We start from the raw sequence: 72,089 nt of genomic DNA, 5'->3' as shown, positions 1-72,089 counted from the left end.
AGTTTTGTTCGGTTCGGTTCCAACTCGGTTTTGTATGAAATCATTCGGTTTTTGGTTAACCAACTAAGTTACTGAAATTTTTTATATCTGTCAGTCTCACAAAACTGACAGGCAATTTTTTCTGAACCTGTTACATCAAATGTTCCAACTTCCAATATGATAAACCATACATTTATGTTAAACAAGCCACAAGAACTGAACCAAGTAATTGCTTTATGAAATGTACAGCACAGAGATCAACACTCTCACATGTTCAGGGTACTAGATAAAGGAGCAGATGCACAACAAACAACCTGCCTAGAAATTCAATTGTTCTCATCCAGTAAATTCATTATCAACACTAACATATATAAATTTTCGAAATCATACTCAAATACACGAACATATATACAAGGATATTTCGAAATTTTACTCAGCAAAGCTAAAGAAAGGAAATTCTCACAATTTCTTAGTACTGACATACTAAGAAAATGAACCAATGGCACTTTACATACCACTTCCAAGGCACAACAGCAATATGAAAAAATATTTGTAAACTCAAATCCAAATGCGGACAATCTTCATGACTTAACAAAAACAAAATCCCAAATTTACTCCAATGTAAACTATAACACAGATTTCAACTTTAAATCCAAGTCTCGGTTTTAAACTAAGCTTCCAATACAATCAAGACTTGAGTGTCCACAATCTCTTATTATATCCAATGGACCAGCTTACTCCGTAAGCGAAACAAAAAGCAAATTCAAAATGTACAGCACAGAGAGCAACACTCTCACATGTTTAGTAGTAACAATAGAAATTCAAGACTTGAATGAATTATGCTTAGTAGTAACAATAGAAGTTCAAGATCATTCATAGTATGGCTCATGTAACACAAAAATACATTCTGGGTGTGGGATTTAGCCATTCTGCATCAACAAATTTATCATTTTTATAATCATCTACATCAAGAATTAAAAATTACACCAATCAGAAACTGAATTAAGAGCAAATAACAGATAAACCAAGAAAATAACCAAAACCTAACCCTAATTTAATCTCTCAGTTCATATAAACTAAATTGAAAACTAAACAGAACCCAAAACTAAGCATAAAACAATAAATACTAAATTAAAAACAAATTGACTTCATAATTTAATAAAGAGTTAACAAATTGATCAATGCAGTTAAAAAATACAAAATTATACTCAAATGAAACAAGATGAAATGACGAAATCATACCCTAACTGAGTAATTACGAAATATACCAAAATAAATTTAATATCACAAAACCCTAATTTTCTTATTTGTAACATCAAATGTAACTCATAATATCAAAATTATTCAAATCCAACGCTCATAATATCAAAATCAAAGAAGAAGAGGTAATAAAACGGTACATGCAATACCTTGATGATATCTGAAATAACTTCTAGCTGATAGAAAAGATGATGATAAAAAGAAGGTGGGTGGTGAACTGGTGGCATTGAGAGTCCTGGCTGAGTGGTGAATCTGGTGATGAAGCTCTGCAGTTTTCAGTCTTCACTGTGTACAAGAGGAGGGGGAGTGAAAGACGAGATTGAATGAGATATTCGACAAAAACATAACCACTTGACCTAAGAACTACGGCTATGATTAGCTTACTATAAAATATATGGCTACAATTGGTCCCAAGATTGGTTTCTCGGTTTCTTCGGTTCGGTTTGGGTGCCAACCGAAACTGAAACCAGTGGTGTCTGTTTTTCAGAACTGACAACCATAGCTACACCGTGCTAATATGGTTTCGGTTCGGTTTAATTTCTTCGGTTTCGGTTCGGTTTCATGGTTCTGGTTCGGTTTTGTGCAGCCCTACTTGCATGTGTTGTTGAAAAGGAGAAAGAAGAACTGAAGAAATAAAAGAAGAAGAATTGAATAAGTAAGGTGGTGATAAAGAAGAAGAGAGAAAAGTGAGTGAAAATGTCGACTAAACCTAAGATTAACGGCCAAGATTTAATCTTCTGAATTCTATAAATGGCTTATAGTGACTGGTTCTTTATAATTATTCCGGCTAGGTTCCCACAGTTCCGGTAGCGGTTCGGTTTTTCGCTTGTGGTCCTTTCTTGTGAAATCCTGGACGGATGGAATCGTAATTCAAGAATAAAACAAAAGCATTAGTATCTGAGTATTTTTTAACTCTCTTTTTTTTTTTGAATCTTATGAATCACTTTGGTACCAAGTAGAACAAAATAAATAACATTAATTCTACTTCCTTCATCTTCATTAATTTATTTTTACTTCTTTAATGATAACTGGGGTGAAATCTTTCTGGAACTGCATTGTGGTAGAGCATGGTGAAAAGGAGCAGAACTTCCATGGATTCAGCACGAATTTCGACGTTTTTGTTGCAATTCCTTGACCCAATCGAAAGCTAAATGTTCCTCCTATTGCTCCTCATTCTCCAGATTGTCCTGGATGTCCTCTAGTTTGTTATCTGCAAAATATGGAGTTGTAAGAGCAGTGAAATAAACTAGATAGTCTGGATCTTGTAATGTTCAGATTTTGATGACTATTACAAATGCTTCTCTTTGGTCAAAGATGATTGGATAGTAAGGTGCAGTATCAGCACCAACCCCATTCTCATAGTCTTCATCTTGAATAACATAATTAAGAATATGGTCATGCAAGTAATGGACTTTATTGTGGTTACTCAAATGATGTTCAACACTGGGACTAATGGTTTTCCTAGCATCTAATTGGGTGTGACTAAAGGTGTAATCACACCTAGCTTTCCACATATACCAGCAAGCACCTACATAAATGGTGCCACTGGATTGGCTAGGCCAGAGTCAAACCAAGAACTTAACCAGTCCAGGAAGTTTGTGCTGGAATCAAACTTTCAATGGCTGGTTTAAGCAGCAAATGCCAGACTGAAGTTGCACAATGGAAATTTAAGAAAAGGTGAGTCATAGATTCCTCCTCACTATTTCATAGTTTGCAAATATGATTAATATAATGAAGGATGCTAGCAGTTTTAGCATTTGTGGGAAGGATTCCATGAGCATATTTTCATAGAAATATTTGTATGACTGGAGCAATGTCCATTTTTCATAAAGCTTGCCAAATTTTGATCTGAGCATCATTGCTAAATAATCTATACATCTTAGCTTTGTAAATTATTTGACTATAAAATCTCCAGAGTCATTCAGGTTCCACATGATTTGATCCTCTTCACCTGGATGAGTGGCAGTATCCAGGATAGCCTTGGCTACAATAGGAGTGAACCAGTCATTTATCAGAGTAGTATTCCAATCACCATTGTGTAAGAGGAGGTGTTCAACCATGATAATATTAGGGGGCAGTTGGCAGGTTTTAGAATTTGAATAGTGATGGTACGTGAAAATCCGGGGGTCTAACAACCACACCCAACAATTCGTTTGGCAATCTGAGAGGACTTACTCCAATACACTTTCTAGCAAATCAACTAGACAGTCAAACTCAATCTAGAACAAAGTATATCAAAGAGTTTAATATCTCCAACTCTTAATTCAATCTGCAATCACCAAATAGAAATCTGCGAGCCCTATTGAATATAAGATGAGTTACTTGAACGGTACCAAAGACCAATTATCAAGTGTCAATCAATGTAAATCAACAACCAAAGGTTGGATGGTCTAATTGATTAATCTTAACGCACAACCTGTGATATTTCAATTATCAACGCGGAAAAGAAATAACACAGACACCAGAATTTTGTTAATGAGGAAACCGCAAATGCAGAAAAACCCCGGGACCTAGTCCAGTTTGAACACCACACTGTATTATGCCGCTACAGACACTAGCCTACTACCAATTAACTACGGACTGGACTGTAGTTGAACCATAATCAATCTCACACTGATTCAAGGTACAGTTTCGCTCCTTACGTCTCTGATCCCAACAGGATACTATGCACTTGATTCCCTTAGCTGATCTCACCCACAACCAAGAGTTTCTACGACCCAAAGTCTAAGACTTGATAGACAAATATGTCTCACACAAAAAAGTTTATAGGATTGAATAAATCTGTCTCCCACAGGAATAACCAAGAGTTTTTGTTTCGTCTTTTGATAAACCAAGGTGAACAGGAACCAATTGATAAACCGGACTTATATTCCCGAAGAACAGCCTAGTATTATCAATCACCTCACAATAAACTTAATCGACTAGCGAAACAAGTTATTGCAGAATCACAAACGATGAGACGAAGTTTGTTTGTGGTTACTTTTATATCTTTCCTATCGGAGATATAAAATCTAAAGCCAATTATTTCAATTGCACTCAACACGATAGAAACAGCAAGATCATATCACGCAACTACAAAGATAATAGTTGAGTCTGGCTTCACAATCCCAATGAAGTCTTCAAGTCGTTAACCTACAGGGTCTCGAGAAGAAATCTAAGGTTAAAGGAGAATCGACTCTAGTTATGCAACTAGTAACATACATGAGGTGTGGGGATTAGTCTTCCCAGTTTCTAGAGTTCTCCTTTATATAGTTTTCAAATCAGGGTTTGCAATCTAAGTTACCTTGGTAACAAAGCATTCAATAACCTCCGTTAGATGAAAAAACTAATTCAACCAAGATAATATCTTTCAACCGTTAGATCAAACTTAGCTTGTTACACACAAATGAAATGTAACCTCATTTAGGTTTATGTAACCGTACCCAAACGTCCATGTTGGTTCACAAATAGTTAACCGAGGTTAGCCATATGATTACTCTCATATCAACCTTATTCATCTTAACCATAACTATTTCAAATGACTCAAATGAAACTAGTTAAAGAGTTGTTCAATTGTTTATAAAGCACAATTTAAATCAAATCGGTTTGATTCACTTGAATCAATCATGGACATTATAGCCACGGTTTGCAAAGAATTGCATTCCTTATGATTTAAATGTTTAAGTCCATGAACTGACCGGTTTGACAAAGTAACCAGCTTAAGTATGCGTAGGGGTATGCGTACTTAAGCAACCGGATTTGAGTTTGTTAAGTTTCCAAGCTCAGCAGAAATTTTAGGGTACGCATACTTAAAGTGGCTGGTTAAGAGTTTTTCCAAAACCAAACTCAACAGAAATTCTCGGTTCGAGAACTTCATCCAGTATGCGTATGGGTACGCATACTTAACCTGTCTCCTTCACCAATTTTATATACACACATATGCATACTCTTGGCTCCCGGTTTATGTATTTATACACTAATGTGTGAACACACTATATATGCTTATATCCAAAGATGGTTACATTATCAACTCTTTATTTAAATCATTAGAACATTCTTCTATAATGACAATAGCCGTTTTCACACACTATTAGCATCAAAGCAATTTTCAAGATATTGAAATAATCATTATCGAAACATTCCAGGCCTACATCAAATGATTGTATTACACAAACCATGTAAGATGTTACTCGGCAATTATCTTATGATATAAGATGAACTTTCTTGGCTCCCGGTTTATGTATTTATACACTAATGTGTGAACACACTATATATGCTTATATCCAAAGATGGTTACATTATCAACTCTTTATTTAAATCATTAGAACATTCTTCTATAATGACAATAGCCGTTTTCACACACTATTAGCATCAAAGCAATTTTCAAGATATTGAAATAATCATTATCGAAACATTCCAGGCCTACATCAAATGATTGTATTACACAAACCATGTAAGATGTTACTCGGCAATTATCTTATGATATAAGATGAACTTTACAAATCTGCGATCAGGCCTACCATGCTCTACGGTGCGGAATGTTGGGCAATAAACAGCAGAGACACCTTGAGACTGAAGAGTACCGAGATGCGGATGCTGAGGTGGGATTGTGGACATACGAGACATGACCGTATCAAAAATGAGTACGTCCGTAAGAAACTTATGATAGCGCCAATCGAGAAGATGCTCGCACAACACCGACTGTGCTGGTTTGGGCATCTCCAGCGAAGACCGCCTGATGCCCCAGTTCGAGTAGGCCGCATCAGGCGTGCTGAAGGAATGATGCAACGCCAAGGCCGACCGAAGCTAACTTGGGACGAATGCGTGAAGAACGACCTGAGAAACCGAAATTTCTCACCAGAACAGGCGCTGGACAGACAAACTTGGAGGGCGGTAATACGCGTGGAAGAGGTGGGTTTCAGGTATGTTGACTAATAACCCTCCCCCTTTTATTTCCTATTTTCATTTCTCTACAACTCAATCAATGAACACGTAAATGCAACCGGGACTGCGTGTAAGCAGGGGGGGAATCCCCTTGTAGCGCTACAGTAGGCGGAATTGTGAAGGGGAAAACACCCTGTATCATCCGCAACCGGGACTGAGTGTAAGTATACCCGCACTAATGGTCGAGACTTCGTAATCCCATTACCACGGTGACTACCCACACTTAGTCCAAAAACGTTGACAACCGCGGCATGAGTAGCGTCAAGTATTTCTGCTTGTCGTAGTGCAAGTTGTGCGAGGCTCGGACAGGCCGGCGTAAAACCCATGTTCAACTCTTAGGAGATTTTGCTCTAGTCGACCCGGTACTTGCTACTGGAAATGACTTTGGATTTCAGATTTCGGATAAGATGAACTTGGTCGAAGCGAAAGCTTACCAACACATATTTCGAGAATTATAGGAGATAGTAGAAAACTATATCGTAACACGACTTATGTCTCAATATAGGAGATAGTATAAATATACTTTCCAAGTGATAGATGAGTTCAAGTCTCCACATACCTTTTGTCGAACAAGTTCCATAAGTTCCCCTTAGTAGTTCTTCGCCTTCAAGAGATGAACGTCGAGAGATCTAAGCTCAACTACACTAGTTCGAGACATCTATAAATAGGATATAAATCAAGACTTATATTTTTGATCACTAACATTGACAAACATGCTTGAGATAGCAACGCATGCGAATTCGACCGAGCAATGCTCTAACAATCTCCCCCTTTGTCAATTTTAGTGACAAAACTATCAATACATGTGGGTTACAAAATAAATAAAAATGTAGCTTCACATCCACATGCTTGATCTCCTCGGCATCTTCAACGCGACTCGAAATATTCTTCACTTCCAAGTACTCCATGATCCTAAAGGTTGTAAGTTCAGCATCACAGTTATTGAAGATCCGTAGTTATAACAATGAGAAAACATAATGCTCTCAATAATTGTTATACAGTGTCATAATATTATTACACAACATCGAAGTTCAATTGTATCACAACTTTGACAACAACATTATGGTGATATTCATCACTCCTCCTTAGTCAATACTTATCTCAACATGATAACCACTCCCCCTTACATAATTATCTGTAAATCATATGCATTTGTAGTATCACACTACACATTAATTCTCCCCCTTTTGTCAATATAAATTGGCAAAAGTACGAAAACTAGTGGGATCCTCATGAAATTTCCACGGAGATACTTCATGACTAAAAGAGAATACCATACCAACTTATTTAGATGTCATCATAAAGCCGAAGCTAAATGCATTCATCAAGGAGTTAATAAAGATACAAGATAACCCCTAATATTCCACAGCCGCACTCCCTACAAATATTTGGCAATTAAGCACAAGTTCAAAAGAACTCTCCCCCATAAAATGTCATCCCCGAAGGAACAACAAAGGCGGCCTTACTTTCACAAGAAAAGAAGGATTTCTTGGGAAAACCAAATCACATGAAAACATGAATTTGTATCCAAAATATTCAATTGATTTAACCACAAGAGAACACATGATTAATTCAATCAAAAAGTACAACTAAATTAATCATAAGAGAACCCATAATTAATTTAATCGGATTACACAGCTAAACCAACCACAAGAAAGTGATCAATTCAATTGGACATGCTCGTCATAAGAGAACTTACGGAGCAACAACTAAATTGACCACACAAGTATGATCAATTCAATTGGTCATGCTCAAACATAAAAAAATTACGGAGCAACACGGTATATGCATAAAAATGTGGATCGGAGATCGACCAAATACTGCGGGATAGACAAGGATTCATTCTATTTTCCATCACTATTTGCACAATGACATATAATAGACTTAATCCTTGTAAACAAAAGTTTAATCCTTTCTTCCATCAAAACATGACATAAAAGGCTTTAACTTTTGTAATGTGAAAAGTTCATTCTATCTTTTATCAACACATTCATATCGACACAATAGAGATAACTTTTGAACAAGTATGGGACAGTCACAGGTTTACGGATTCCGGCTTCGGTGGTGAAAAGTTAGAGAGACTAATGCGCAATTTTCTTTAGGGAGACACTATAGATAAAAAAAGATTACATTGGAGGTCCTGGAAAAAAATTGTGTTCCGAAGAGTGAAGGCGGCCTTGAAATAAGAAATATAAAGACTACTAATATCGATTTGTTAACCAAATGGTTATGGAGATACGGAGAAGAGAAAGCTAGCTTATGGAGAATAGTGATTTATGAAAAATTTGGTGGTGTTGAAGATGCGTGGGTACCTAGAGATTCGAAGATAACTTATGGGTGGGGTTTTTGGCGAGGTATTCTTAATCAGTTAGCAACCTTTAGGAAAGGTATGAAGATTTCTATAGGAAGAGGTAATAAAACCAAATTTTGGGATGATGTTTGGTGTCACGAAAAAACTCTTAAAGAGTTGTTTCCAAATTTATGGAAAGTGGGTAGAAGAAAAGAAGCTTTAGTTGAAGACTTGAATAATGGAAGTGTAGAAAGGCATGTTGGAATATAGAACCTTGTAGAAGGCTTAAAGATCAGGAAATTCAAGAGGTAATGGATTTTTCTAAAATTTTAGATATTCAAGGAATGCTTGTTGTAGAGGAGGATAGTCGGGAGTGGTTATCTAATCCGCAAGGTACGTACTCGGTCAGTTCTTGTTATTCGTGGCTTATGCATGATCAAGGAAGAACGATGTCCCAAAAATTTCCTTCCAAATACATATGGAACAAAACTATTCCTCCCAAAACGGTCCGCGAGTTATAACCCCAAAGGTGTCACTATCCATACACAAAAACTCCAATAAAACAAATTGTTCACAAAAACCCCATTTAACATAAAATGTCTATATTATCCTTCTAATAGTTTAAATCACCCCTGTAAAAACAAAAATCAACCCCACCTTTCAACGTTATTATATTCTCATCACCACCAACAACCCACCACCAGCACACCACCACCGTTCAACCACCACTGACCACCACCGCGCAACCACCGACCGCCGCCGACGGCAACAACCACCGTCGTCATCCGACCACCACCGTCGCAGCCCATCGACCACCACACCACCGACCACCACCACCGTGCAACCACCGCCGTCACCGACCACCACAACCACCACCGACAACCACCACTGCCACCGACCACCACCACCGTCGCCGACCACCACTACCACCGACCGTCGCGGGGACCGCCACCGCTCCACCACCACGCAACCATCACCATGAAGCCACCGCCACCAACGATCACCACCGCGCCACTACCACCACCGCCGCCAACGACGACCACCACCGTCACTGACGACCACCGCCGATCACCAACGCCGGCCAAAACCAACACCACCTCCAACTGTTGTTTTACCGCCACCAGTACCACGACCGCCCACTACCACCACCAACAAAAATAATAGATAAATCGGTTTTGGTTTTATCATATATACGATGCAACCGATTTTGGTTTCATCATAAATAAGATGAAACCATAATTGATTTCGTGAGAATTTAACTGCAAGAAAAAAATTATAAGAGGTATTATACATGTTCATTGATAGAAAAGACATCATTGGAATGTCATGATTGACATGGAATGCCTAAAATGCTATTTCACAAAGATTCGAAAACACTAACGGATGAATTTGCCAGCGTTTTGGCCATTAGCGCGATGATATTTATTGGCTAGAAAACCTTGCACCACTCCTGATGGACCCAGCTTATCTTTTTGCACCACAAGTACATTTTGTTCCACCTGAACTGGGGGGCCTGAGCAGCAGCAGTTGCAGTTGAAGCAGCAGCAAGTGCAACAGGTGAAAAATGGTTTTGATTTCTCAGGACCGGCAAAGAGATATCCTAAAGAACTTTGACCTTCTTCGTAACTGATTCCACGACCCATTTATATGAAACACCAACAAGATTGGTTTCGTCGACAGAAAATCTAGAAGAAAAAAATCACATATTAGATGAAACAAAAACTTCATTCAAACCTCAGCAACATCATTAGTTACAACTAGAATTCAAACCACACAACTATCTAAACATTATCACAGGTAATTCAGTTTCATAACATTCTGTAAAGCACCCACAAACAACAATTTGTAACTCAATTTTTTCTGTTTCAGACTTAACCTAAACACAAATACCACTTCTTTGATTCAAATCACATAATCTCCATCATAACTAGAATTGTAAATCCTAATCCACATATATCAAAGACGACAACAATTTAAACTCATAAACAAAATTCGATTTAAGTAAGGATAAGATTAGATGAAACCATAATTGCTTTCGTCAGAATTCAACTGCAAGAAAAATTATAAACCATGATTCATTTTGTTTGACCACACCAATAGCAATAACCTGTGTTGTCTTATAAAAAAAATAACTTGAAACTTGCACAAATATTGTAAGGCATGAACACATAGAGGTTTCAATATTCAGAACAGGGTCATTTAATTCATTCATTATAGCCAAATCCCAAAGGTAAGTCATACAGGCAAAAGAAGGTAAAACTACAATGGTAATTCATTGTACTGCGGGTACGTAAGACTCTGACTTGTTAAGTTACAGTGTTTTTGTTGAGATCAGATCATTTTAATTAACGAAGAATAAAGCAAATCAACGATAAAAGCTACAAGCAGGGACACATAAAACGTATGATACAAAATATATCACTACTGAAATACCGCTACCCATGAATTACAAAATCGTATGATACAAAATTTACAAGTTTTACTGCAATCTAAGTTTATTGATCAGTGTATCGCAAACCCAAAAATCCCATGGACGAACTTGTTAATCTTAACAACTCACGAAATCAAATGCAACTGTCCATCTGCACTGGTAATCGGGTTTCATAATTTCTAACGTTCCATCAAAATTACCTAGTGCCTATAGTTATCAGAAATGCAACTGGTGCAGTGTTTCTGAATTCCCTAAACAATTATGAAAAATAATATAATAGGGAGCATACACTACCATTCTACCAAGAAACCATTATTTAACATTTGACAAATAAAAAAGTATAATCAGTTTTAAGAATAAGTAACTATCTTATGATTATTCAAATGAGAATGATTTCATTCACTCACCTGCCAGTATCCCTTTTCACTATAATGCTTTGGGTCTACACCTCCAAAAAAGTTATATTGCTTTTATCCTCGTCCTTGGCATCTCGATTTAACCAAAAATTTCTTAACATACTAGACCTTAAGCAACCATGTTGTGCCTACACAATCAAGATATTATTGTTAGGAACAAATCCCTTTTTAGCCTCAAGAACTGAAAGTTTTCTTCTTTTCGAGATCGACAAAAATACGATGAAACCAATTTTGGTTTCATGATAAATACGATGAAACCAATTTTGGTTTCATCATAAATAAGATGAAACCATAATTGAACTCGTGAAAATGTTTGTCCAACTGCAAGAAAAAATACAAGAGATATTATACATGTCCATTGATAGAAAGACGTCATTGAAATGTCATGATTACCTGCATATGAAGCTAAGTAAAGAGCAACCATAGCAGATTGCAATTTAACACCCATACAAAATCTGGATGGTCCTCCATGACATATAAAAATGAAAGCCAAACTGCAATTTAGCAAATTAGTATAGGTAGAAAGAAAGGAGGACGTGTCTATCATTTTTCACTCAAACCCAAATCTGGCACCAGTTTCCTTCTCTGCAAACAACTTCAGCTGGTCATTGCAAAAATATAAGTGAACACCTCAATTTGAAATTTTAAAAACACAAGCCCCATTTTGAGCACACACATCCAGAAAATGGCAGATTATAAAAACCCAATCAACATCATCACTTTCAAAACAAAATTTTCGAAATCACCCAGAGAAATGCCAACACCAAGACAAGCAAACACGCAAGTAAATCAACAAATGAAATGAGCTCCTTAGAAGACAATGAAAATGCACAACACATTCTAATCATAGTGCATCAATATTCAACTCATCTAATCAAAGAATTACCATCATAAACATCACACTGAAAACCCATTTTAAAAATATGATTAAGAATTACAGTAAATCAAACCCACATCATATAACCACCAAATTCATCATATTTTCACCAGATTAAGCCAATTTCAGAGAAATAAAAACTCAAACCAGACATGCAGTACTAAAGAAAAGGAATTGAAATACATACCACTGGCTAGGTTAAAAAGTTTCTATAAGACCAAATCGATGATTCATAGAACGAGGAGAAGAAATTGCAACCTTCGATTGTACGTGTTTGGTTGTAAAGATAACAAAATAGGGTAAAATTTATTGAATCTGAGAGGAATTTTCGGCACGGACGGGTAAGTGAGGGACGAGTAGTGATTTTGAATTTCTTTTGTATCTTTAAATGGTCTTGGTTTGAGGGGATGGAGGAGAAGGTGTTGACGGAGGACCAGGAAATGGTCGTCGATTTGGTGGTGGTGCGGAACGAAGAGGAGATGATAGATCTGAACATAAAAATAGAAGAAAAATAGACTGAGTTGTTCGTGGAGGAGACAGAGGAGACAAAGGTACAGCTGATGGTGGTAGCGGAGGTGTTGCTGCTGGTTTTCGCAGAGCTATTTTCTGCTGCTGGTGGTGATGGTGGTGGGGAGAAGGTGGCGGAAGAAAAGAAGAAAGAAAAAAGAAAAGAGAGAAGAAGAAGAAGAAGAAGAAGAAGAAGAAGAAGAAGAAAGATAAAAAGGGTGTGTTTGGCTTTTTTAAAAAAAATAAAAACTAAATTTACTCATTATTATTTGATATGGGGTTTTTGTGTCACTTTTTAATCAAATGGTTTTTATTTATTAAAGATAATATGGCTGGATTTTTTGTTCCACAAGTTTGGTCACCTTGGTGTTTTGTGACTAGTTTTGCTCCCAAAATTAGTTTCTTGGTTTGGGCAGGTGCAAATAGAGTTGTGTCAACTCTTTCCATGTTGTCGAGAAGGGGTATTGCAGTGGTGAACTTGTGTCCTTTTTGCAATAACAGTGAGGAGTCGGTGGAACACCTTTTCCTTCATTTTTCTTTCGTATGGCAGATTTGGGAACACTTTCTGCAGCAGCTCGGCATGGCTTGGGTTCACCCGACGAATGTTCTTGAGTTCTTATGGAAGTGGAAATTGAAGCTATCTATAAAGCCACTTGTTTTCTTGAGGTATTGTATGCCTTTTGCTATTTGGTGGTTTGTGTGGTTAGAAAGGAATGACATTTTAATTGCTAAGAAACAAGTGAAGAAGTCTGTTAACTCTCTCATTTTAGATATCAAAATGTTGCTTCATAGTTGGTCGATTAATGTTGCTTCTTTTAGAAATATAAAACTTGATGATTTTGTTTTTGATTGTGGAAATCTGTTTAGGGAGTAGTCTTTCTGTAAGCTCTCTAAACTCTATGCTCATCTCTTCTTGTATCTTTTGAGGATGCTATCTTAACACCCTTTCTTATTTATATCATCTTTGCCCCTTTCAAAAAAAAAAAAAAAACACCACATCTCTTTTAAGTTTTACAAGTAAACTAGTAAAATCCAATTAAATCGAGGTCTGTCCTCTATTTTTCTTTATCAATATTGTACTCCAATCAAGGTGAGCATGAAATCAACAAGGGTAGTTTTCTACAAACGAAAATGGTTGTTTGACCGGGAGAATTCACCGTAGATTCTTCTGTATCTCACGTAAAAAAAAATGGCCCCTTATGAATCCTGGGTGGTGGGTCTCAAGGGCTCCACTTTTAATGTGAGGCATGAGAGAACCACATGAATTTTCCTGGTCAATGCAGAATTGTTGCTCTACAAATCGTAGAGAAATTTCTTCGAAACTGCCTTAATTACCAATTGATTTACACTGATGTGCATGGATGCATCTCTATAATGAAAAAACCTCAGATGAATTCGCAGTGTTTTGGGATAGTACTAATGAATGGTTTTTCTCGTTCTTCAAGTTCTGCTTACAATAAGAACAAAGATAATATTAGTTATTAGCACGGGTACAATATTTCTTTCTCTAAACTAAGACAAGTATATGTGCATTTATTCTACCTTAAAAGTTTGTGTGTTCTTCCAAGCGTCATCGATTTCTTGTAAAATATTGTCAATTGTAGGACGACCATTGCTTTTATTAGCAACACAAAGAACTGCAATATGTAGAATGGACCTGAAATCTTTCGCATCTAAGTCTCCTTTCAAGCGTGGATCTTCAAATTCAGTTGCGGGTCGCTTCGCCATTATGACATCTTTTGCCTGCAGAAGCAGTATAAGAATTCTTAACATTTGATCGCCCATCTTACACCTGCTCTGAGTAGATACAGTACCATGGTGCGCAATTTGAATCGAAATTCTTTTGAGGTTGTAAGTGCAAAACAAGCTGAAAATGTACTAATTTGATTGAATGCTAATTCACATTGTGTGCCAGTGTGTATATACCTTTCTAGTCAGTTGATCCCGTGCATCGATATCTAACTCGATAACTTTTCTTCCTGACAAAATTTGTAGGATCACAATACCAAAACTATAAACATCACTAGCTGAAGTGAGTTTAGCATTGCTCATATACTCAGGGTCCATATAGCCTAAGGTTCCTCTAACATCAGTGAAAACTTTGCTTTCTTCCATCCCAAGCATCCTTGCTAAGCCAAAATCAGAAAGCTTTGGATCCATTGTGTCTGTCAGAAGGATGTTTGTAAGCTGCAAGGACAAAGTAAATTGATAATTTAGAAAGTCGCAAATACGAATCTTAGCTTCATGTATGAACAATTATGGAACTCATTTTCTTACCTTGATATCTCTGTGCACAGTACAGCCGTAAGGGTTGTTGTGGAGGAACTTCAATGCAATCGCGCAGTCTCTCAAAATCTTTACTCTTCTATCCCATGTAAGATCAGTAATCCTTCCTGTAATAAAGCATGCACTTAGTATAAGACTACATGAACTAGTCAGTGAATCGAGTTTATAGATCACTAAGTTCGTGTTAAGTTATACATACTTAGGAGATGTTGAGCAAGATTGCCATTAGAACAAAATTCATAAACCAGATACTGCTCCCCATCTTCTTCGCAGCATCCAAAGAGACAGACAAGATTAGGATGCCGAATTCTTGATAAACCTTCCACTTCCCTTGTGAATGTATCAGAGGTATTGCTCTTGTATATGTGTTTTATTGCAACTATTTGTCCACTAGGAAGAACAGCCTTGTAGACTCGGCCGGCACTCCCAGTGCCTAGGCACACTTTATGGCTGCTGAAGTTTATGGCATTCAGTATTTCGTGCTTGGAGAATCTATACAAACCAGACCATGCAGCCATTTCTTTCCCTGTAAATCAAATAAAATGCTTTAGTCACATTCCCAAACTGTGATTAATTAGACATCCATTCAATGTTGTTATGATACCTAGAGTTGGAAAGATAGTAATTACCTTTAACAGGTCTGGGAACCCTCCTCCTTGTCACATACTTGATAACTACAATAATCAAAACCAATGCCATTGCTGCTATAAGTATTGCTAATATTGCCTGAGCTGTAGAATCTGAAAAATCGGAATAGCAGTATATGTTATTCTAGTTAGTCTTATGGCCTATCCGGACCCATATAAGCATTTTATAGACAATTCAGTGTATTTTGCACTTACACTTGAGGCCGGAGTAACCTTCATCTGGTGACACCAATAAACAACAAGGTTCACTCATCGTTAGTACTTCAGCGACGAAATTGCTCAAGTATAAAAATTCACTTAATGCATGGAACTACAATGATATTGATAGGCAATTATATCAAGCTTACCTGCACTATCCAAAGCAAGCAAACAACTATAGAAATCATTGATCCAAGAAAAATCGCCAATATGTTCAACTGCAGCAGCAACAACCACCAGGAACACACAAATCTCTTTCGCAGTAACGTTCTTTTTATCATCCACATCTGTTAGGGACATTAGTTCATCTCTTGTATCTGTAATGGCTTTTGTACAATCCTTGCAAGTGTTATTGAATGAGGTACTGAACTGACTAGTACAATTGCCTATTAAATTTTCATATAGTCGGGGATGAGTCTTTTTGAAGGTTGAGTAAGAAAAACTTGAACAACCACTGCTTCCATAAAAGAGTTTATCAAAACCACAAGTGGTGATCGAAACTGATTGTTGTCTCTCGAATAAAGAACTATCGGATGAACAGTTTTGCCATTGCTTTTGAGTTAGGAAGATAGAATCTGTCATGTTGGCGTTCAAGGCCAGGGCTTGGGATATTGTTGTCAGACCAACTTTACAACATGTTGTTGCATGAAAACTATCCCACAGGTTTATGCTCACTGCTGGATCTCTGATGCATTCTCCTGAAGGTAAAAATGGATATGCAGTGAAGTTCAGCGGGCAACCTGGAAACAGAAATGGAGAAAAGCAATTGTGATTTGTGAGCACGTTATGTTTTCCAACAAGAATTTACCAGCAAAGGCAATATGAGAATGAATAGTGCAAGGCTGCTACGGGGGTCACAAAATTACACGAGGGTTACCAAACCAAAACAATCCTCCCAACCGGATCCACTGGATTGGTAACCCCGTGTAATTCGGTAACTCCCTGTAGCAACCTTGGGAGGGGTTGGCATGACATGGTATAGGCACACATTCATACCGTAGAAGCTACAGAGAAATGGTGATTAAGGGAAAATACCTGATAAATCATCTGATGAAGCCCACAACCGGCAAAAATTAGAGACAACTGCAAGAATAAAAATCCGAAGCCTTGAAAAATCTTTATCCATCCTTAGATATATGTGAAATTGTATGTTTTGGGAAGGCATGAGAGGATTTATTGTACAAAGATTGGGTGATTTATAGGCAGAATTTTGCTTTGTTTGCATCGGGCACATTATTGAATATTCTGATTAATTTATGTCGGAGTGTTTTGTTTTTCACCTTAGTTGTCCATACATATGCATAGGCATTGCCGATACAAGGAAATAATAGCTGTATGGATATGTTCAAATACACTGCGGCTGCGGATATTTCACCCATTTTGGAACGTAGGCTTAAAAATCAGTTCTAGGAAGACAGTTGAAAACGATGGCGGCTATCCGAACAAGCGGATCCAAGTTACAACAATTTGGCTATGGATGATATAATGTAGGCTCGCCCTCCTCTAGAGTCTTCACTCTATACAAGAAGTCCACAGTAGTACTAGTAGTCCACAGCAAAACCTCCCTAAGCCAGAATGCTCAAAAATTCTAACACTGAAGTTCAATCATTGAACAGTCATGTACACACAGCTCTTTTATTTTTTTCTACTAAAAAACAAGAAACTACTGAGCATGTTGGAACAAGATTTTGCCATAGAAGAGATACCAAAGGTCAATTTTTAATCCAATACAAAAAATAGCAGCCCCTAAAAGTTCCCTGTTGCGGAAAGCAACATCCATATACAGTTTAACAAAAATGTAACAACGTTTACTAAAAGATCTTTAAAGGCAGAGAGAAAAAGAACGAAAGAAACAAGAAAAACCATACAAAAAGCTATTGTTGCCTGATGTGATAAATTGAAGAATCAAACTGTTCAAACCTGCGAAAACACTATATTGAGCTCATCGACAAAATTTATTACAGAAAATAAAGGGGTAACACTAGCTTGCAGGTTTACAAAAGCTTCAAATAACTGCAACAAATAAGGCTATTGTTCAACCTAATTAACTTCCCAGAGGTTCATCTACTTAAAACAACTATACCTTCTGATTAGGTTACTGTTTCTTGAGTGCATTCTTTCTATCCCTGAGATAGTAAAGCTTGGCCCTCCTGGCTTTATTCTTGTTCAGCACTTTCATCTCCTTAATGTTTGGAGAGTATCTGTTCATTCACAAAGTCAGATAGTTTTTCCTGAGAGAGTCCATAACAATTGAAAAAACAAGGATAATACCAGAAACTTGTTACTGTGAGTCTGTAACTACTATGAGATTGAATAGTGCTCATCAGCAAGAATATGTAAGGTTTATTAACTAATGTCATGCTTTATAATTTACTAGGTGCATGCGTGCACCTAAATATTTGTTGTAGCATATTCCCACTCATTATGTGAATTAATCAGATTAACAGGCTGTGGCTGGACTTTGCGTTGAGCAACAGTTTGCGAAGGAAACAAACAATAACACAGTATTGAATTTTGACAACACTGAAACAATAAATACTATATACTTACAGAGGGTAAACAGATTCTACTCCAACACCAGCTAACATCCTTCTTATTCTAAATGTTGAATGTAGCCCGGCATTCCTTCTTGCAATAACAGTGCCTTTCAGAGTTTGAACTCGTCGTTTGTTATCTGGAACTTCCTGTTCATTGATGGGGTCAGTTAATAAGAAAAACAAAATCACTCAAACAATGCAAAAACTTCACCTACCACTTTAAGCTGGACGGTATCACCAGGTTGTATATCAGGGAAATCTCTGTGCTCTTTCACTGCCTGCACTTGTTCCTTATCAATAATCTGTAAACGAGAGTAACATTAGGATGTTTCGATGTATAAGAAATGTAGATTACATTCTCTGAAGCAATGAAATTCATGCCTGCATGATATGTCTGGCTGTTTTATCAAGCCTCTTGAATTTTATATGCGGAGGAGCTATGTCATTGGTGGAACCAGAAACCGGTTCCCTGGGATGAGCATCTGTTGTCATGGACCTGGTAGTGAAAGCAGGCCCAAATGCACCCCATTTGGATATCCCTACTCCATGGATTCTGCATGTGGACGATGCACAGCTGCGGCGATGATATGCTGAGGACTCCAACGGGGAACTACATTTGGTTTCCTGAAATTAACTCAAGGACATTAGATAAGAGTACACTTTTATCTATTACCTAAGGACAAAGACTGGCATAACAACAGTAACACCAACTGATCCCGGCTGGAATTATTGGCATAAAGCAGCTCATTTCTCTAAATAACAGTTAACAAAACAACACAATTACCAAATTGGTCGCGAATATTTGAGAAGTACCTGACTTCCTCCGGAAACCAACTTCTGAAGAAAAATTAAATAGCTAACAATTCACATCAGAAGTTTTGAAGTTTGAACCTATTTATTAGCCTGATCTTCAATATCAAATGTAACCTCTAATGATTGTTATTTGTTAGCTTATATCACTTTTGAATAATTAGATCTGGGAAACGAATGATAATGTTCATAAACAGGACCCTGCACTTCTTATAACGGTTTTCAAGGACTCCTTACAAATTAAACAAATACTAAGGGCTAACTGAGTCCTCAAAGAAAGGGAAAATTTTTGATCCTGCAGTGCGAGAGCAAAATTTGAACTAGCACCTTGATCACCCTTGGATATTGAAGATGTGATGCTATCAAGTTATGAACTACAGTTATCTACTGAATTGCTTAAATAATATTTGTATCTTTCCAAAAAAATTCATATAATTATTTTTGCCAAATACCTATTACGTCCTTATTTTATCAGCAACAAACACAATTGAATCCGGCACAAACCAACTTACTTACTACCTGTATACGACTTCGTAATGGAAACCACGTATATTTCAAAAACTAGCTTACTTCATTAGTCTCCAAATATTCCAATTAGTTCCTATTTGCAATGGATGACAAGATTGCAGACTCGAACACTAATTTACTTCGTCTTCATTAGTTAGCTTCAAAGTTTTAGTACATCACAAGGAGCCCTAATCTTCTCAATTTCAGACTCAAGATGTCACTGTCCTCCAATCCCACATGGACATTTCCCAAGACCACCTACCACTCTCTCTAGGGTTTGTATAGAGCATAATTCATCAAACATCGTTCTTTGTATAATTAACTTAACAAAACTACTGATCTGCAAAATTTAGGAGGCCTTCCTGTGGGGACTAGAGTGATTTTTGTCCATCACAATCACTAAGGTATCCCTTAAACAAGAAATGTTTCAAAGTTCGTTTCATTGTATTTTTAGAGAGAAAATCATAGTATGCAGCAGTACTTATAGGAATGAACATCTTCCCACATTCATCATGATCTAGATTCTAGATACTAACAATGAACAATTGTTGACTTTTTTTCCAGTCTGCTTTCCTTCAAAATTGTGCGATGATAGATTAAGAGGTCTGTGAAATTTTAGGGGTCAATTGTAGGATATCATGGGTATCTTACAAAAATAAATGATTAAATATTTGTATTGAATCTAAAAAAAAATAGGGAACTAATGACATCACATCTGAGGGTTGTAAAGGTGCTAGTTCAAATTTGCTCTCACACTGCGAGATCAAAAAAAATTCTTCAAAGAAGATATCCAGATAATGCCTTTGTAACCCCACTCATAACTTACACCTATATGAATGACAGAATGGAGTCGTAATTCAAGAATAAAACAAAAGCATCAGTCTCTGAGTAGTGCTATAACTCAACATACAAAAATGAGTTAAACGTAAGCTGCGTTGTTGCTAAAGAGAAAATTCCAACTTTGCGATTGGAATTTAAACACAGGTTCCTGTCCTTGACATACATGGTGTTATTTGCGATAGCACTGGTTATGTTAACATTTGGTGAATGTAAATGACAACAATCTATATACCCTAATAACGTAAATTCATTCCAATGAATTACAGAATTCTATGTCACCATTATTCCTAAAGCATGGCTTCATTTCTTGAACTAATCAATATGAATTCATAAAAGAAAATCAAAACAGTTACCAAAAGGGTTTACCAAACACATACTGATTTCAAAGGAGAGCCAACAGAAGCAATGAATCCACGAAGACCACTTATTTTACTGACATTTGAGGATGTGAGATGACATCGGAGCCCTTTATAGAATGACTGCATATCTGCAAGACAAATCGACTTTAACGAATCAAATTCAAACTGTTTACATAACAACACCACATTATCACATTGAAGAAAATAACCATCCCATATTTCACAATCTGCAAAACAATCATATACAAGTTATGTATAAGTTCTGTTGACAGTTTTTCTGGATTCCCAACTATCACAAGCTGCAGTTTTTCGCCTACAGTTATCTAGGATATGATTGGTACCTCTAAGCGAAATTAGTTCGCACAAGCTATGAACCAAGATTGGAGTGAATCTAAATCCAGCAAAGCTACTCGGAAAAATAAATAAAAAAGTCTTGACAATTGATGATTTTAATTAACACATAAATCCGACAAAGGAATTCCACAATGTATAATTTCATAAGCAACTGTAAACCCTGACACTGCAAATAGTTGATCATAATAGCATAAGTATGAATTGTGTATGGAGAGTGTGTGACACTGCAATGTAGTCATCCCTTCAGCATGGTGCACATTTGAAAATGATATCTACTTTCAGTTGCATGTTTTGTTGTTGCATATCTTATAGAGATTTTACATTCTTCTCTTAAGTAGCAGCTGGTTACAGCCAATATACTTCAGATTCAGGCTTTGCTCCTTGTATCTACTGCAAGTATTTGATTCCTTCCATCTGATGCGAGGATCTTCTATGGATTGATTGTGCATTGTTCGGTGGAATGCAGTGGCTCGTTTTTACTATTGTTAGTGTTTTTCCTGACCACCTTCAGATTCTCTGCTTGCGGCACTTAATGATGTCATACAAGTTGTTATACCTGCACCAGCCTCATTTGTATAACCTATCCTTGGCATGTCTGTTGTCAACTGCTTTGGTCCTCTCAACTCATCTAGGCTATGGTGCTACACTGCTACTATTTGAATTGTTACAGCTCTGCGACAAGGATTCAACATCTACTGCATTGCCTATCACTGCTGCATCAACAATTTAAGGCTTGTCTTCTACTACAGCTGCCACTACTACTTCAGTTTTGCTACTATTTCATTCTTATGCGCTGCGACTGCTCCTATCTGGGTATTATTTTCTTATCCTATGCTTTACTTTCTACAACAACCTCATATGTCAGCCTGCCACACACTACTTCTTCCATCTGTATCAACTGCTGATTCCTAAAGGTGTGTTCCAGCTCTAAGATTTGATTTCTGCATAACACTGGTTCAGTCATGCTGTACTTTGTATGGAGAGTGTGTGAGTGCAATCTCAGGTCTCTCTCAAGCCCCCTTGAGCTTGAGGGAGCGTAATAGCATAAGTACGAATTGTGTATGGAGAGTGTGTGAGTGGTGTCAAGATATGAGTGTGTGCAGCACGTGTGAGTGCAGGAGAGAATTGTGTCGAGAGAGTATATGAACCCTGTCCTGTGTCTGTATCATCTATTCTTTCTCTTAATCAATTGATTATCAAAACCGTCTTCAATACAATGTAGACATTCGATTTATCGAATACTATCAGATCAAAGCAGGTAAAATGAAATTAGATTCCAAGTTAAAGTCATAATTTAGAATAGAATAGTTCAATAAATTATATTCTAAATGACCCCAAAATCAGATTGATCAAAGTCACAAAACCCCCGAAATCAAACACAACAAAGAACCCAAAATCAGATTAATTCATACCTGTTGACTGTTGTTGTTAGTTGTTGTCTTGTTGAACATCAAAACCCTAAAAAATACACAGAAAAATCAATTCGAGTCAATTATAAATAACCTAGTGTACCTCGAAACTACAAATCAATTACAAATAACCTATTGTTGGTGGTATTGCATACTTATGTAGGGCACCACATGGTTCGGTTTTCATCGGTTTTTGACAAAATCAAAACCGAAACCAAAGTACTCGGTTTTTCAATAATGAAAACCAATGAAACCATTAAGGTAGTTCGGTTTTGTTCGGTTTGGTTCCAACTCGGTTTTGTATAAAACCATTCTGTTTTTGGTTAACCAGCTAAGTCACTGAAATTTTTTATATCTGTCAATCTCACAAAACTGACAGGCAATTTTTTCTGAACCTGTTACATCAAATGTTCCAACTTCCAATATGATAAACCATACATTTATGTTAAACAAGCCACAAGAACTGAATCAAGTAATTGCTTTACGAAATGTACAGCACAGAGATCAACACTCTCACATGTTCAGGGTACTAGATAAAGGAGCAGATACACAACAAACAACCTGCCTAGAAATTCAATTGTTCTCATCCAGTAAATTCATTCTCAACACTAACATATATAAAATTTCGAAATCATACTCAAATACACGAACATATATACAAGGATATTTCGAAATTTTACTCAGCAAAGCTAAAGAAAGGAAATTCTCACAATTTCTTAGTACTGACATACTAAGAAAATGAATCAATGGCACTTTACATATCACTTCAAGGCACAACAACAATATGAAAAAATATTTGTAAACTCAAATCCAAATGCGGACAATATTCATGACTTAACAAAAACATAATCCCAAATTTACTCCAATGTAAACTATAACACATATTTCAACTTTAAATCCAAGTCTCGGTTTTAAACTAAGCTTCCAATACAATCAAGACTTGAGTGTCCACAATCTCTTATTATATCCAATGGACCGGCTTACTCTTTAAGTGAAACAAAAAGCAAATTCAAAATGTACAGCACAGAGAGCAGCACTCTCACATGTTTAGTAGTAACAATAGAAATTCAAGACTTAAATTAATTATGCTTAGTAGTAACAATAGAAATTCAAGATCATTCATAGTATGGCTCATGTAACACAAAAATCCATTCTGGGTCTGGGGTTTAGCCATTCTGCATCAACAATTTATCATTTTTATAATCATCTACATCAAGAATTAAAAATTACACCAATCAGAAACTGAATTAGGAGCAAATAACATAAAAAACAAGAAAATAACCAAAACCTAACCCTAATTTAATCTCTCAGTTCATATAAACTAAATTGAAAACTAAACAGAACCCAAAACTAAGCATAGAACAATAACTACTAAATTAAGAACAAATTAACTTCATAATTTAATCAAGAGTTAAAAAATTGATCAATACAGTTACAAATACAAAATTATACTCAAATGAAACAAGAAGAAATGACGAAATCATACCCTAACTGAGTAATTACGAAATATCCCAAAATAAATTTAATATCACAAAACCCTAATTTTCTTATTTGTAACATCAAATGTAACTCATAATATCAAAACTATTCAAATCCAACGCTCATAATATCAAAATCAAAGAAGAAGAGGTAATAAAACGGCATATGGAATACCTTGATGATATCTGTGTAGATGGTGGATTTTTGACAAAGGCTAAAATCGTAAACCCATAATTATACGAACTTCTGATCCAGCAATCAAACGCGAGTATTGAGACACAAGTCTCACATCGAATATCTAAATGAGAATACTTTCTCTCAGAGTACATGCGCATATGTAGTCTCTCGGCTGGACAACGGCATATCTCATGAATACTGAACACTTCAGTAATTATTTCTATATAGAATCACGAGATTGACGGCTCCTAGACAGCTTGCTCTGCTGGTATAGAGCGATAACGTCTTCAGGATACAAACAACAAGTTTTCCTTGACTATATAAAGGATATGAAGCTCCAGCAATCTCATGTCAGAATAATTAATGCTCCTAGACAGCTTGCTCTGCTAGTCTAGAGCCATCAATTAATTATTCTTAAATTCTTGGATTCATCCACTGAATTTCTGAAAATATTCAAATATTTTCGCAATATTTCGTTACTTCAATCTATGGTTCTTCCCAGCAGAATTCCATGGGTTAGTAATAAATATTCAACGCACGGGCGTCTGAGATACCTTGGAGTAAGCCCCGACTCAAATGGTGTAGGTGTACTCAACGAATAATTATACGAACTTCTGATCCAGCAATCAAACGCGAGTATTGAGACACGAGTCTCTCATCGAATCTCTGAACGAGAATACTTTCTCTCAGAGTACATGCGCATATGTAGTCTCTCGGCTGGACAACGGCATATCTCATGAATACTGAACACTTCAGTAATTATTTATATATAGAATCACGAGATTGACGGCTCCTAGACAGCTTGCTCTGCTGGTATAGAGCGATAACGTCTTCAGGATACAAACAACAAGTTTTCCCTGACTATATAAAGGATATGAAGCTCCAGCAAGCTCATGTCAGAATAATTAATGCTCCTAGACAGCTTGCTCTGCTAGTATAGAGCCATCCGTTAATTATTCTTAAATTCTTGGATCATCCACTGAATTTCTGAAAATATTCAAATATTTTCGCAATATTTCGTTACTTCAATCTATGGTTCTTCCCAGCAGAATTCCATGGGTTAGTAATAAATATTCAACGCACGGGCGTCTGAGCTACCTTGGAGTAAGCCCGACTCAAATGGTGTAAGTGTACTCAACGATGATGCACTAACAATCACCGCACGAACGAGTATTTCAAAATACGACGAAACGATGAACCTATGCAAAATAGGAAGGAAAATAATAAATAATTAAATATCGACCAAGGCGCTGAGGGATTGGGCTCACCGGCCGGCCGGCCGTGCCGTGGACAATCCCATGCCAGTTTTATATTTTATCATATTTTTTGTTATTTTCCTTGATCTTATGAAAATCCTTTCATTTGAACAAATATCCTTCGTTTTGAGGAAACTCCTCAATTTCATGGTGTTTCCTTCGCACCGAGGAAATAATATAAAATTGGGAAAAACATTGTGTGGCCGTGATTATTGGCCAACCGGCCATGCCTTGATCCCGGCCGGCCCCACACCTCATGGTTCCTCATTATTTTATTATTATTATCCTAATCTCATGAAAACTCCTTAATCTCATGGTATTTTCATAAATCCATGAAAAATATAATATAAAATTAGGGAGACCCGTGGACCGGGCCCAAGCCGGCCGGCCATGCCCTAGCCGGTCCCACACATCCCTTTATTTTATTATTATTATTTTAAGGTTTACTTGATCCCATGAAATGCCTTGATTTCATGGTATTTATCTCAAATTATGAAAATTCCTTCAAATCATGGAAAAAATACATAAAAATATATAAAATTAGGGAAAACGCACGAGACGGGGCCCCATCCGGTCCCACACGGCCTTATTTTATTATTTTTTAATATTATTTGCTTCCTTGATCCCATGGAAACTCTTTCACTTTAAGGAAACTCCTTAATTTTAACAAAACTCCTTGATTTCATGATATTTTCATAAAATCATGAAAAATAATATAAAATTAGGAAAAGGCACCATGGGACCGTGGCCACTAGCCGCCGGCCATGCATTGGTTTCAGCGGTCCCAGGACTCATTATTCGTTCATTTTATAATTATTTTCCTTCATTTCATGAAGTTTCCTCAGTTTCAGCAAAACCCTGATTTTGTCATAATTTCTCAAATGGTTGCTCAAACGTACTCCAGAAAATATCAAAATTCTTAGGACTGAGACACGGACACCCTGGCGACGTGAGCGTGTTACCTTGACCGACCAAGGTTGGATCTTTGGATTGCAAGAAGCCGGTCCCACGTATTTTCACGATTTGACCTAATTTGCGCAATTGCACGTATTAGGTCCAAAACTCTTCCAAATAATTTTGGAATTTCATAGAATGATCGTCAGTCGATCCCGTGACCACCCAGGGACGGTTTCATGACCCCTTGGTCGGTCCCTCACCTTTTCATAATTAATTAGGTTTTATCACCTAAGGCTCAGACGAGCATTATATGAGAAATGATTGAACCAGCATTTGATCATCCTTTCACCAACTCTTCAGGAGATCTTGGTATTTTCTCACGCGAACATATGGACGCTACATGGTTGATCCATGATCCCATGTAGCCGGTCTCTCCTTCAGTCCATGGTTAAATTTTCAATAAACCATCGATTGGTCATCAATTGATCAAATTAGGATTTCTGAGTCCCAGGATCGTAATTCCAGATTCGAACACTAATAATTTTACGACGATCTCATGGTCATTATTTTATTTATTATACTCGGTTCAACTACCAGTATTCTAAATTAGATGTTTTATTTTGGTCACGCTACCAATAATTCATCAGATGAGCAACACTTGTTCAGATGAGCAATATTTGCTCAAACCAAGGAATATTGGTTCAACCCTCAATATTCAACAATTCATCGAATGAGCAATACTTGGTCACCTCAGCATGAGAATTATACCTTTGTCTCAACAGACAAGTTCAATTCATGAGTCTCAGAACATTTTGAAAAATCATGTTCAACTCAACAAATACATGGACTCATCGTCCCATAAAGTCATGAAGTCAACAACTGACTAATTTATCACGAGACATCAATCGTGTCACTTGGGGGATATTAACTAGGATTTTGGTATGGCGGTCTACGGCACGTGTGTTCATACACACGATGGAATGTGAGCAAGTCGTGCAATCAGTTGAAGGAGTTGACAAAGTAGTGGATGGAAAATCGACCAAGTCTCCGCACGATGAGCAACTAGTTTCAAACACGATTTCCATTTCCCCACTCTTTGATTCCATCAACTGTCACACTTCATGCGATCATGGTGTCTACAATTCCAGCAATATAAATAAGTCTCTGAATCATGATTGAAAACAAGAAGAATAATCTCACGTCTCACAGACAACACGAGATCAAAACCTCATCAATTAAGAAATTACTCTCAACTGAGCAACTTCAATCATTCGGAACTTATCTTATTCAGAATAGATAACACACCCGTAATCTTTGATTACCATTGATTCCACACATTTCTCAGCTTCCCTCCTACAGATCAACCCATCCTCACTTGTGACCGAATTTACTCTGGAACGGCCATTGTCTTGGTTTAAGACGGAGTACTACAGATTGATCTCTCGAATTCAAAACACTCCCTTCTTGCAGTGCATCTGTTTGAGGTTTAACATTTCGCTCTGTTCAAGGAGTCTCCTTCGTACGGTCGTCTTCTCAATCCCGTGAAAACCAGCAAATCGTTTTGCCCCATCTACAGATTGGCGACCACAGAGGGAGATCATTCTCTCGGTTGCAATCTCACAATTTCACAAGATGGTCGGTCTTAGGTCTGGGTTAGTCACGGGTTCCAACGCAAACGACGCTAGCACTAGCAACAAGAACAACAACAACGACAGCGAGGATATCCCGGAAACGATTCCGGCCTCTAACACTGACGGTGGTGATGTTACTCCTCCTCACGTCAACGCGGAGGGTCATCCTTTGTTCGACCGACACCCTGAGGAAGTCAGGGGAAATCCACTACCTACCATTGATGATCTCATCAAAATGCAAGAGACTCTTGCAAAGAATTAAACTGATATGGCTACAACACAGAATGAGCTATTTAATCAACTGAAGGCTCTCACTGATACAATGTCAGGGAATACCCAAGGAAAAGTAAAAGAGAAGGAAAAATCCTCATACGATGATCCTGAGGTAATTCTGATTCATACAGTAGATGATGATGAAGCCCGCAAAGCTGCAGACGATCCATCGGCGAAGGAGTCATCAAACTTCATCACTCGGGAGGATTTGGAACGCCTTTTGGAGAACCGTGGAAAAGACAAAACCCCACACGTCCATCGTCACCAGCCTCCGTACCCTGCTTCTACGCAAAAGATTCCTCTTCCAAAAGGTTATACCTCTCCAACCTTCACTTTGTATGACGGAACAGGCAATGCTCGGGAACATGTTTCTCGGTTCCTGGAAGCCTTGGGTGAACATGAATATAACCATGTTGTTCGCCTCAAATAATTTTCAAAATCCTTGACAGGTAGGGCGTACACCTGGTACAACAACATCGCACCAGGAACTATAAACAATTCGGAAGAAATGATTAATGCCTTTTACAGAAAGTACTTCTTTGTGTCAGAGAAAATTACTCTCTTTGGAAGAATGTTTCAGAGGAACAATGAACATCCCAATGACTACGTGAAAAGATTCAGAGTCCAGGCCCTGGATTGTCATGATCCAAACGTCACGGAGCAGCAACTGGTAGACTTGTGTATCAACGGCATGATCCCGGTCTACAGAGCTTTATTGGAAAATCTTCGTTTCCAGACCTTCTCAGAGCTTCATGAAGCGGCAAAGAGATCGGAAACTACTGTGCCCGCTTTACTGGAATGAAAAAAAGCTACAAAGGCTGAAGAACCGCGAGACACTCGAGGTAGCAGACGTCTGATCAAGAAGAAGTAAAACCTCCAGCCTTCCACAAACACTGCTACAGAAGGAAGAAAACGGAAATCCAAACATACACGCAAGCATACCTCAGCTCCTTCAAAAGCACAAAGGAAGGATAAGCAAGATGGACAAGCCTCTGACCAACGCACAAGAGTTCCTGATCAAGAAGCACCTGGATTTCCTTTTTCCATTGAAGAGGTGATCGAAATCCTGGATGCCTGGGTCCAAGATGGTGCAATCAAGTTGTCATATGTCAAGAAATAACCAACTGAAGAAGACATGGAAAGTCCTCGTTACTGCTGCTTCCACAAGTTCGTCAATCATCCCACAAGCGACTGCGGAGTTTTGAATCACATTTTCAAAGAGAAGGTTGATCCACAATAGCTTCAATTGGGGACTGAAGGAGTACACAATAATCCTCTCCCAGTCAGAACCTTTACACTCTATGAACAACTTATTAAAGAGGCAGTACAATCCTTGGTCGAACATGAATTGCGTTATTTTTCGAAGGCACAAAGGAGAGACATGTTCACAGTACTGAACCACATCGTGTCAAGAAGTCCATTCCGAAAATACTTCTTGAGCCTCCATCCACAGACCAAGATATGTACGACTGGGGACTGCTTACCACAGTCAATCTCAGAAGAAACGAATTTGGAAGAACGTTGATCGATGCTGACACCTCCATCAACAACATTCCACTGAAAACCATCGAATCCACATGCATAACTCGACAAGAAGATACTCATGATCCATCTCAATCAGAGACCTTGAAGGAGCGCTCGGAAATACTTATGGCTACATCATTCTCAAAGTGAACATAAGTTCAACCTCGACAGAAACCAAGTTTCACATAATCAATCAAGAAGATCCAGGATATGACATGTTCTTCAGACGAGCGTGGATCTATGTTGAAAAGATGAGTAATTATAAAGCGCCTTTGGTTACACATCTCTCCAACGAAGAAAGTTCTAATCCAGAAGATTTGACGGACATTCCATCATCAGAGTACTTTGAGTAATTTCGACGAGGTTGAAGCAAGAACTTGCAAAATATGCATATACATTCATCAAGAGGTTCCGCGCTCAGTCAAGTCTCATTCCATGTCTATGTAATTTATTTCCCCACATGTTATCTTAGCATGGGGACTTAATTATGCTAGCAACTCTACAAGACGTTATGAATGGTAGCTTCACCGCATTAGTATTTTACCAAGTGGTTGAATCTGAAGTTTCTCCGAATCAAGAACTGAAATATTCATTACTGACGTCCAAACATGGCAAAGAACACTTTGGGCGTTTCTCCTGCAAGTCCATGTGTTCCACCAAATCAGAAAGCTCTGATGTCTGCACAAGTGTCGAATCCCACTACTGCAACGAAAGGGATGTTGAATCAACAGAAGATACTCCAGGGCCGAGACAATCAAACCCCTAAGACATTCGATGCTTAAGGAATATACGCTTCAACACTCAAGCATCTAAAAAAGCCATCAAATTGTACTCCCAATCAAAGAGTACAGCTTCAGCACAAATATCTCGACGATGACACATTGATTCAACACCAGCACGATCAAAGTGTAACTAAACAATAAGTCTTCATTATCCCATTATAAGACTTCTGAAGCATATGCAACATCATGGATGGCACTAACTCCTTCAATATACATTGGGCAACCTGAGGTGATTCCGTGAAACTTCATCAACGAGTTTTCGCTACATCACAAGCCCCTGCATGATTGAGGAACTTTCTCTATTCACCAATCACATCCAGTATGAAAACTCTTGATGCCATCTACCGCAACAATGTCGAATCACTGACAAAGGAAGTTCGTGGTAAAGTGATGCTTTCAGGAGCATTCAGGTTGAACTCTCAGTACGCCTTCATATTACGGACGCTCAACTCATCAACTAGTTCGTGAATGTAAAAGGCTCACTGGATGAAGTAGCAAAGATTATATCTATAATCATGGTTCTAGCCTTTTCGGTCTTTGGAGCAACTTCAACCATGGTATCAATATCAACAATAATCTCTAGAGGAACACCATCCATGATTTCAGCATCGACAAGGATCTCTGGAGCGTAATCATGGTCTCAGCACCAACAACGGTCTCAGGAGAAACATCCTCAGGGCTTCATCAGCTAATCATTATCTGAAGTGTTACACATGAAGCGGTCTCCTCTAAGAACCAATGATTCATATCAAGATGTATAGACCTGATAACATGCTCACATGAAAGTCTTCCCAAAGCTGGCACGACTGGTGGGAATAATCCAAAGTCTTCTACAAGATGTTCTCATCACCTCTACAAATGAGATACAACACACTTCAGGCCATGGGTTTGAAAAAACGTACCAATGGGTGAGGAATGAGACAATTCTTCCTCAACAAAAGATGTTCGTCTATTTCTCTTCTACAACATACCAAAATGGCGCATTGATCGTACATATGAGATGAAAGATATGGCCTTTACAGTCAGGTTTATGAAATATGAAAAATTTGTACGGGATTACAAATCAAAAATGTGCACGCTTCGTTGGCTGAACTATACAACTTCGAATTGAGTGATTCTTTTCTCATGTGACAACTCAGTCTCTTAGATTCAAAAGTTGGGGTCAAGCATCAGATTCCGACGTTGTATGAGGTTCCTACAGCTTCTTGAGCATACAACATGCAAGCAGCAATTCGTAGACGGGATTCATAACTTCCACAGTCGATCGGTGTCCACCATTTCTTTTTGCTAAATCCTTCATCAAGGTACCTCCAACTTCGACCACATGGGTCTTTACATCAATTTTTCAACCCGGATCCTCTATCTAGGTCCTGCCAGAAGAAGGGAAAATGAAAGAGAGATATTCAACAAAATACTGGGGACTGACGGTCCATTGATTATGACGATCAATTTCACAGTCCTAGTGTCGGGATCTCTGGTGCTAATCATTCATCATAAAATTAATGCTACCACCGGGACATGAAACCATGATCATTACATCATCCCATCTCGAGAGCAACCTCAGTTATGGTCCCGTGACCAGGGTTTCAGAAGTGATGTTTCTACGACTGACAGAAGCAAGATGGCACTGCAAGCACCATGCTCATGTATCAATCAAGGGGTCCTGATCTCAAACGAATCAATGACATTAAAATCCTTCACCAACCGTTCAAGACACAAGTGAATGGTCTAAAGACACAACATGAGTGTTTTACAGCAAGCTCTTCTGAGATGATTTTACACTGTCCTGTACAAACCGACGAGCCGGAAGCAATTGGTTAAGAATCTAGGGATGGTTCATATACTATTCTCTTCGTATTAATGTCCTCTACAACATATCCAAAATTCGAAGAAATTGAAGAAACGAGCAAGGAGACGTGGCCGAAACATTGGACAACATACAATCTGAAAATTTTCTGAAGGTCTCCTGGAAGTTTACTGTTTCGTCGATTTCGGATCCTAAACATGCTCAAAACTCAAAAAGCTTCTTTGTTAAAGTTTGGAAATTTTCTGGGCATGAGGATACATGGGTAGAACGCGGAAATCCGGCATCGGACGAAGATTCTACAGCGTTTTTACTGAAAGACCGACTTCTGGATTTTTTGATGACGAATTATGATGAAGTTCATCGTTCGTCCACATTTGAATCAGGATCTACACCATCAACGAAAATCATGACTTCATCTTCAGCTGATAGTATCATTTTCTGAAGTCGGCGGTGCTTCTACTGATAAGGGACGACTCCCAGATGATCGAGAGCCATACAAAGTTCCAGCTTTCCAGCGTCTCTGAAATGTTGATTCACCTCGGCATGAACATCTGCAGAATTCTTCATCTTTGACTTCATATTTCTTTCTGGAGCGTTTGCTGGAAGATCCAAAAGGGTGGTTGTAACCAGAAGTCGCCACTATCTGAGGCGAAAGACATGGAGTCATGGATGTACCGATAACAAACACGCAACAAAAATGGTAACAATCCAACTCTTACCTATTTACAATTTCACTAGTTGTAGTGATTATAACGTCGGAATTTCGAAAAACTTGCTCGTTCCTTCAAACTTGCAAAGACGAGAAAGATTCATTATTCAAAATCATGACTTGATTTTCATAAAACCATAAACAACCCACGTGAATTTTAATATCCACTGTTTTTTCAAAAATTGGGCAGACGTCCATTCTACAATTGTGAAAACTCACATACAGACATTATTTCACCATGTATAATTGTCTATTTTCACCAGTTGTTCAAAATCAAAACATTGATTTTACAAAAATATATACATATTTTAACGTGAAACTCACGTAAGTTTGAACAATATATATATATAAACACTATCTTCAACATGCGTGGACCGGTAGAATTGACCCGTTTTAGTAGAATTCCGAAGATTGGTCCAAAGAATCTCGATTGTTGTTCCGTGCACAATCCTTTGCGGGATTGGATTCGATCTCTACCGTAGGTGACAAAGACGAATGTATAGAGTCTGACAGGATTGTTCTCTGCCACTCGGTAACATTCAGTCCCCCACCCGTTCTAGTTTCCCCCAACGAATAATGGCATCAACGAGGTGAGACCAGCTATCAATAGTGCATCAATAGTGTAGGCTCAAGCGTATGATTTAAGGGCGTCCCTTTTAGAGTTCTTTGTGGTGCGTAGTAAAAAGACCAGTATTTTGCTCCATCGCATGGGCATCTGTCTTTGAAGCGAGAGTATAATTTTTAAAGATTTCTGAAAGCTCGAAGATAAAAGTTTTCATGAAAGATCATAAACAAAATTTTAATACTAACAGAAGCACGTCTGTTCAAAAAAAAATTTCTCTCGTACGAGCATCCATCTTCGAAACGAGAGTTTATTCCACTTTGTGAGATCTCACATATTTAAAAAAATAAAGTTTTGTTTTGCGTGAAAGCTCATAGAAAAAAAATTTATCATTAGACTCAGGTCTATTTTGTTGTTTCTTAAACTAACGAACGAACGAGCGTCCGCGCTAAAACGGATTCCTCTCTTGGGCCCGGATCCGCGAATCCCAAACGACCAAGGTCCCGTCATCCAAATCAGCGGTTCAACACCAATTTATGCTCATTAGACGATGCTCTATCATGCCACTGGTATCTTCATTCAAGTCATGGTTTGCCCGTACTATCAAAATCCGGTAACGTCTTAACTTACGCCTAAGTTCAATTACTTATATTGTTATGACCGGAAAATCACCATTCAATGCTGACTGAGGAACACGGCTTTCCTCACTAAGAAGGGGACTTAATATAGATGGTGGATTTTCGACAAAGGCTAAAACCATAAATCAATAATTATACGAACTTCTGATCCAGCAATCAGACGCGAGTATTGAGACACGAGTCTCTCATTGAATCTCTGACTGAGAATACTTTCTCTCGGAGTACATGCGGATAGGTAGTATCTCGGCTAGACAACGGCATATCTCATGAATACTGAACACTTCAGTAATTATTTCTATATAGAATCATGAGATTAACGGCTCCTAGACAGCTTGCTCTGCTGGTATAGAGCGATAACGTCTTCAGGATACAAAAAACAAGTTTTCCTTGACTATATAAAGGATATGAAGCTCCATCAAGCTCATGTCAGAATAATTAATGCTCCTAGACAGCTTGCTCTGCCAGTATAGAGCCATCAGTTAATTATTCTTAAATTCTTGGATTCATCCACTGAATTTCTGAAAATATTCAAATATTTTCGCAATATTTCGTTACTTCAATCTATGGTTCTTCCCAGCAGAATTCCATGGGTTAGTAATAAATATTCAACGCACGGGCGTCTGAGCTACCTTGGAGTAAGCCCCGACTGAAATGGTGTAAGTGTACTCAACGATGATGCACTAACAATCACCGCACGAACGAGTATTTCAAAATACGACGAAGCGATGAACCTATGCAAAATAGGAAGGAAAATAATAAATAATTAAATATCGACCAAGGCGTTGAGGGATTGGGCTCACCGGCCGGCCGGCCGTGCCGTGGCCAATCCCACGCCAGTTATATTTTATCATATTTTTTGTTATTTTCCTTGATCTTCTGAAAATCCTTTCATTTGAAAAAATATCCTTCGTTTTGAGGAAACTCCTCAGTTTCATGGTGTTTCCTTCGCACCGAGGAAATAATATAAAATTGGGAAAAACATTGTGGGGCCGTGATTATTGGCCAACCGGCCATGCTTTGATCCCGGCCGGCCCCACACCTCATGGTTCCTCATTATTTTATTATTATTTTCCTAATCTCATGAAAACTCCTTAATCTCATGGTATTTTCATAAATCCATGAAAAATATAACATAAAATTAGGGAAACCCGTGGGACCGGGCCCAAGCCGGCCGGCCATGCCCTAGCCGGTCCCACAGTCCCTTTATTTTATTATTGTTATTTTAAGGTTTCCCTGATCCCATGAAATTCCTTGATTTCATGGTATTTCTCTCAAATTATGAAAATTCCTTCAAATCATGGAAAAAATACATAAAAATATATAAAATTAGGGAAAACGCACGGGACCGGGCCCCAGCCGGCCGACTATGCCTCAGCCGGTCCCACACGCCCTTATTTTATTATTTTTAATATTATTTGCTTCCTTGATCCCATGGAAACTCTTTCACTTTAAGGAAACTCCTTAATTTTAAAAAAAACTCCTTGATTTCATGTTATTTTCATAAAATCATGAAAAATAATATAAAATTAGGAAAATGCACCATGGGACCGTGGTCACTAGCCGCCGGCCATGCATTGGTTTCAGCGGTCCCACGCCTCATTATTCGTTCATTTTATAATTATTTTCCTTCATTTCATGAAGTTTTCTCAGTTTCAGCAAAACCCTGATTTTGTCATAATTTCTCAAATGGTTGCTCAAACGCACGCCAGAAAATATCAAAATTCTCAGGACTGAGACACGGACACCCTGGCGATGTGAGCGTGTTACCTTGACCGACCAAGGTTGGTTCTTTGGCTTGCAAGAAGCCGGTCCCACGTATTTTCACGATTTGACCTAATTTGCGCAATTGCACGTATTAGGTCCAAAACTCTTCCAAATAATTTTGGAATTTCATAAAATGATCGTCAGTCGATTACGTGACGACCCAGGGCCGGTTTCATGACCCCTTGGTCGGTCCCTCACCTCTCCATAATTAATTAGGTTTTATCACCTAAGGCTCAGACGAGCATTATATGAGAAATGATTGAACCAGCATTTGATCCTCATTTCACCAACTCTTCAGGAGATCTTGGTATTTTCTCACGCGAGCATATGGGCGCTCCATGATCCCATGTAGCCGGTCCCTCCTTCAGTCCATTGTTAAATTTTCAATAAACCATCGATTGGTCATCAATTGATCAAATTAGGGTTTCTGAGTCCTAGGATCATAATTCCAGATTCGAACACTAATAATTTTACGACGATCTCATGGTCATCATTTTATTTATTATACTCGGTTAAACTACCCGTATTCTAAATTAGATGTTTTATTTTGGTCACGCTACCAATAATTCATCAGATGAGCAACACTTGTTCAGATGAGCAATATTTGCGCAAACCAAGGAATATTGGTTCAACCCTCAATATTCAACAATTCATCGAATGAGCAATACTTGCTCACCTCAACGTGAGAATTATACCTCTGTCTCAACAGACACGTTCAATTCATGAGTCTCAGAACATTTTGCAAAATCATGTTCAACTCAACAAATACATGGACTCATCGTCCCATAAAGTCATGAAGTCAACAACTGACTAATTTATCACGAGACGTCAATCGTGTCACTTGGGGGATATTAACTAGGGTTTTGGTCTGGCGGTCTATGGAACGTGTGTTCATACACACGATGGAATGTGAGCAAGTCGTGCAATCAGTTGAAGGAGTTAACAAAGTAGTGGATGGAAAATCGGCCAAGTCTCCGCACGATGAGCAACTGGTTTCAAACACGATTTCCATTTCCCCACTCTTTGATTCCATCAACTGTGACACTTCATGGGATTATGGTGTCTACAATTCCAGCAATATAAATAAGTCTCTGAATCATGATTGAAAACAATAAGAAGAATCTCATGTCTCACAGACAACACGAGATCAACACCTCATCAATTGAGCAATTACTCTCAACAGAGCAACTTCAATCATTCGGAACTTATCTTATTCAGAATACATAACACACCCGTAATCTTTGATTACCATTGATTCCACACATTTCTCAGCTTCCCTCCTACAATTCAACCCATCCTCTCTTGTGACCGAATTTACTCTGGAACGGCCATTGTCTTGGTTTAGGCCGGAGTACTACAGATTGATCTCTCGAATTCAAAGCACTCCCTTCTTGCAGTGCATCTGTGTGAGGTTGAACATTTCGCTCGATTCAAGGAGTCTCCTCCGTACGGTCGTCTCCTCAATCCCGTGAAAACCAGCAAATCGTTTTGCCCCATCTACAATCTGAAATAACTTCTAGCTGATAGAGAAGATGATGATAAAAAGAAGGTGGTGGTGAACTGGTGGTGTTGAGAGTCTGGTGATGAAGCTCTGCAGTTTTCAGTCTTCACTGTGTAGAAGAGGAGGGGGGAGTGAAAGACGAGATTGAATGAGATGTTCGACAAAAACATAACCAACCACTTGACCTAAGAACTAAGGCTATGATTAGCTTACTATAAAATCTATGGCTACAATTGGTCACAGGATCGGTTTATTCGGTTCGGTTTTGGGTGCCAACCGAAACTGAAACCAACGGTGTCGGTTTTTCAAAACTGACAACCATGACTGCACCGGGTTAATATGATTTCGGTTCGGTTTAATTTTTTCGATTTCGGTTCGATTTAATGATTCTGGTTTGATTCTGTGCCAAGACAATGGAAACACTCAAATGTAGATGTCTCTCATTTCCTACCTTTGGGTTCATTTCCATTGCCCTCGTTGTTGGTTATAACGGTAAAAAGTACTTGTGGATAAATTCCGGGAATATTTACCACCCTCGCTGACGTGGATTGTAAAAATCGGCAAAACATCCGTAACAACCATATCCAGAGTTTATCGGGATTCTGTTTTACTTTAACTAGTCCACCTAATCTCAAAAAGAAAAAAAAAAGGTCTATTCAGAAGAAGAAAAAATTCATCCTATCTTCTGTTGCTGAAAAATAATACAACTCGAATCAATTTGTTTTTGTTTTTGATTGAATTGTTACAATACATGGGTTTGGGTGGTAATCTCTTGATACTTCTTGTAGTATTTCTGTCGATTTTACCTCTAATTTTTTCTTATTCTCTTCTTACTGATTATTATTATAATGAGAGTTACTCAACAGAGCTGATGAAATTAGCCAAGGAAGACAAAGATTGGTTAACATCAATAAGAAGAGAAATCCATGAATACCCAGAACTTGGATTCCAAGAATTCAAAACCAGTGCTCTTATTAGAAGAGAACTTGATAAATTAGGTGTTTCTTATGAATACCCATTTGCTAAAACTGGTGTTGTTGCTCAAATTGGGTCTGGTTCTTTACCAATTGTTGCTCTAAGAGCTGATATGGATGCAATTCCGTTACAGGTAATACTCAAATCAGAAACCCATTTCCTAGTTTCATTTGAAATTTCTGTAAATTTTAGGAAAGGGGGTTTGATTTTGATTTTGATTTTGATTTCATTTAAATTAGGAACTTGTGAAGTGGGAACATAAGAGTAAAGTTGATGGGATAATGCATGGTTGTGGACACGATGTTCATGTTACAATGCTGCTTGGAGCAGCAAAACTGCTTAATCAAAGGAAACATCTTCTTAAAGGAACTGTTAGGCTAATATTCCAACCTGCAGAGGAAGGGAGTGCAGGTGCAGCTCAAATGATTAAGGATGGTGCTCTTGGTGATGCACAAGCTATCTTTGGGGTACATGTCGAATACCGGTACCCTACAGGAAGCATGGTAGCTGTTGCTGGACCAGCATTAGCAGCAGTGAATGTCTTTCATGTCAGATTTGAAGCAAAAGGAACAAATTCTGTGGAGAGGGTGGATCCTGTGCTTGCTGCATCGTTTGCGGTTTTAGCTCTACAGCAGCTCATTTCTAGGGAAACTGATCCCCTCTACAGCCAGGTTCTGTCAGTTACTTATGTTCGAAGTGTTGCAACTGTGGAATCGGAGCCTGGCGCTGTTGAGTTCGGGGGTAGTTTGAGGAGTCTTACCACAAATGGCTTGCGCCAACTTCAGCAAAGAGTGAAGGAGGTTATTGAAGGAGTTGCAGCTGTTCATAGATGCAATGCTTTTGTAAACATGAATATAGAAGGCCATCCTCCGTACCCAGCTGTCATAAATGACAAGGTATTGCATCGGCATGTAGAGAACGTTGGTAAGCTTTTATTAGGTTCCGAAAATGTCAAACCAGGAATTCAGGTGATGGCAGGTGAAGACTTCGCATTTTACCAAGAAGTGATTCCTGGTGTAATGTTCATGGTTGGTATTAGAAATGAAGATTTGGGTGCCGTTCACTCTGTCCACAACCCTCGTTTTTTTGTTGATGAAGATGTTTTACCAATTGGAGCGGCACTACACACAGCAATCACGGAATTATATCTTGCTGAGTACCAAGATAAAGTTGAAATGGACCAGAAAACTTGATTGGAAGCAGTAAGAGATTTTCTATAATAACTTGGCAAAACTTGTACTTCAGGTGGGTACCAACAAGCCGGCCGGCCTCTAAATTGTTGTCCTTGTTTGTTTAATAACGCCATATGTCCTCCTTACTCACGTCCAGATTTTGGTATTTTCCTTTTTCTCTTGTCCTATTTTGATACATAAACCTCATCAATTGCTTTGTTTCCATCGTTCCATCCCCAATAACTCTGTATTCAAAGTCATTACAAAAGTAAACAACACCGCAACCCATTAGCTCTTCTCTCTGACAAAATTATGGAGTGGAAATATGAAGACCCCGAGCTTAACAACCTCAAAAACTCATGCTCAAACATAAAATCACTACTTCAAACATCAGTCAATATGCAAATAAGTTTAGCGAAAATGGATAGAAGTTTCGATTTATTGCAAGAAACTCTATCTGCAACATCAAAATCATTAGCTCCCTTGCAAACCCATGCCATGACAGCAAAAGCCTTAGAAACTAGAATCAATAGAGCCATGACACCTGCTTTAACACTTCTAAAGAGCTTCAAATTAGCTGAATCGCTTCAGCACAAACTTCTATCCATTGGTTCAAAATTGTCTATGAAACATATAGACCCTGAGAAGAGATTGCATAAGTTAATCAAATATGTTGATTGTGTTGATCAGCTTAATTCAGCTATTGATTCTGTATGTCAAGAGTGTGAGCCTACTCTTCAGAAGCTTCAAGAAACAGTTGAGTTCTTGAGTAGAACAAAAGCTACTGATCAGTTTAGAATACAGAGATTGAGGGAAACACTTGTTACTCTTAAAGCACTTTATGAAACTGAGATTGGAGCTATGAGATATGAAGGGTTGCTTGATGAAGCTTTATTAACTTTGCAAGATGAATATGAGAACATTTTGTTGCAATTGAATCATGCATTATTTTTGGGTCATGAAGTGGTAAATGAGGACATCGAAGGTAGTGATCAAGCGATAACTGGTAGAGATGATGCAATTCATTATCTGGGTTCTGAGTTGGAGGTTCAGGTGCTTAGAAGAATTTCAGAAACCTTAACTAGAAATGATTGTTTGGATATTTGTATCGACATCTTCGTCAAGGTAATTGCAAAATCACAATTTGTCTCTGTTACTATTAATATGCAAAATAGTGGGCGCCGTGAATTCGGCCAGACCCTTCATTTGTGTAGCCATGTACTTCTCATCTCGTTTACATCCAAATGCATGTAATTTGTGTTCCATCGGAATAAGTAGGATTGTCTAATTGCATTTGCAGTTTGCTGTTTCGGACTCACCATTTCGTGATCATTGTTTGCTATGAAACAGGCAAGGTATAGAAGAGCTGCAAAAGCATTAATGAGATTGAATCCAGATTATCTCAGGAGATACACACCTGAAGAGATCAATGAAATGGAATGGGTAGCTCTAGAAACATCAATTACCTTGTGGATTCAACACTTTCAGTTAGCAGTGAAAACTGTTTTTGTGTCAGAAAAGAAGCTGTGCAACCAAGTTTTTCTTGAAATCATGGATGGACTAATATGGGCTGAATGTTTCGTCAAAATCACTGATAAATTCATGGCTGTCTTCTTTAGATTTGGTGAAGGAGTAGCTAGGAGTAGTAAAGAACCACAGAAACTGTTCAAATTGTTGGACATGTTTGAATCTTTAGAGAAACTTGAAGTTGAATTCTCGGAAATTTTTGATGGAGATGCAGGGAATGATATTTGTTCCAGGTTTAGAGAACTGCAGAAACTTCTTGTCCATGCTTCTACTAAGGTATTTTGGGAATTTGGATTGCAAATTGAAGGAAATCATGATGGATTTCCTCCTCCTCAGGACGGATCTGTTCCTAAGCTTGTCAGGTATGCATATATTGTTGAGTCATTGTACTATTTGTTTGGTAATCTTGTTTGACAGAATGCCCATCCACCGTCTACCTGAACCTAGTATATCTATCTAGTGTCTCACTGCTAAATCAGGTTGAAACAATTTGAGATTAGGTTCACCCTACTGACAGGGTTTGACCCCATTTTACAGTCCAGTAAGTTCTTAAACTTTTCCTTTGGGGCCAGAAATAACACATGAATTTGCCCACTAAAAATCACCCCAGTTACCACTGCCTCAATGTGGCAGTCTTGCACCATATATGGTGTTGCGGAAAAAACGGCCATATATGGATGAGCATTAGTATAATTTTCGGGTGAAAACTGTAATTTAAGTGCAAGGGTTAGTTAGATGTGCATAGGGCTGTAAGTAATACCCGAAAACACTTGACATGCCTGTTCCTGTAGGAGTTCTATGGGCCGCTTGGCCGGCCTGGCCTGGTTAGTTTAAATGGGTGGGTTCGGACTTTCCCTTAAATTTATTGGAAAAATTATCGTTTGATCCGTTTTTAGGTTGTCCCACGACTATTTGGTCCAGCAGGAAAATGCATTTTCTTTTTGGTCCATAATTATTTGAAAATATAAAATGGACAAAAATACCCTTTCGTTCTATTTTAGCATTAATTTCTGTAGTTTTTCTATGTCCAAAATTATTTATTTGAGTTCTATTTTAGCATTAATTTTCGTAGTTTTTCTATGTCCAAAATTATTTATTTGAGTTCATGCTCTCTGATGAACTCTGAACTTCCTACTTATGTTCTTGTAGGAGTTAATACTGTGAACTATCAGATGTTTGGTAATGCTTTTTATAGATTGGGGTTCATTCTAAAAAATGAACACACAAAAAAAAATTATATATTATGAACAAAAAAACAGAGCTTATTCTTTCGAATGAACACCTAATCAAAACCACTAAATCAAGTTTGAAAACAGAGTTCATCTTTCAAATGAATACGCAGTCTTTGTTCATTATGATGAACAAAAATCAGAGTTCATTCGTCAAAATGAACACCCAATCAAAGTTCATTATTGTGCACAAAAATCAGTGTTCATTCGTCAAAATGAACACCTGTCAAAAAAACTAATTCAAACCTAGAATAGAGTTCATTCTTTAACATGAACACACAACAATAATCAGTGTTCATTTTTTCGAATAAACACCTAATAAAAAGATCTAAAAATAGAGTTCATTCTTTAAACCTTCATGATCTTCAACAACAACAATAGTAGCAGAGAAGAAGAACACAAAATATCTTCATCATTCATCATCATCTTCATCGTCGAAAACCTAGAAAAAACATAACAAAATCAATTATTTTCATCATTCTCGTCGTCGTCATCGTCTTCATCATCCTCGTCGTCGTCTTTATCATCTTCATAAGCAAAAGGAAGAAGAAGAAAAAAAAAAGAGAAAGTAGATCTGAAAAAAGAGGAGAGTGAAAACAAATTAAAAAAGGATTTCCTTCTCTTTTAATAATTGAGTGTGTATATATATGGTCTCAAAAGGATATTTCTGCTACTACCAAAAGGCAATTACATTATCCATGATGTCATCCCGCGTAGGTATTGTCCACCCTAGGACCAAACCATAATTTTTAGGACTAAGCAACAATAAATATTTTTAAAAAGGACCAAACAGATAGTTGACTGGGTGAACAGGACTAAACTAACTCTATTATATTATTTCTAGGACTATATGGTAGTTTCTACAAATTTATTAGCCTGGCCTGATACCTGCCCAAATAACCCCGGCTAGTACCCGATTGAATTCTCTTAAAAATTTTAGTGTTACATTAACATAAATTGTTATATGTTTTGGTTATAATTTGGATTAAAATTCTTATTTTCATTTCTATACTACATCTTGAAAATTTATTACTTAAGATTGTTTTAAATTATAGTTTATCCAATCTCAAAATTCCAAACAGGGAATCGGTTATTATAGGAATTTAAAAGTACAAAAGGATGTAGCCCGCTTGGCCTGCGTGGCCTGGCCTGTTAATAGAATGGGTTTTGGGCAGACCTTAGGCCTCAAAATAAACATTTATACCTAGCTTGCTCCGCTTGGCGGACATTTTGGGTAGCTGAATATGAGGCCCTTCCGGCCTGGCCTGGATTACAAAGCGGACTGGGTCACCCGGCTTGGCCCAATTTACGTCCTTAGCATGTGCATGTGCAATTTTGAAATGTTTCGCTCACTAACAGAGTTAGTGTCAATTTACACCCTTAGTCGATGAAGTTCCACCAGTTCCTTGAGTAGTTCTTCGTCTTGTATGATGATTGCCATGGAGGTCTTAAGCTCAACTACACTTTCTATCCTAGTCCGAGACTTAGCTATAGTAGACTAGAAATCAAGACGTATAGTTTTGATCACTAACATTGACAAACATGCTTGAGATAGCAACGCATGCGAGTTCGACCGAGCAGTGCTCTAACACTACTGTTTAGAGAGATTGTGAGTGTAACAAAGAGAGAATTGTAAAGCGTTTTCTTGTTCATAATCTAGAGAAGATATATTTCTTCGAATCACTACTTGTGTTCTGTTTTCTTAGTTTCTCGTCTATTATTATACTGAATTCCGCCTTTATAGTAATAGCTACCAAGGTATAGAGATCATACTTGTCAAGTTGGTATCAGAGCAACTCCATTTCAGAACTACGCCCTTAGTCGCTCCCTGGACCAATTCAAGTCAATTCTGAAATGTTTCGCAAAAATGACACTAACTCTGTTACTTATTGCAGGTATGCAGTAAATTATCTGAAATACCTTTCATCTGATCAATATCAAACATCCATGGCAAAAGTCATACGAATTGAACAAATGTGGAAAGCAGGTTTCTTATCAAAACCAGATTCTGATGAAAATTTACTACAAGATGCAATTTCTAATGTCATGGAAGCTCTAGAGAGGAATATAGAATTTAAGAAATCTCGTTACAAAGACAGAGTGTTGCCTCACGTATTCTCGATGAACACTTACTGGTATATTTACATGAGAAGTAGAAATTCAGAACTAGGAAACATATTAGGAGAACAATTATTGAAGAAGAAATACAAAACTGTAGCCGAAGAATCAGCATATATGTATCAGAGACAGGCTTGGGGACCTATCGTGAAGTTATTAGAAAATGGAGCAAAACCGAAGAAAGAGTATGACACTAAGAAAGAAGTTGTAAGTGCTCTTGCAAGAGGCAAAATGGAAGCTTTTAAGAACGCTTTTGAAGATAATTTGCAGAAACATAGAGGTGGTTATTATAATATTCTTGACGAAGATTTGAAAGAACAACTAAGAGAAGCTACGGTGAATTTGGTTGTACCTGTTTATGTTGAATATTTGGAGACTTATTCATTGGTTCTTAAAGCGAGGTCATTTCCTTCACCGGATTCGGTTCAAGCTATGTTAGTGCAAGTGTTTAGTGCGAGAGGGAATCCGAACATTACTCAACGACGACACTTGATCGATCAATTAGGTGGAAGAAACCCGGGTTCTGCTGATGGGTCTAGTGAGATTAAGGAATTTAAAAGGTAAAATTTATTCGTGTATTGTATAATAAGGTTTAACTTGAAAATTACAATGCAAGTTTTTGGTTTTCTATTCATGTAGCTGTGATGTGTAAGTTTGTGGTGATAATATTGTAAAATGGGATCAAGTCTGTCATTATGGTATCTAGGGCTTCTCTTGCTGAGGATGCATCAGCATTGTCTTCCCTTTCCCTATTTTTTTCATAATCCACGTGGCATCTCATTTTCCTCGGATTTTCCCATCACCCCAACTATGATCTTAGATCATCTCAAGTGCAAGTGTCCAAGGTCTTAAAATTGCACGACACCTATGCCGAAATAAATTAAAAATATTTTAATTAAGGTTTTTGACTTTATATGCTTTAATTACCAGAAATTAATGCATAGTTCTAGAGAATAAAAATTAGTAATGTGCATTTAAACAACACCCCAACTCATTATCTTTTCTCTCTGACAAAACTATGGAGTGGAAATATGAAAGACCCAGAGATTAACAAACTTAAAATCTCATGCTCAAACTTAAAATCATTACTTCAAATATCAGTCAATATGCAAATAAGTTTAGCAAAGATGGATACACGTTTGGATTTATTGCAAGAAACTCTATTTGCAACATCAAAATCAATAACTCCGCTGCAAACCCATGCCATGACAGCAAAAGCCTTAGAAACTAGAATCAATAGAGCCATGACACCTGCTTTAACACTTTTAAAGAGCTTCAAATTAGCTGAATCTCTTCAGCACAAACTTCTATCTATTGGTTCAAAATTTTGAACGAAAAATATAGACCCTGTGAAGAGATTGCATAAGTTAATCAAATATGTTGATTGTGTTGATCAGCTTAATTCAGCTATTGATTTTGTATGTCAAGAGTGTGAGCCTGCTATTCAGAAGCTTCAAGAAACATTTGAGTTCTTGAGTAAAAAAAAATCTACTAATCAGTTAAGAATATAGAGATTGAGGGAAACACTTGTTACTCTTAAAACACTTTATGAAACTAGGAACGATGAAGCTTTACTAACTTTGCAAGATAAATATGAGAGCATTTTGTTGCAATTAAATCATGCATTATTTTTGGGTCATGAAGTGGTAAATGAGGACGGAGAAGGTAGTGATCAAGCGATAACTAGTACAGATGATGTAATTCGTGATCTGAGTTGGAGGTTCGGATGCTTAGAAGAATTTTAGAAACCTTAACTAGAAATGGTTGTTTGGATATTTGTATCGACATCTCAAGGTAATTGCAAAATCACCGCTTGTTTCAGTTATCACTTGTTTCAGTGAAAACATATGTGTGATGCACATGCTTGAATTTGAGTTTTATAACAACACCAAATTTGATAAGAATGAAAAAGAAATCGTAAAATAAAAATCTAATATTCTTATTTGTACTCGTTAAATAGATAATTCAAAGAACTTTCCAAATATATTAATTTTATAAAAATGGGATGTGTATTTTGAAAATATCGATTTTTTCAAAAATTTTGAAATATTTTTAGAACAATGGCATTCAAGTGAGTATATAAATATTGATATAATGTACGTTATTACCTTGAATACATATGTGTGGTGGTATTGTGTTGATATTGAAGGTCATATTAGTAATATCAAAGTGACACCAAATTATTTTGTCTTTTTGTGACCAACCAAAAGAAGGTATTCTTTATTATAATATATACAATAAGATAAGATTAATATGCGAGTACATGAATGAAAAATCGTAGGTGTTGTGAATTCGGCCAATCCCTTCATTTAGCATTGAGCAGCCGCGCCACGGAATTGAGAGCTCCAAGTGGGCCATTTTTGGTAAGCAGATTTAGCGATGCGGGATGAACCTGTATTATCTAATTGCATGTGCAGTTTGTTGTTTTGAACTTACGACTTCGTGATCATTATTTGTTATGAAACATGCAAGGTACAAAAGAGCTGCAAAAGCATTAATGAGATTAAATCTAGATTATCTCAGGAGATACACACCTCAAGAGATCAATAAAATGGAATGGGTAACTCTAGAAACATCAATTACCTTATGGATTCAACACTACCAATTAGCAGTGAAACTGTTTTTGTGTCATAAAAGAAGCTATGCAACCAAGTTTTTCTTGAAATCATGGATGGACTAATATGGGCTGAATGTTTCGTCCGAATCACTGATAAAATCATGGCAGTCTTCTTTAGATTTGGTGGAGGAGTAGCTGGGAGTAGTAAGGAACCTCAGAAATTGTTCAAATTATTGGACATGTGATGAGTGCCAAATAATGTATATATTTATCCCTTTTTGTTGGCATTTAACTCATCTTTTGTGCATTAATTCTACATTTTATCCCATATTCTGTATTTTCATTGTTTTCAAGAATAAATATTTTTCTTACTTAATTTTGCATTTTTAGGTAATAAATAAAGTCTGGATGAATTGCGAAGCGGAATAGAGCAGAAAAGTAGTGAAAAGCCGGGAGGAATCACGCAAGGAAGCCGCGAAGAATGGTGCGCACAAGACCAAAAAGCTAGGAATGGGCTCAAGAAGGAAGAATTGTTCTTAAAGAAGATATGGGCTTGGCATACCCAAGGCCCAAAACCCTTACCCAAACCCATTTTCTATATCCAAGCCCGTCACGGATTTCAGCCGTCAGATCGAAGCATTTCAGCATCCTACGGTCGCTCCATCATCGCACATCAAACTCCGAAGCCCCCGCTTTACATCGCAACGCCCATCTCCATCTTGGATCGTCCGTTTTGCTACATCCCTTCATCCGACGGTCGCTCCACGCTTACCTCCGTATCTCCATTGGATCCACCTACCATCTTCCCATCCATCGGTCCAGCTTCGCGAAACATCAAAATCCTCTACACCTGCTCAACACCCTAGTACCTAATACTTATACCCATCGCCAAACACACCCTTCCTCAAACCCCATCGACACCATCTTCCCCCCCCCCCCCCCCCTCTCTGCAACAGTACCACCATCTTCTCCCAAATCACTCCACCATCTTCTCCCCAAATCACTCTACCACCACCACACCTAATCATTACCATCACGTCCTATCTCTTTATCAACCACTGATTTCTCCAATTTCTCATCTTTCTTCTCACTGAAACCCTAGGTGAGAAATTGGGGATATAAGTGATGTTAAAGCAACAATTGGAGCATGAGATGAACGAAGAGAAGTAATTGGAGAGTGGGTCGACGAGATGGAGTGAGTATCTCAACATATTAGGTAAATCAATTTCACCTAATTTTCTGTTTTTGGGGAAAAGGGGTTGGAACCCTAATTCTGATAGGGGGAGTATAAATTTGTAATGTTTGGTGTGGGGGGATGCTCTCTGGACTAGCCAGTAGAAACTTGAAACAAAATTTATGCAATTCAAAATTTCAGTTCTCTAGTTACAGTTGAGTTGTGTTTTTGTTTTGAATGTTGATTATTTTGCATGATGAATGCTTGTGTTTGTAACATGTTGAGTATGAGCTAATTAGCAACAAGCTAAGGCTGTGATGAAGCCTTGGTGCACTGTCAAATGGTAATTGCTAGGATAGGATGCCATATGCTTGTTTTTCTTGTGCATTGGGAAGAAAGCAGTGCTATGATTGCTTGATTGATTGTGCTGTCAAAAGACAGTCAATACTAGGGGTATTTCTGTTAGCAAGCTGTTTTTCTTTCCTTTCTATTGTATGCATAGGACTCAACTCAACCTAGGAATATGCTATTTGATTAGGACACCAGGTGGAATCCAAGCCTTAGCTTAGCCACAATTCCTTTCTTTTTTCAGTCACTCAAGTTCAGTTCTGTGTGCTTTCAGTTCAGTTTATTTTCTTGCCTTTTTTTTCTTGCATTTTGAAGCCTTTTGTGCACTGAAGTCAGTGCACAAACTCACCTCTGCCCTTGGCTTCCAAGCCTTGGTTCTTGCCTGTTTTCCTTGCTGCTTTGGTTCTTCACTTCTGCCACTTTGTATGCCATATTGTTTTGCCTTGCATTGTCACCATTGTTAGCTTAGGTTTCTCTTATAGTGCTCCCACTCCCTGTGGACTTTCCCCTGCTTTCCTCTTATATTATAAACTTGGCCTTGTATACTTGCAAGCTTCTGTGTGTTTTGCCTGTCACACCAAGTTTTTGGCGCCGCTGCCGGGGAGTGGTGTTGCCACTGCTGAGTTCCATTAGCATCTCTGCCTTGCAATCATTGCAGGCCTGCTTCACTATCATTGCAACCCTCTGCTTGCAATCATTGCAGCAGATCATTGCACACTTGCCTGACTATCTTTGCAGGGTTGGCCTGACTATCTTGGCTGACTATCTTTGCACTCTGTGATCATTGCAGGTACCACCTTGGCTGTGCTGCTGCTGCTGGTGCCTTCTCTGCCAAGCTGTGCTGTGCTGTTGCTGCTGCCAAGCCAAAGCCTGCTGCTGCCAAAGCCTGCTGCTGCCAACTGGGCTGCCAACTGAAGCTGTCAACTGGGCTCGCCTATTTCTTTGCTGCCGGGCTTGTGCAACCTTTGCTGCTGGGCTCTGTTCCAACCTTTGTTGCTGGGCTTGAACCAACTGAGCTGGGCTTCGCTGCAGACTCTGCTGGGCCTGTGTTGCTGAGTCACTTCAATTGCTGCTGGGCTTGAGCGTGAGCTGCTTAGGACGATCCTAAAGCCCAACTGGGCTGTGCAACTAAAAGGGGACTAAAAGCCTATTTTTGGGCTTCCCTCCAAAAACCAAGTAAGCCTAACCCATGAGTTAACCCACTTGGGCCTCATTTAAATTCAAATTCGGGCTTGTAATAATTAATTTAATTATTTATTTGGGGATTGTAATAATTTTATTTATTTTCTTTTTTTTTTTTTTTTATATTTGGGACTGTAATTATTTTTTTGTTTTTTTTATTTTTCTTTTATTTTTCTTTTTTTTTTATGGGCTTGTCTTAGTTATTATTATTGTTTTTATTTTCTTTTATGAGTTATGCTAATTTATGCTAGGTTTAGTTCAAAAAATTTTCCAAAGCCCAACTTTAAACCAAAAACCAAAATCCCTTGTTAGTCCAACACCCATTCAAAACCAAATCTTCATAACCCTTGTGGGCCAAATTGTTTCCGATTGCTCTGTCTGACCAACATGTTAGTTAAGGTACCTACTAGGACATGATTGTGACCTACAGAGACCAGACAAACAGACTTGTTAGAATTAACCCAGACGAACCTATCGAAATTCTAAGTTCTGAGGGAGACAGTCCAGATCAACCAGAAACAATGGGAGAACCCCGTACCCTCAAGGATTATATGTACCCAACTAGAGCCAGTCAACCTTCTTGTATTGTGCTACCCGAGGCTAATGGCCATTATGAGCTGAAATCAAGCACAATACAGATGCTTCCTATTTTTAGAGGTGTTGAGAATGAAAACCCGTACCACCACGTGAGAGAATTCGAGGAAATTTGTGGAACTCTGCGTTTCACTCAAATGTCCGACGAAACCCTAAAGTTAAGGCTTTCCTTTCTCCCTAAAGATAAGGCAAAGGCCTGGCACTATGCTTTACAGCCTCAATCCATCATGACATGGGATGACCTCATAAAGGAGTTTTTCAAAAAGTTTTTCCCGAACCACAAGACTGCGACAATTCGTCAAAGTCTGAATAGCTTTGTGCAATTAGAAGGTGAGACCTTAGCTAGATACTGGAGAGATTCAATGAATTATTGCTCCAATGTCCCCATCATGGTTTTGAAAAATGGAGACTTGTGCAAATTTTGTATGAAGGTCTAGATGTGTCCACCCGAACAACGGTTGAGTCGATGTGTAATGGTCTATTCGTAGATAAAACTGCTGACGTCTTGGGACTTCTTGATTGAAGTAGCTGAAAAGACGCAACAGTGGGAATCCATCCGTGAAACCAGAAAGACTACATCCGAAGCAAAGGCTTTTAGGATTGAAGCGGATTTTGAGGGAAGAGCAAACATGGCATCAATAGTTAGGAGATTAGAAGAGTTAGAACTACATAAAAATTCAAAACCTTCCACCACTACTCTCCGAGAACATGTCGCTTCGTCTGTTTGTGCTGCTTGTAACGACCCCAACCATCAATTCCAAAATTGTCCCGATTTGCTTGCAGTCCAGGAATCTAGGCTTGAACAGGCACATGCCATGTTTCAAAAACCAGAGCATAACCCTTATTCACAGACCTACAATCCAGGATGGAGAAACCACCCTAACTTTTCATGGTCAAAAGGACCCACTCAGGGAGGACCATCTCAACCCAATCAGAGCTATCAAAACAATCAGGGATATCAGAACAATCAAGGTTATCAACACCCGAGAAACCCTCAACAACAATCAAACTCTCAACAACAATCATATCCTCAACACAATACCGACAAGAGATTATCCACCCTAGAGGAAATGTTCCAGAGTTTGATGCAAAGTCAGAAAAATCTAGATCAAAAGATGGATCAAATGTGTGAGAGAGAAAAGGGTAAACTTCCGAGCCAACCCCAACAAAATCCAAAGAGGATATTTCAAACAGGCACAACATCCTGCACTGAAACCTCACCCGATCAAATCCATGCCATTACCACCCTCCGAAGTGGTAAAGTCATCGAGAACAACGTGGGCGAACCTAATGAATCTGATACAAATTCCACGCTGTCTCCACAACCCCAGAAAACCAAAGAACCTGAGCAAGTTGGAAAATCTGACAATTCTACTGCTGTGAATGTCCCTTTGCCAACTCATTCTCCTGTTGCCCCATTTCCTCAAAGATTGATCTATCAACAGAAAAGTACCCATTACAATGAGATGTTAGATCTGTTCAAGAGAGTCAACATCAACATTCCTTTTCTTGAAGCAATCAAGCAAATCCCTGCTTATGCCAAATTCCTCAAAGACTTGTGTACTCAAAAGCGCAAGCTCAATGTGCAAAAACGTGCTTTCTTAGCTGAGCAGGTGAGTTCCATCATTCTGAACAAAACTCCACCCAAGTTTAGGGATCCAGGATGTCCAACAATTTCTTGCACTATAGGAGAACACACGGTCAATAAAGCGTTATTAGACCTAGGTGCAAGTGTTAACCTACTGCCATATTCTGTTTATGAGCAGTTAGGTCTTGGGGAGTTGAAACCAACATCTATCACTCTACAACTGGCAGACCGATCTGTCAAGATTCCTCGTGGAGTGGTCGAAGACGTTTTGATCAAGGTTGACAAATTCTATTTTCCCGTAGACTTCATTGTCTTAGACACTCAACCTGTACAAAACCCAGACTGTCACATTCCTGTCATCTTAGGACGTCCTTTCTTGGCTACGTCCAACGCGATCATTAATTGTCGTAATGGAGTGTTGAAACTGTCTTTTGGCAACATGACGGTAGAATTGAATGTGTTCGATATTAGTCAACAACCTGTGAATCTTGATGATGATGATGTGCATGAAGTTAATATGATTGAAGGATTAATGCAAGATTCATTGACTAACATTCTATCCGTCGACCCCTTTCAAGCATGTATGGAGAACTTTAACCCAGATTCCTATGATGATGCATACTGTAGTGACGTCCTATCTCTGCTCGAATCTGTACCTCAAATGGACATCACTGAAAGGAAATATGAAGTGGAACCACCCTTACTCTCTGATTCCAAGCTTATTCCATCCATTGTTGAGCCACCCAAGCTTGAATTGAAAACATTGCCTAGTACGTTGAAGTACGCATTCCTAGGTTCTTCTGATACTTTACCCGTCATTATTTCATCATGTTTAGACACGGAACAGGAAAGTAAGCTTTTAGAAGTACTTAAGGAACACAAAGAGGCCTTAGGATGGACCATCTCAGATCTCAAAGGAATTAGTCCCACCATTTGCATGCACCACATTAACCTTGAAGAGAATGCCAAACCATCTAGGGAAATGCAAAGGAGACTTAATCCTAACATGAGAGATGTAGTCAAAGGAGAGATCCTGAAACTACTTGATGCGGGTATCATATACCCAATTCCCGATAGCAAATGGGTTAGTCCCATTCAAGTTGTGCCTAAGAAGTCAGGCATTACTGTAGTTCAGAACGACAAGAATGAATTAGTCCCTACTCGTACAACCACAGGATGGCGAGTATGCATCGACTACAGGAAGTTGAACACAGTAACAAGGAAGGATCACTTCCCGCTCCCTTTCATTGACCAAATGCTAGAACGTGTGTCTGGACACAGTCACTACTGTTTTCTAGATGGCTTTTCCGGTTATAACCAAATTCACATTGCTCCAGAAGATCAGGAAAAAACTACATTCACGTGTCCATTTGGGACGTTTGCTTATAGACGTATGCCCTTCGGGTTGTGTAATGCACCTGCTACTTTTCAGCGTTGCATGATGAGCATTTTTTCTGACATGATAGATAGTTTTCTCGAGATCTTTATGGATGATTTCTCTGTTTTTGGTTCCTCGTTTGACGAATGTTTGAAGCATCTTGCCCTCGTGATATCCAGATGTAAAGAAAAGAACCTTGTTCTAAATTGGGAAAAATGCCATTTTATGGTGAATTCAGGAATAGTTCTAGGACACATCATCTCAGAAAAAGGAATTGAAGTGGATAAAGCTAAAGTTGACCTCATTCAACATCTACCACAACCTTGCTCTGTGAAGGAGATCAGATCATTTCTAGGTCATGCTGGTTTTTACCGGCGATTCATCAAAGATTTCAGCAAAATCTCCAGACCTCTGTGCAGTCTTCTCTCCAAAGATGTTGCCTTCAATTTCGATGCTGCTTGTGTGAAGGCATGGGAGGAATTAAAAACCCTTCTCACCACCGCTCCTATAGTCCGACCACCCGATTGGAAGCTTCCGTTCGAACTTATGTGTGATGCCTCTGATTATGCTGTTGGTGCTGTTTTAGGACAGCGAGTTGATAGACTACCATATGTGATATACTATGCTAGCAAAACCCTTAATGATGCCCAACTCAATTATTCAACTACCGAGAAGGAATTGCTTGCCGTCGTTTTCGCATTAGACAAGTTTAGATCTTATCTGATAGGGTCTAAGATCATCATATACACAGACCATGCGGCTTTGAAGTATCTTCTTTCCAAGAAGGATGCTAAAGCTCGCCTTATTCGATGGATACTCTTATTACAGGAATTCGATCTCGAAATCCGTGATAAGAAAGGTTGTGAGAATGTGGTTGCTGATCATTTGTCTAGATTAACTTTAGAGTCTATTGATGAATTGAGCTGATTAGAGAATCATTCCCAGATGAACAGCTGATGTCTATCTCAGACCTTCCTTGGTTTGCTGATATTGTTAACTACCTCGCTACAGGTAGGATGCCCTCACGTTGGTCGAGACAAGACCGCTCTAAATTCCTGGCTGAAGTCAAACATTTCCTTTGGGATGACCCATATTTGTTTAAGTACTGCCCAGACCAAATCATTAGGAGATGTGTCCCCAACACTGAACAGAAAGATGTGATATCTTTCTGTCATGACCAAGCATGTGGAGGCCATTTCAGTGCCAAGAAAACCGCTGCAAAGATCTTGCAGTGTGGATTCTATTGGCCATCATTGTTCAAGGATTGCCATGATTATTGTGTTGCTTGTGAACGCTGTCAAAAGCTAGGAAGCATTTCGAGGAGAAACATGATGCCATTGAACCCCATTTTGATTGTGGAGATTTTTGATGTTTGGGGGATAGACTTCATGGGTCCATTTCCCATGTCTGACAGCAAGTTGTACATCCTAGTCGCAGTTGATTACGTTTCTAAGTGGGTAGAAGCCATAGCAACCAGAACAAATGACCACAAGGTGGTACTTTCATTTCTAAAGGAGAACATATTTTCACGTTTTGGTACCCCTAGAGCTATCATCAGTGACGGCGGTTCACATTTTCGCAATACACTTTGAGTCTTTAGTACGCAAGTATGGATAACTCACAAGGTTGCTACTCCGTACCACCCTCAGACTAGTGGACAAGTGGAAGTGTCTAATAGGGAAAAAGCACATTCTGGAGAAGACGGTCAACCCGTCCAGGAAAGATTGGTCATTGAGATTGAATGATGCTTTGTGGGCCTATAGAACAGCTTATAAGACACCAATTGGCATGTCCCCCTATCGTCTAGTGTATGGAAAGCCGTGCCATCTACCTGTGGAATTAGAACATCGTGCCTACTGGGCAATCAAAGAGCTGAACTTTTCTCTGGACGAAGCTGGAATTCAAAGGAAACTTCAACTCAACGAGTTGGAAGAATTGAGAAATGAGGCTTATGATAGTGCCAAGTTATATAAGCAGAAGATGAAGATGTTTCATGATAAGCGTATTCTACGCAAATCCTTCACTCCTGGTCAGAAAGTCTTGCTGTATGACTCCCGATTACATCTTTTTCCAGGAAAACTGCGTTCCAGATGGAAGGGTCCGTACCTAGTACGCACAGTTTTTCCTCATGGAGCTGTAGAGCTGGAGGATGTCTCCAACAAGAACGTTTTCAAAGTCAACGGGCAGAGATTAAAGCCATTCCTTGAGCCATTTCCACCCGACATTGAAACAACCAACCTGGAGGACCCAGTCTATGTGGACTAAACTGGTCCACTCTTTCCCTAAATAACCAAAAAGTTTTCCAAATCTTTCCCTAAAAACCAAAATTTTTCGTTTTCCCATCAAAACCAAATGTTTCCCAACAAAACCAAATTTTTTCCAAAAAGTCCAATCCCATTAAAAACCAAATTTTCTTGTAGATAATGTGTTAGTTAAATTTCCTTTTGTATATATTTTGTGCTCATCCATTGTGACTCCTAATATGATGGATTTTTGCCTTGAATAACGGAGTTTTAATCGAGCTCGCCGTACAATCGGGTATTCTCTCTCCTTTTACTCTACTCAGCATGTTCCTCTTCATATATTGTTTTATAATTCTTTCCATATTTTGAAACATTGAGGACAATGTTTAGTTTAGGTTTGGGGGTATAGAGTAGATACCATGATAATTTCCATAATTGAAAACGAACTCCTTCTTCTTTTGAAAAAATTGAAAAATTCCAAAAAAAAAAAAATTAAAATCAAAAAAAAAATTAAAAAAAAATCATAAAAATGGAGCTCATTTACCTTGAAATGTTGACTCTTGTGCAAATATGTAATTTTAGGAGTCTTAGTCTAGATATTTAGGCACCCTGATTCTAGCACAATTCACATAGTGATAAGAAATTTGCACGCGCACGATCTACCAATACATGTATGGCCTCGATCTTCAAGGTGTTTGATAGGAAGTTACGATTGCCAATCACTTTAGAATACTGAACGAAACTTGACTAGCTTGTTCTTTGGTTGGTTGGGATAGAAGGTGGAGGTTACATTAAGAAAGACAACCATCGAATTTAACTGGGTGCATCAAAAAGGGCTACCTCTTGCAAAGTGTCATGTAATTTTTGTTTCCTTTTGTATATGTATCAAAAGTGTTTCCTTGTTCAAAAAAAAAAAAAAAAAAAAAAAAAAAAAAAAAAAAAAAAAAAAAAGAAAAAAATATCAGAAAATACAAAAAAATCAAGTATTTATCAATTCCATCATCTCTTGTTCCAAAAATAAAAAGAGTAGTCAATGTAAATAAGAGTCATGTAAATAGTCATTTTGTTGTTTTTGTAATAAGCAAGGAGGGTGTATGCCATTGATGTACAACGCGAGTAATTGTGAAATACCTCCAACTCATTCACAATTCTCGTAAAGTCCGGACAGCTAGCTAGATTTCGACCTTGTTCTTAGCCTGAGAAACTATCTCTTGGTGATTAGTAGTCATAACTTCAGATCTTTCTTTACACATGTGTAGATACACTTTACACTCTTATCACATGTCTTTTTTTGTTATCAGTGCTAGGATTGTGCCTTCGATAGCTAGATTGACATCTCCATTTTGCTGTGAGCTTAAACTGTTTTGCACATGTCACATTTGATGGAATCTGAGCTTATATTTTGACCTAGAACTTTGTAGGTACGTTCTAAGCAAACCTTCACGAGACTTCAACTCGTCCACTAGGGACACTTAGTGGTTTAAAAGGCTTAGTGCATACGCTAAATGCATTCGAGAGACCAGCGACAGTGGTATAGTAGGATTTCCTTAGTTTTGTTTTACTTGAGGACAAGTAAAATTCAGGTTTGGGGGTATTTGATGAGTGCCAAATATGTATATATTTATCCCTTTTTGTTGGCATTTAACTCATCTTTTGCATTAATTCTACATTTTATCCCATATTCTGTATTTTCATTGTTTTCAAGAATAAATATTTTTCTTACTTAATTTTGCATTTTTAGGTAATAAATAAAGTCTGGATGAATTGCGGAGCGGAAAGAGCAGAAAAGTAGTGAAAAGCCGGGAGGAATTACGCAAGGAAGCCGCAAGAATGGTGCGCACAAGACCAAAAAGCTAGGAATGGGCTCAAGAAGGAAGAATTGTTCTTAAAGAAGATATGGGCTTGGCATACCCAAGGCCCAAAACCCTTACCCAAACCCATTTTCTATATCCAAGCCCGTCTCGGATTTCAGCCGTCAGATCGAAGCATTTCAGCATCCTACGGTCGCTCCATCATCGCACATCAAACTCCGAAGCCCCCGCTTTACATCGCAACGCCCATCTCCATCTTGGGTCGTCCGTTTTGCTACATCCCTTCATCCGACGGTCGCTCCACGCTTACCTCCGTATCGCCATTGGATCCACCTACCATCTTCCCATCCATCGGTCCAGCTTCGCGAAACATCAAAATCCTCTACACCTGCTCAACACCCTAGTACCTAATACCTATACCCATCGCCAAACACACCCTTCCTCAAACCCCATCGACACCATCTTCCCCCCCTCTCTGCAACAGTACCACCATCTTCTCCCCAAATCACTCCACCATCTTCTCCCCAAATCACTCTACCACCACCACACCTAAACCCATCATTACCATCACGTCCTATCTCTTTATCAACCACTGATTTCTCCAATTTCTCATCTTTCTTCTCACTGAAACCCTAGGTGAGAAATTGGGGATATAAGTGATGTTAAAGCAACAATTGGAGCATGAGATGAACGAAGAGAAGTAATTGGAGAGTGGGTCGACGAGATGGAGTGAGTATCTCAACACATTAGGCAAATCAATTTCACCTAATTTTCTGTTTTTGGGGAAAAGGGGTTGGAACCCTAATTCTGATAGGGGGAGTATAAATTTGTAATGTTTGGTGTGGGGGGATGCTCTCTGGACTAGCCAGTAGAAACTTGAAACAAAATTTATGCAATTCCAAATTTCAGTTCATCTCTGCAGTTAACAGTGAAAGTTGTGATGTTTTGATTTTTATCTTGAATGTTGATTATTGTGTTTAATTTATCATATGTGATGAACGTTGATGTTGTTAACATGTGTAGTATGAGCTAATTAGCAACAAGCCAAGGCTGTGATGAAGCCTTGGTGCACTGTCAAATGGTAGATTGCTAGGATAGGATGCCTTATGCTTGTTTTTCTTGTGCATTGGGAAGAAAGCAGTGTTATGATTGCTTGTGATTGATTGTGCTGTCAAAAGACAGTCAATACTAGGGGTATTTCTGTTAGCAAGCTGTTTTTCTTTCCTTTCTATTGTATGCATTGGACTCAACTCAACCTAGGAATATGCTATTTGATTAGGACACAAGGTGGAATCTAAGCCTTAGCTTAGCCACAATTCCTTTTCTTTTTTCAGTCACTCAAGTTCAGTTCTGTGTGCTTTCAGTTCAGTTTATTTTCTTGCCTTTTTTTTCTTGCATTTTGAAGCCTTTTGTGCACTGAAGTCAGTGCACAAACTCACCTCTGCCCTTGGCTTCCAAGCCTTGGTTCTTGCCTGTTTTCCTTGCTGCTTTGGTTCTTCACTTCTGCCACTTTGTATGCCATATTGTTTTGCCTTGCATTGTCACCATTGTTAGCTTAGGTTTCTCTTATAGTGCTCCCACTCCCTGTGGACTTTCCCCTGCTTTCCTCTTATATTATAAACTTGGCCTTGTATACTTGCAAGCTTCTGTGTGTCTTTGCCTGTCACACCAACATGTTTGAATCTTTAGAGAAACTTGAAGTTGAATTCTTAGAAATTGTTGATGGAAATGCAGGGAATGATATTTATTCATCGTGATCATTCTTGTCCATCTACTAAGGTATTTTGGGAATTTGGACTGCAAATTGAAGGGAATCATGACGGACTTCCTCCTCCTCAAGACGGATCTGTTCCTAAGCTTGTCATATATGCATATATTGTTAAGTCATTGTAATATTTGTTTGGTTATTTTGTATGACTGAATGTCGTCCACCGTCTACCTGAACCTAGTATATGTAGTTAGTGTCTCACTGCTACATGGATATGCATGCCCCATTGAGGCTAAATAAATGATTTCAAGGTTGTACATTACTGGGGAAGCGTTATTGCCAATGCTCAAGCCAAGTTCCTAATTCTTGACATCGGTAGTCTTAGGCTATATCAGGTTGAAATAGTCTAGTAATTTTTTAAACTTTTTCTTTGGGGACAGAAATAAGACACGATTATAACTAAAAATCACTCTTACCAGTTGCCACCACCTCAATATGGAAATCTTGCACCATCTATGGTGTTACGGAAAAATCGGTCGTATATGGATGAATATTATAACTTTCCAGTAAAAACTGTAAAATAAGTGCAAGGGTTAATTATTTAGATGTGCAAGTATAGAAAGTTAGTTGCTCCCTAGAGCAATTCTGGTCAATCCTGAAATGATTTGAAATAATAGAACTAACTTTGTAACTTACACAGTTACACAATAAATTATATGAAATACCTTTCAGTCGATCAATACCAAACATCCATGGTAAAAGTTTTACGAATTGAATATACGTGGAAAGGTGGATTCTTATCAAAACCAGATTCCGATAAAAATTTGCTGCAAGATGTGATTTCTAATATCATGGAAGCTCTAAAGAGGAATATAGAATTTAAGAAATCTCGTTACAAATATTGAGTGCTTCCACACGTATTCTCCATTAACACTTACTGGTATATTTACATGAGAAGTCGAAATTCAGAACTAGGAAGCATATTAGGAAAACAAACGTTAAAAAAGAAATACAAAATCCTAGCTAAAGAACCAGCTTATATGTATCAGAAACATGCTTGGGGACCTACCATAAAGTTACTAGAAAATGAAGCAGAATCGAAGAAAGCGCATAACAATAACAAATAAGTTATTAGCAAGAGGCAAGATGAAAGCTTTTATGAAAGATTTTGAAGATAATTTGCAGAAACATAGAAGTGGTTTTCACAACATTCCTGATGAAGATTTGAAAGAACAACTAAGATAAATTATAATGAATTTGGTTATACCCGTTTATGTTGAATATTTGGAGACTTACTCATTGGTTCTCCATATAAGGTCGTGTCCTTCACCAGATTATATTCAATCTATGTTAGCGCAAATGTTTAGTGCGAAAGGGAATGTGAGCATCCTGCGACGCTGTCACTTGATTAATCGATTAGCTGGAAGAAACTCAGATTCTGGTGATGGGTCTGGTGAGATTAAGGAAACTGAAAGGTAAAAATTATTCGTGTACGGTATAATAAGATTGAACTTGAATATTACAGCACGAGTTTTTAAAATTTCGATTCATCTCTGTCATTATGGTATTTATGGCTTCCCTTGCTGGAAATGCGTTACCATTGTCTTCCCTTTCCCTGTTGTGTTCTTAACCCACATGGCATTTCATTTATCTTCAGATTTTCCTGTCACCGCAGCCATGGTCTTGGAAACACAAAAACAAAAACTTCATTTTAAACTTTTGGCTTCCTCCCATGTTGGGAAAACTTTACCAAAATTGGCACTCAAGCTTTGAGTTTTTCATTCATGTTCCAAACTTTATATGTTTTAGAGACCCAAAGTTACCTAGTACGGAAAAAAAGTGTTTAATAAGTGACGACCCAATATATATTTGGTGGTCCAAAAATTACCATATGGTTTGAAAATGCCACAGTGACCATAATTTGCATTGTGAATCAAAATCTGCCTCTCGACAAAATATTGCACCTCAAAACCCCTATTGTGCAATGATCGAAGTGTTGCATTTGCGGACCAAAATTTTCCCATCCCCATGATTCAAAATATAAAACGTGAGCCTAAATCTACAATTGACTATGATCTTCTTTTTTTTAAAAAAAAAAAAAGGAAAACGATTACATAAGAGCATTTAACTGGTGATTGTCTAGCAAATAGTTAGGCATTAGCTGAGAGTAGCCCATTTTAGCTAAATTACATATATCTTTAAAGTTTTTGGACTTGAAGTCCTTACAAAATAAACTACTGAAAATATCCATCAAGTGCATAATTTTTTTCAACCGTGCAATTTGCTTGCCAGCAAGTTGATTTTTCCTTCCTTTGCATTGTCCTAGTGAGTCTTATGTTTCTTCCAGCAATGTTTATTTGACTGCACTTCAAAATTCTTGCCCATTGTAGTGTTTCCAAAGCTGCTAGGCTGTCCCCTTCATCTATGGAGTGGCTCTGATAGAGAAGCTCTTCCTTCCAATGGTGTTACCTGTTGATGTTTGTATACATATTCCAATTCATGTGAGTTCAGTGATCATAACTAGCAAAATTGTAAAAGGTCATATAATCATTTACAATTTATTGCATTGACCTAGGTATGGATCTTTGAATATTTGTCCTCTGATGGTTGGAAGCATAGTAGTCCAGATGCTCTATGATCTGATTTTCCATAGTCATGGGGTTTGGATGTTTGCCTTGAAAAGTTGTTTCACATCTTGTCTTTTAGACAAACCAACTTATTGTAACACAAACTTCTGCGCAGCTATCCCAATAAGAAGGGAAGTTATTAACCTTGAACCAATTGGCACACCATTCAGTAGTTGTGTTGATGTTTGTGGTTGCTCTCTCTAGGTTGATGTTGCACCTTGTCCAGACTACTTTGGTGTAGTTAAATTCCATAAATAGATGTTTACTGGTTTTAGGGTGTTTCTTACAGAGCTTGTTGAGAGAGTCAATGTGAGACATAAAGGAGGATAGGTATGCATTTAGGGGAATCAAATTTGTTTTCGGTTTCTAGGCAAAGATATGAATCCTAGGAATGGTGTTCGTTTTCCACAAATTCACCACAGTTTTGTTAATTGACTGGTTTTTTTTATTAACAAGGATGTTATACATAGATTTAACAGTGAATATCGCCTAAGGATTATGTATCCATCTGAGGATATCAGATTTCTCGGGGTGGACAGTAATAGTAAGCACATATAGGAAATTGGCTTCAGAAATATAGTCTAAGAGAAAGGGGATATTCCATTGATTGTTTTCGATAAATTCGTTGATTAGGTTTGGGACATTTTTCCTAGGTCTATGGAGTGGTTCAAGGGGTTCCACTTGACCTGGAATCCATAAGTATTTCCAGATGTTTATGGACCTCTCATCTCCAACTTCCCATATGCAATGCTTTTCGATCAGTTTGATGCTTTTATGGACACCTTTCCAGACCCATGAAGCACCAACAACACAGGTGGAGTGGAAAGGATTGGAGTTGGAGTTGGGATAATATCTAGAATTTATAGACTTAGCATAGAGAGAGTTTGGCTGGTGGAATAGTCTCCAACCATTCTTGGCAATTAATGCCAAATTCCATTGTCTCATTTTTTCATACCATTACCCCCATTTTCTTTATCGTTATTAAGATTGTCTCAGGCTTTTATATAGAAGCCTTTCTTCTTCATATTCTTACCCCACCAGTAGTCCCTCACTATACTCGTAGATCTCTTGGTAATTTCTTTAGGTAAAATAAAGGAGGAAATGATGTAAAAATGAATGGTTTCTAACACAGTTTTTGTCATCACATTCCTACTAGCAGAGGACAGATTCTTCCCTCCCCAACCCTTGAGTCTATTTTCGATGTTATCGGAGACTTTTTCAAAAGATATTATTTTAGATTTATTAGTGAACATGGGTGCACCTAGGTATTTGTCATTCATGGAGATTTTCTTAACATGGAGGATGTTAACATTGTCTTTGGTGAGGGTCCCATAGACTTTTGGGGAGAAAAAGATGCCAGATTTGTGAAAAATTATCATCTGACTGGAAGTTTTGCCATAATCAGTAAACAAGTCCAGAAGGTTCTTGCTCTGTGTAATGGTGGATTTTGAGAAGATCAGGAAGTCATCAGTGAAAAGGAGATGACTGATGGAAGGGATTTTTTTGTATATTTTAAAACCAGAGATCTTTCCTAGTTGCTCAACATTTGATAAGGTCCTAGAGAATGAAAAGATAGGGAGATAGAGGGTGTCCCTGTATTAGCCCCTAGTGGATTTGAAAGAATTGCAAGGACTATCATTAACCAAAATATTAGAGGTGCTGGTATTGATGCATTGGAAGATGAGGTTGCACCAAGCTTTGCAGAACCCCATTTTTCCTAAGATAGCCAAAAAATAGCTCCATTCAACTCTATCGAAAGCTTTTTCCATGTCAAGCTTTATCCCCATGAAGCCAGTGTTTCTTTTATTTTTCCTCATAGAGTGAATGATTTCATGAGCCACAAGGATGTTATCATAGATCTGTCTTTGATTAACAAAGGCATATTGATAAGATGAAATAATGTTAGGTATAAAGACCTTCATTCTGTTAGCAATGACCTTAAATATTATTTTGTACACTATGTTACATAAGTCAATGGGTCTATATTCGCTAGGGAAGGAAGGATGTTGAACCTTAGTCAGAGAGATGAAAGTTTTGTTGATTTTTTTAGCATATGGCCGCTGGCGAAGAAAGATGTGACAGTATGCATAATATCTTTACTAATTAAATCCCAGTTTTTTTGAAAAAAAGCAAGCAGGGAAGCCATCTGAGCCAGGACTGGCATTTTGTGGCATACCAAATAGAGCAGTCCTGATTTCCTCAATGGTTGGGGGAGACATAAAATTAGTATTTTTCAGCATCAGTAATGGAAGTAAGGATTAGGTTGAAAATGTCCTCATTGATGATAGGATTAGAGGTAGTTAGAAGATTTGAGAAGTGATAGGTGAGACAAGAGCTTATTAATTATCTTCCTTCAATCCACTCAGAATTCTCGTTAAAAATACCAACTATGTTATTCCTTCTGTGTTTAATGGAAGCACTCAGGTGAAAATAACTAGTATTCTTATCTCCTAAAGCAATGAACTTTTCCTTACCATTGATTTTCAACATCTCTTTTTCATAGTTATAAAGTTTGACCAGATCAGACTTAGTTTTAAGAAAACTAGGATCATTGAGTTTAATAGAATCATTAGCTAGATGATATTTTAAAGCAATATTTAAATTTTTTATGTTGGCCTGAATGTTTCCAAAATTGTTTCTGTTCCAGAAGCTTATCTCTTTTCTAACTTCAGCAAGTTTTTGAGTTAGTTTGAAAGCAAAAGAACCTGGAGCATCAAACATTCAAGCCTCCTGAATTATGTCTCTACAGCTTTGTTCTTCAAGATATAACCCAAAAAACTTGAAAGATTTGAAACCTTTGCTAATGTTGGGCTCAGTATTTAAAACTATAGGGGAATTGTCAGATCTTATGGGAATGGGATGCTTAATTAGACCATTTGGGAAATTTGAGGACCAAGCAGGATTGGACATCCCTCTATCCAGTCTTTCTTCAATGAGTTTCTCATTCTCTTTCTGATTGGACCAAGTAAAGGGAAAACCATAGAATCCTAGGTCAATCATTCCTAAGTGGTTGAACGTATCCCTGAATTTTCTAATTTTAGTGTTGTTAGGGGTATTTCCCCCTCTTTTTTCACTAGCATGGAGGATAATATCGAGGTCACCAATGATAAGCCAAGGGATATTAACTATGTTGGCCATTTTTTGGACAAGAGACCATGACTCCTCTTTCTTTTCACTGTGTAGTGACCTGTACATACAGGTGAGGAGCCATTCAACATTGAGTTTTTGGGACCAAACTAGATAATCTATCTGGTTTAAGTCTCGGTGTATAATATATAACTTAATAATATTATCCCAGCAGATGGCAAGGCCACCAGCAGCAAAATTAACATGGGGAAGGAAAGAATGGTTGTGGTACTAGATTGGTGGAAGACCTTTCCATAAAATTATTTTTATTTTTTGTTTCAGATAAGAATATGATGTTGGGATTTTCCTCTGCTATGATGGATTTAATATTTTTCCTAGTTTCCAAAGTTCCTAGGCCTTGACAGTTCCAAGAAACTAGCTTAATGAACTGCAAAATATGAGACAAGGGGATAGCCAAAAATGAGCAGGGTGTTAAGAGAGTAGTTGTTACATGCTTACAAGAGATGATAGGAGTAGACAAATCATAAACACACACACAGGGTGCAAGAAACTATCGGTATTGCAATCATAGATAAAGAAAAAGAAATTAAGAGGATTGCTAACCTGGGTGTGAGAAAAACTCGAGAGATTAAGCAATAGGCCTTCATAAACAACATGATTATCTCTTTCCTTAGTAGCCTTTGTCATCTGATTGGAACCTTTGTTCATCTTTCTGGATTTAGTAATTTTGGTCTTTTTGATGCCAGAGTTAGGGTTTGAGAAAGATCCTGGAATGAAATTTTGGATAAAAGAATCAATTGTCTCAATTGCTAGCAAATTACCAGTTGGAAGGGGATTTGAACTATCAAGTTTGTTCTTCTTTTTAGTGGAGTTAGGGTTGTTAATTTTTCTGTTTCCAGAGAGGGTTAAATCATAACTAGAAAGAGGATAAGAAATGAGAGATGAGGAGTTGGATTTTTGGTGGTTTTCCTGGTCCATTTTCTAATCGAAGGAACCGGAATAGCAGAAGATTGTTCGTACTGATTTTTGTTTTTTTGGGATTGGTTCAAACCCCGAAGGGTATTTTGGTTCATTAGGTGAAACGGAGTTGACTGGGTTGGATTTTGGGATCGTGATGATTCGGTGTTGGAACGGGTTATAGTTATAATTGTCTATGGAGTGGGATTTGAAGGTTAACTGAGAAGATTGGCCTCTGATATTCTGTTTCTTCTCGAGGTCCAGATGAGTAATTTGAAGATGATTTTGATGTAGATGCTCCACTGCAAGAGACTGATTTAAATCTTTAGTTGTTTCTTTCTTTTGGACAGTTTGTTTCTTTGCTGCATCAAATTTTCAGATTGAAACGATGGGGATGCTAGGACATCAAAAGAGTTGTTTCTTAGTTGTTGTTCTGCAACAGAGAAAGAGGAAGGGGTTGGTTCACATAACATGATTGAGTTGGCCAAAGTTTGAAGTTGATCGGCTCTTTCTTGTTTTTCCTGATCTAGAGAAGCAGCAAGAATGTCTCTTTCTTTTGGTTGCAATTGACTATGACCTGAATATCAATCACATGCCCCAAAACGATTGCACAATATCCCAAAACATGGTTCGCGAGCTAAACTTGCATTATCATGAAAAAAAACCTTTTTAGTAACCCAACATCTACACCTAATTTAAAAAATTTCACTAGAATATAAAATATATATCAGGACTCGAAATTAGTCACCATAACATGAATTTTGCACCATGACCCAAGATACGTCTCGTGATCCTAAAAAAGCACACTATGACGCAAAGTTTGTTACTTGGCCCCCATAATTTCCCTAGTGAATCCAAATTTTCCAAGTCCCTTAAATTTCATTTTGTGAAAATATTTGTCAAGCCTAAAAACTTGCATTAGCCTAAAATTTGTCATTGTAACTCGAATTTGTCTCCTAACATAATAATCTGCTTCCTAACGCGAATATTTATCTTTGTGAAGCAAAATTATCAGCACAACCCCAAATTTATAGTTTTGTGACTCGAAAATTACTTTGTAGTGGTCAAAAAATTGTCATGCAGTGGTGGGGCCAGGATATTTTTGTTAAGTGGCAACTATTAAAAAAAATTGCATTTAACTAAGTTTTTTTTTTAAATCAAGTCATATATGTTATAATATAATCGACATTTCGTAAAAAAATATATGTATAAACTAGTTGCGCTTAAACATATCCCGGAGAAAATCTTTATCTTCTCAAAATCTCTTGCAACATACACATCTTCCTCCTAGCGCTCTCTGCTGACATTTAAAGCTTCATACTGTTAGAGCACTGCTTGGTTGAACCCATCAAACGTTGGTATATAAAGTTCGGTTGTTAAATTTAGTTCCAAAACTCGTGTCACTTGATAGGTCAACTAAAGTCAACTTCTTATGTTAGACCAGAAAAAATAAAAATATTGAGATTTGATCTAGTTACTCACGAAGATTTGAAGACGTATTGAAGGCAACAAAGACATCATCCTTCAGAATGAGGTTAGTAACTACAAACTTGACTTGTTTCATTTTTATATTTGTTTTTACAAGTCTTTATTTATTGTAAACTTAACATACGAAAGTGAAAACATTTAAATTTAAAATGGAATACCATAAATAAAAATGGTTTTGAGATTTTTAGATGAACAATTTGTCTATAGAAACATTAAACCACAAATGGGTAAAGTTGGATACTTGAATGATGTGAAAGATACAATATGCATTTCGGTTATAGTAGTCTCATGTTTTTCATGGTTATGAAAAAATGTTCATAAAAACATATGCTTCAGTAACATGATACATATCTGAAAACATTCATGCTCGTGCGTGTTAAATGTTGTACTATATAAAACATGGAAAATAGTTGGAATTCCATTACATTGGATTTGTGTAGGTATAGAAAAGATAGTAAATTTATTATCCCTAACCGAAAATGCTTACGATTATGAAAGGTAATTCTTGAATCAACTCACCTTTCCAAACATTCTATTTTTAGAGAGATTGAAAATGTCTCTTTAAAAGTTATTCGACCAAACCTCTGAGTGAATGTTCTAAATTTACAAGAAGATATCGTGATACCATTGATGGTTTCCGCATTCGACTGAATAAGTTAGACTTCTTACATTATTCTTATTTTTTAAATTTAGGGTTTTGTTCTCTTTTTTTTTCATTTTTCTTGTCTTTTTATAGATAAAGGAAAAAGAAAATTTCTTACAATTCATTTAAGGTATATTCGATCAAAGATATTTTTTTAAGGATTGAATAGTGAAAATCTAATGTAATACCCATGATATCACAATGCATTGGGATTTCTGGATAACTTTATTTTAATAAAAATAAAAACGAAGATTAGACTAACAATGTCTTAACATAAAAATTGTCACATACTTGGGTGCAGTTTTGCAAGAAAGTCAGAGACGCTTTGGCAACAAATCATTAATCTGCATAAATCTCTCTTCAAATTACTACTTCTCATCGTTTTGCAGAGGTATCTTAGTCAAGTAATCAAGTAATCAAAATCTAGTTAGAGGGAAAACAGGTCAGCAAAGAATAAATAGGGTATTGGTTTCAGTAGTTTGTTTGGGATTATGTCTTACCTTTGTGGAAGTTTGCATTTGTACTATTTTGTTAGGTTTTGTTTTGGCTTTTGCATTTGCTACTTGTTGCAATATTATTTTTTATTTTAATTTTTGAAGAATATTTGTTCTTGTTTTAGTGCATTGTTTTGAAATTTTCTCTTTTCAATAATATTTTAAACTTATATTTATATATAGACATTGTGTTTTTAATACAAGAGATAGTCTTGATAATTAAGTTAGTATTGATGCTCATTGTAGATACATAATTAAGATAACAAGAATGCATTATCGAGTTTTTCCTTCTTTTTTTTTTTTAATTCTATTTATGATGTTATGGAAGAAAGGCTCCATTTGCAGCAGTAAATTAAGTGCAAGGTTTGGTTAGATGTAGTATAGGATGTTAAGTTAGTTGCTCCTCGGAGCAATTGTGGTCGATCTTGAGATGTTTTGCAAAAATGACACCAACTTGGTAACTTATTTACTTGTATACAATAAATTATCTAAAATACCTTTCAGCCGATCAATACCAAACATCCATAGCAAAAGTCCTGCGAATTGAACAAATGTGGAAAGCGAGTTTCTTATCAAAACCAGATTCTGATGAAAATTTGCTACAAGATGCAATTTCTAATGTCATGGAATCTCTGGTGAGGAATATAAAATTTAACAAATATTGCTACATAGATAGAGTTCTCCCACGTGTATTCTCTACGAACACTTAATGGTATATTTACATGAGAAGTAGACATTGTGTTTTTAATACAAGAGATATGTCTTGATAATTAAGTTAATATTGATGTTCATTGTAGATGCATAATTAAGATAACAAGAATGTGTTATCGAGTTTTTCCTTTTTTTTTTTTTTTAATTCTATCTATAATGTTATGGAAGAAAGGTTCCATTTGCAGCAGTAAATTAAGTGCAAGGTTTGGTTAGATGTAGTATAAGACGTTAAGTTAGTTGCTCCTCGGAGCAATTGTGGTCGATCTTGAGATGTTTTGCAAAAATGACACCAACTTGGTAACTTATTTACATGTATACAATAAATTATCTAAAATACCTTTCATCTGATCATATCAAACATCGATGGCAAAAGTCTTGCGAATTGAACAAATGTGGAAAGCGAGTTTCTTATCAAAACCAGATTATGATTAAAATTTGCTACAAGATGCAATTTCTAATGTCATGGAATCTCTAGAGAGGAATATAGAATTTAAGAAATCTCGTTACAAAGACAGAGTGTTGCCTCACGTATTCTCGATGAACACTTACTGGTATATTTACATGAGAAGTAAAAATTCATAACTAGGAAACATATTAGGAGAACAATTATTGAAGAATAAATACATAATTGTAGCCGAAGAATCAACATATATGTATCAGAGACAGGCTTGGGGACCTATCGTGAAGTTACTAGAAAATGAAGCAGAACCGAAGAGAGAGTGTAATACTAAGAAAGAAGTTGTAAGTGCTCTTACAAGAGGCAAAATTGAAGCTTTTATGAAAGATTTCGAAGATAATTTGCAGAAACATAAATGTGGTTGTTATAACATCCCTGGCGAAGATTTGAAAGAAAAACTTAAAAAAGCTACAGTGAATTTGGTTATACCTGTTTATGTTGAATATTTTGATACTTAGTCATTAGTTCTCCATGTAAGGTCACTTCCTTTACTAGATTCTATTCAATATGTTTGTGTAAATATTTGGTATGAAAGGGAATGCTAGCATTTTTCAACGTCGTTAGTTGATCGACTAGGTGGGAAGAACTCTTAAAAACTATCCTTTTATTGTGTATAATAAGGTTTAACTTGAAAATTACAATGAAAGTTTTTAGTATTTTTCCAAGTAGATGTGATGTGTAAGTTTGTGGTGATAATATTGTTAAATGTAAAATTTTGAATCATGCCTGTCATTATGGTAAATATGGCTTCCCTTATTGAAGATGCATCACCAGTGTCTTGCCTTTTTCCCGTTCTGTTCTTAACCTTGTGGAATCTCATTTATCCTCAGATTTTCCCATCAAACCAACAGTGATCTTCCAAACACACACAAAAAAAAAACTTCATTCTAAAATTCCGGCGTCGTCCCATGTTGGAAAATTTTCACCAAATTTGCATTGAGGCCTTGAATTTGTCATTGTGTCCCAAACTTTATATTTTCTGGACGCACGAAGTTTACCTGGTTGGGGAAAAATTTGTTTGATGAGTGATATCCCAAAAATATCATGTGATATGAAAAATGGCACTGTGATCTAAAAGTCGCATTGTGAATTAAAATCTACACCGTAATGTAATATTGCACCTCAACCTATTGTCCCGCAAACAAAGTTTTGCATCATGAGCAAAAAAAATTCCATTGTAGGTGGCCCAAAATCTTCCCATCTTCATGATGGAATATATGAACCGCGCTCAAAAAATATAAATGTACAATTGGTTATAACCTAAATATTAGTCACATGGCCCAAAAAGATTACCCAATTATCCAGTAAATGTCCGACAATCCAAATTTATATCATCATGACAAGAAGAAAAAGAAAAGAACCGTAACCCAACATCTACGCATAACCTAAATTTTCCACTGGAACCCAACATTATATTGTGCCTAAACATTAGTCACCATGACATAAATTTTGCATCTGACCCAAATATGTCACGTGGCCTTAAAGCCACGTTGTGAAGATATATTTATCAGATAGATCATGATTTTCCCAATGATCAAAAATTTGCCACGTTCCTCAAATCTCATCCAGTGAAAATATGCATCGTGATCAAAAACTGCATTGTATCTTAAAATTTTCCATTATAACGTAGATATGTCTTGTGGTATAAAAATCTGCATCGCAATCCAAAAATTTGTCTTTGTGAAGCAATAATTGTCAACACAACTCAAGATTTATATTATGATACAAAACATGCCTAGTAACCCAATATTTGTCTGGTGACTCGAAAATTGCCTTATAGTGGTCCAAAAATTGTGCTGCATTAGCAAGCCTGGATTTTTTTATTAGGTGGGGGGAAATATAAGAACAAGAATGGCAACTTAAATAGTTTTCTCCTTTTGAAAACAAGTCATATTTATTAGAACATAGCCGACATTACGTAACAAAATATATGTATATACTATTTGTACTTAGATCCCAAACAAAATATTTATCTTCCGTTCAATCTCTTTTAACATCAACTTTCTCCAAGCGTCCTTCACTTGATTTTAAAGCTTCGTACACAACACTTTGTTTCTCTATAACTTGTTTGATGACATCTTTCATCTGTGACAATTTTTGATAAATAGTGGTCTGTAGTATTAATATATTAGCTTCTATTATCAATCATCATATCATCCATACATGCGTCTTGTTGTGGTTGTGATGGTTGGTCCTACTGAGTATCATCATAAAATTGATTAAAAAATTAGTGTTTACACATACCGACCTAGCCGATTATAATTGTTCGAAATATACAGAGACACAATCAACTAGGTTTTAAATCAAAACCTAACCGATTTTAGAACAAACAATTACTTAAAATAACATAAACACCACATCTAGGTTTTAAATCAAAACCTAACCGATTTT

General features: G+C 37.5%; 4 protein-coding genes and 1 long non-coding RNA gene across 6 annotated transcripts; 2 read left to right on the top strand and 3 right to left on the bottom strand.

The window, feature by feature from the left end:
• Positions 1-14,052: 14,052 nt before the first annotated feature.
• LOC113305859 (probable serine/threonine-protein kinase PBL7) lies at positions 14,053-16,940 on the bottom strand. The gene is made up of 9 exons (XM_026554875.1): positions 16,850-16,940; positions 15,964-16,554; positions 15,812-15,835; positions 15,599-15,709; positions 15,169-15,495; positions 14,961-15,076; positions 14,610-14,870; positions 14,226-14,426; positions 14,053-14,130 (listed from the first exon to the last, which is right to left on the bottom strand). Exons 1-9 carry the CDS (start codon positions 16,938-16,940, stop codon positions 14,053-14,055), a joined length of 1,800 nt encoding a protein of 599 aa, XP_026410660.1.
• A 575-nt stretch (positions 16,941-17,515) lies between these two features.
• Positions 17,516-22,763, bottom strand: LOC113328769 (50S ribosomal protein L19, chloroplastic-like). 2 transcript variants are annotated; one of them, XM_026575790.1, is made up of 7 exons: positions 22,634-22,763; positions 20,886-20,995; positions 18,733-18,975; positions 18,567-18,653; positions 18,365-18,498; positions 17,898-18,015; positions 17,516-17,734 (listed from the first exon to the last, which is right to left on the bottom strand). In XM_026575790.1, the coding sequence occupies exons 2-6, from the start codon at positions 20,991-20,993 to the stop codon at positions 17,910-17,912; spliced, it is 678 nt and encodes a 225-aa protein (XP_026431575.1). In that variant the 5' UTR covers positions 20,994-20,995; positions 22,634-22,763; the 3' UTR covers positions 17,516-17,734; positions 17,898-17,909. The 2 variants fall into 2 exon arrangements, with proteins under 2 accessions (XP_026431575.1, XP_026431569.1); XM_026575784.1 differs by having other exon boundaries at positions 17,680-18,015.
• Positions 22,764-38,266: 15,503 nt separating this feature from the next.
• On the top strand, positions 38,267-39,998 carry LOC113286133 (IAA-amino acid hydrolase ILR1-like 5). Its single transcript, XM_026534839.1, has 2 exons — positions 38,267-38,738; positions 38,845-39,998. The coding sequence occupies exons 1-2, from the start codon at positions 38,382-38,384 to the stop codon at positions 39,796-39,798; spliced, it is 1,311 nt and encodes a 436-aa protein (XP_026390624.1). The 5' UTR covers positions 38,267-38,381; the 3' UTR covers positions 39,799-39,998.
• A 59-nt stretch (positions 39,999-40,057) lies between these two features.
• LOC113286122 (exocyst complex component EXO70A1-like) lies at positions 40,058-45,352 on the top strand. The gene is made up of 3 exons (XM_026534830.1): positions 40,058-40,902; positions 41,128-41,666; positions 44,429-45,352. Exons 1-3 carry the CDS (start codon positions 40,090-40,092, stop codon positions 45,213-45,215), a joined length of 2,139 nt encoding a protein of 712 aa, XP_026390615.1. The 5' UTR covers positions 40,058-40,089; the 3' UTR covers positions 45,216-45,352.
• Positions 45,353-61,282: 15,930 nt separating this feature from the next.
• Positions 61,283-66,360, bottom strand: LOC113286114. Its single transcript, XR_003329113.1, has 2 exons — positions 65,552-66,360; positions 61,283-61,703 (listed from the first exon to the last, which is right to left on the bottom strand). It is a non-coding gene; the product is annotated as an uncharacterized LOC113286114 (long non-coding RNA).
• Between the last annotated feature and the right edge of the window lie 5,729 nt (positions 66,361-72,089).

This window comes from Papaver somniferum, chromosome 1 (assembly GCF_003573695.1).
Source record: "Papaver somniferum cultivar HN1 chromosome 1, ASM357369v1, whole genome shotgun sequence".
Taxonomy (NCBI): domain Eukaryota; kingdom Viridiplantae; phylum Streptophyta; class Magnoliopsida; order Ranunculales; family Papaveraceae; genus Papaver; species Papaver somniferum.
This window is presented reverse-complemented; position numbering and strand designations above follow the sequence as displayed.

Bases quoted from the DNA above. Each gene is read 5' to 3' on its own strand.
- LOC113305859 (XM_026554875.1), bottom strand. From the start codon at position 16,940: ATGGATAAAGATTTTTCAAGGCTTCGGATTTTTATTCTTGCAGTTGTC. The intron at 15,710-15,811 runs GTAAGTGCAAAA...CCGATTTTTCAG, and splicing joins AGGTTACTCCGGCCTCAAGT to ATTCTACAGCTCAGGCAATA. The intron at 14,871-14,960 runs GTAAGAAAATGA...TTGTCCTTGCAG, and splicing joins CTGTGCACAGAGATATCAAG to CTTACAAACATCCTTCTGAC.
- LOC113328769 (XM_026575790.1), bottom strand. From the start codon at position 20,993: ATGCAGTCATTCTATAAAGGGCTCCGATGTCATCTCACATCCTCAAAT. The intron at 18,976-20,885 runs GTATGTGTTTGG...AGTTAATTTCAG, and splicing joins TTGGCTCTCCTTTGAAATCA to GAAACCAAATGTAGTTCCCC. The intron at 18,016-18,364 runs GTAAGTATATAG...GTGAATGAACAG, and splicing joins GTAGAATCTGTTTACCCTCT to ATACTCTCCAAACATTAAGG.
- LOC113286133 (XM_026534839.1), top strand. From the start codon at position 38,382: ATGGGTTTGGGTGGTAATCTCTTGATACTTCTTGTAGTATTTCTGTCG. The intron at 38,739-38,844 runs GTAATACTCAAA...CATTTAAATTAG, and splicing joins TGGATGCAATTCCGTTACAG to GAACTTGTGAAGTGGGAACA.
- LOC113286122 (XM_026534830.1), top strand. From the start codon at position 40,090: ATGGAGTGGAAATATGAAGACCCCGAGCTTAACAACCTCAAAAACTCA. The intron at 40,903-41,127 runs GTAATTGCAAAA...GCTATGAAACAG, and splicing joins GTATCGACATCTTCGTCAAG to GCAAGGTATAGAAGAGCTGC. The intron at 41,667-44,428 runs GTATGCATATAT...TACTTATTGCAG, and splicing joins TCTGTTCCTAAGCTTGTCAG to GTATGCAGTAAATTATCTGA.